General features: G+C 38.1%; 2 protein-coding genes across 2 annotated transcripts; both read left to right on the plus strand.

Moving 5' to 3' along the window:
* Window positions 1–1,659: 1,659 nt before the first annotated feature.
* LOC140226703 (uncharacterized) lies at window positions 1,660–36,741 on the plus strand. Its single transcript, XM_072307143.1, has 16 exons — window positions 1,660–1,690; window positions 10,357–10,578; window positions 11,136–11,450; window positions 11,784–11,831; window positions 12,630–12,725; window positions 13,454–13,775; window positions 14,362–14,561; window positions 15,326–15,391; window positions 17,139–17,511; window positions 22,167–22,227; window positions 22,742–22,859; window positions 23,638–23,748; window positions 25,003–25,130; window positions 25,896–25,973; window positions 27,453–27,609; window positions 36,554–36,741. The coding sequence occupies exons 1-16, from the start codon at window positions 1,660–1,662 to the stop codon at window positions 36,739–36,741; spliced, it is 2,514 nt and encodes an 837-aa protein (XP_072163244.1).
* Window positions 36,742–36,843: 102 nt separating this feature from the next.
* Window positions 36,844–46,653, plus strand: LOC140226704 (tRNA wybutosine-synthesizing protein 2 homolog). Its single transcript, XM_072307144.1, has 6 exons — window positions 36,844–36,932; window positions 39,540–40,316; window positions 41,198–41,347; window positions 43,099–43,208; window positions 45,185–45,342; window positions 46,120–46,653. The coding sequence occupies exons 1-6, from the start codon at window positions 36,844–36,846 to the stop codon at window positions 46,651–46,653; spliced, it is 1,818 nt and encodes a 605-aa protein (XP_072163245.1).
* Window positions 46,654–72,089: the final 25,436 nt, after the last annotated feature.

The following is a 72,089-nucleotide window of genomic DNA, read 5'->3' on the forward strand; positions in this document are numbered from 1 at the left end:
AATAAAATGTTCACGACACCATGTCCAATTCGTGGAACTTTTTTGCCTTGCATCTAACTCGTGGCTCTCTTTCACATAAAAAACAAACAAATAAATAAATAAATAAATAAATAAATAAAAGTGTCTGTTGTTCGCATTACGGTCCATAGCTCGTGGGTAGTGTGACTCGTGAGCTGTATATCTCATGGGCTGTACGACTTGTGGGTTTTTATCTTGTGACATGCACATAAAGTTCCTGATGGCGCAGAAGCTACCATGCGACCCAGGGTTTCAAACTTACAAAGGACCAGGCAGTGTAAAGGATATAAAATAATGCCTTACCTATGATCACACAATTTTGCTCTACTTGAAATTGGCCCAAGTAAACAGACCGCGTTAAGTATAGCAATCAAAACTTATCATTGTATTTTCATATCTTTGGAAGACGTTTTATATTCGCAGGGTGTGGTCAACTTGCTATCGGATCAGATCGGAGTCTTTAACCCTTAAGTTGAACATAACGACCTTGACAAAAGGACAAGGACTGCAGCTGCACAAGAGCTACAGTTCAAACAAAAAGGGGCATGATATGCTCGGTTGTGTGGGGGATCACATGAAGTGGGTGTTGCATTGCTTTGAGAAAGCCTAAATTAAGGGAATGGGAAACTGAGGTAAGATAGTGATCGAGCGAAAGCCGTCCGCAGCAATATTAAGTGACAGCAACGTTTTGGCGGAATAACGGCCTAAAACACCAACGAATCCATGACCACAATAATTTCATAATTCTATTGATAAGCTAAGGCTCACCATTATACCAAACAGACCCCATCAATCATAAAATTAAAGATCGGTTGTATTTTCACCAGATTTGCACATGGCTGCAGGTGCGGGAAAAACAAAAGAGAAAAAAAGAAATGAGGAAAGTTAACAGATGAAAAACGAAACACCACAGGCTATACACTCCGGCGTAATCCCTGCACTCCCTCGAACTATCCACAACAACGTGAACGTGTTTATTTTTTTTTCTTTGTTTGTTTTTCTTTCAATCTTTTCAATCAAACGAGATGCTTCATATAAAGCGTTTGTAGAGCAATTGGTTTCTCAGTGACTATTAACACCACCATCAGCTGAAGCACAACTATCGGTTTGATTCAGAAATTTGATGATGATGCGTCTTTCAACAGCCTTTTAGTTTGAATTTTCGTCATATTCTCATCACGCACGCTGGCGTTAGTTTTATCCAAAAATTTGTTTCGTTGATTTTTTACAATTTGAATTCTGAGAATAATTTAATTGAAGTTCAGCCTCTCATCTTGAATCAAGATTTGATCGATTGTTGAAAATTTTAAACTGTTCATTTTTAAACCTTTTTACGCCAACTGTATTACTCTCGAGCATTTTCTGTCGAAATACGTCGGACTATTTTAATTAGTGGTATAATTATGCCTTATGACGTTTGACTTTGTGAGAATTTTTAAAGCGAGGAAGGGATCGGCAAAGAAGCGACTGATATGTTGGAAATGATTGAGTGAGTTCCAATGCCCATTGTCGTAGCTCTAATCTTGTTTCTTGAATGTTTTTGAATTTGCAGAGCGATCAACAAGGAGCGGGGAGGGCCTCGGAGAAAACTCTGTTTGATTTGACTTGCACTTCATCGCATATTAAATCTGTCCAGTAATCATGTTCCATACTTCTGTACTAATCATCCTCGGTGAGTAGCATCATTTCCCATGTCTCTTTGTCATTCGTAAAATTCATTCTAAAGCTTGATTTTGATTGTATTTTGTCTCCTTTTTACTCTGATTTTTTTTTTTTTTTTTATTGAATTATCTAAATCTCTGGTCCCTTACATGCTTGAGTTCATCTTAACTTCAATGCCCTTGCAGCATTAAAAACAATGAACATGGTCTTCATCCCACTCTGGTATTTGTCACCATTTTGGTGGTGACTAAACGGTTACAGTTCGGTATTCCGAAGGTTCGTTATTCCGAAGGTTCATTAATCCGGAAATGTGATAAGCTTTGTTATTCCGAGGGTTCATCAATCCAAAATTAAATAAGGTCCGTTATTCCGAAGGTTCGTTAATCCGAAAATGAATCAAACTCGTTATTCCAAAGGAAGGTTCGTTACGGACCCTATTTCACCGTCGGATAAACGAGCCTTCGGAATAGCAAACCCTAATTCATTTTCGGATTAACGAACCTTCGGAATAACGAACCTTCGGAATAATGCCACAAATATTCGGATTAACAAAACCTTTTTCATTTTCGGATTAACGAACCTCTAGGTATAGGGAGTTTGTGTGTTTCAGATCAAAGAACCTTCGGAATAACAAACCTTCGGCATAATGAACCTTCGGAATAACGAACAGCACCCACTAATAACATATACGGATACAATAAAAAAAAAAAAATGTGTTTACATGACAAGTTAGACCTTCTTAGAATTTGGAAACGTCTAGGAGTATCAAATGGGGGACTCGATGTCGGTTGACTTCAGGATAAAGGCTTTCACAGTGCGAATCATATGTGACCGTGCACCTCAAAACGAACATAAAGTCGCACACACTGATTTTGCGTGAGGACTGAAAATAAGTGAAATGGGTCAACCTAGCCGAACTTGACTTTTTTATATTTTCTGAAAAAGCGGGTAGTCTTTTACATTATGCTAAAATTTGGTATCACAAAACGGGCAGGAAAGTGTGTTTTTTTAGCAGTTTATCTCGAACATTTTTGGTAGAATAGTGTGATTAGGTGTGTCTTTAGAATCCCTTTTTCATTTCTGAAAAACCCTGTCCACACTCTTTACTTTCAACTCTAATAACTTTTGAAAGGATAGTGCCACTGCTTTGAAAGTTGGCATTTGTTATGGACAGAATGTGTTCATGAGGCATGCTTAATTTCAATTTAATTTGCTAATCCCTTCATTGTTGTTACTCTGGTGGTTTACTTCCTGCTTTTTGTCCCTTTCATCGCACAGCCAGCACGGTTTGGCAGAGATGAAGCGCTTGAATAGACACTGTACTTCAGAGCCTCTTTTCTCAGTTCACACTTTTCCCGAGTTTGTGCTTTCTTTCCAATACATTGTATTTAGATAGGTTAGGAGAGTCCATTTGATTTGAGTTATACATAATTTTAAAGCTTAAAGTCTGCTCTTTCAGAATATGGTCTTAACAAAAATTCATGTCTGGCGACTTTTTGTGTGTTTTGAGGTGCAGGGTCACATATCATTTTGTCGTTACTTTTTTTTTCCATCGCAGTATCCTTTTCTGCGATATGTAAAGCTTCTTACCAGGACTGCTGTAATATAACGGTATAACAGTATCTTGAAGTATTGCTAAGAAGTGCTGGAATCGATAGTAACAGTTGGTTTGTGTGGTTTTTTTTTTAACAGATGAAATACGGAATCGATTTGTTGTAAGTGGATACGTAGGAAGAATTCATTGCTTTCTTTTATAAGAAATATACTTTATTCGCAAATAGATTATTGATATAATCGCAAAGCGAGACAAAGATGACATGTTGAATACACTGGACGCAATGAGTAATTTTCAACTTTTTCTTCTTGTTTCTTTTTACCTGCTAGTAATGAAAATCATTATACCGGAGGTAAACACAAGTTTTTACAATCCATTAACAGGTTAATCCACCATATATTTGTTAATATGCGAAAGTTTTCTATTTTAATCCTACTTTACACACTTTTGTGGCATAGCAAATATTTATTAGGATGATATCAGTTTATATTAAACTAGTTTATCTTCTTACTTCCAAAGTCTCGTTAAAGGTCCTGTTTACCTTTCGGAGCAGTGAGTTGAAAAAAAAAATGTTCGAGATATCTCATTTGATGCATATGTGTAGGTCAGCTGTATCACAAAACATCCTACTACATAAAATTTTTGCAATAAAGCCTAAAATATAAGAAGGTATCACTATTTTTCTCATTGAACCCTACTGTAAACGATTTAATCTGGAAACATTTCTATTATATCTATTGTTAATATTTTGTATATTTTACAACATTTAACATCGATTATACGGGTTCAAATTTTTGTCCCTAACTCATATTTTGAAACTATTATTGAAGCGCTAATGCTGGGTTTTCGTTTCATCTGCAAATGGTAGATTATGCCTTTAAACTTAGATAAACCTCACCTACTATACGTCAAATCTTATGTGCTTATCCATCTCCTCCTTTCTTGAAACACAATTATGAATTTCCAGGAGGTATTATGTAATGTAAATAAAAGGACGAAAAAACAAAACAATAAATGAATGTTAAAAGTGGGATACTTTGCCCAACCCGTATTTCACAAGTGGGCCAAGTGTGAAGAAGAGAAGGGTGACGCCATCAACCTACATTTCGAGTATTCCATCGAACACCATCCCCAGCAGAGATGAATGCAACGATTGTTCAAAGGAAATGTGCTGGGTTGGGCAATGGACCGTTTTATGCCCTCTTTGAACCAAATTCGTGTGTGCATTGATGTGTGTCAATACTCTCTTTAAAATCGTTTAATTGTATAATATCTTATGTTGTAGTAGTTGTTGTTGTTGCTGTTGTTGATTATGACGTAGTGGTTGTTGTTGCTGTTGCTGTTGAGCGTGAGGCTGCCATGTTATTATAGTTGTACTTAAGAATGTAACTCAATACTCAAATTGAGCAGAGTGTTGCCTATTAGTATCGTAGAAATTAAGTTGAAAACGAACTAAGAGCATGAATTAAGTGCAGCATGACTTTTTACTCTCATTTTGCTACAAGTACAGCAAACATAAAGCTGAATTTGTAGTTTGTTCTGTGTGCAGTGGTGGATCCAAAGGGGGCGCACCTGGCGCGCGCCCCCTCTTTATTTGTTGTTAAAACAAAAGAAATAAAAACCAAAAAATGGGGGGGGGGGCGGGGCACGAGCGCCACTTCAATTTTGTAAAGGCGCCTCCCCTATAACGGAGTTCCTGGATCCGCCACTATGTGTTTGTGTGTGTGTGTGTGCGTGTGTGTGTGTGTGTGTGTGTGTGTGGAGGGGGGGGGGGGGGAGGGGGGATCATGTCAAAAGCCGACCTACATGACCTGGTGATTGTACAACAGCTGATTTCTTCAACCATGATCATAGAAAATGCAAGTAAAAACCAAAAGAGTATAAAAGGGTCATCTGCTTTTCTATGACTTAATTGACTGCTGTGTGTGTATTTTGACACAACAAGCTTCCAAGAACCTCGAATTTGGAAGAAAGGGTACTGATGGTATTAATGAATTTCTTACTTATGTCATTTATTTGTTTCTCATTAAAATCTGTTGATGCAGACTGAACTGTTACCATCACCGTTGATGTTGCCATACTGAATACTATCATTGGAGATTCATATTATGATTTTTCGACGCCTAAGAAAGACGCCGGGGGAGGGGGGAGGGGGAGATGAGAATTGCTTTGCCTATATACACTGTAGATTTAACACCATGGGTGTTAAATCTAACACCGATCAAGTTTCAATAGAGGACCACACTCACAGGTGTAGAAAATGTATTGTGATGGTGTTAAAAAGTGTTCACCTGGCACTTCGTGGTGATAATTTGACACTGTGGCTGGTGATATTTTTGACACTGCGCTAGAGTTAATTCAATAATGACACCGCATGGTGTTGATTTGATATTGGCTGTGTTAATTTCCATGGTATAACACCCGTCCAGCTTCAATAGGAGACCACACAAAATGGTGTTACTGTGGTGTAAATGTGTTTACACATTTTTTTCAAAAATCAAGTACTTTATCGGTAAATTCTTTATCGTCTTGTTCAAATTCAAAATCAACAAGAAGTGCAGTAACTAAGAAACTATTCAAAAAACAATTTTATATTTTGAAATGATACCCGGAGGTGTTAATCTAACACCATGAATAAGCACCGGAAATTTAACACCAGCTCGGTGTTTCATATTTAACACCGGACTTTTTGCAGTGTAGGATTCGTAGTGTGTGAAACAGTATGTAGTTTGAGATCATACTTGAAATAGGGTCCTTTGACAGTGTGAAAACAGTCAGTAAAAAAAAAAAAAGGGGGGGGGGGATGAGAATATTGCGTCTTGCCGCACAAAGTGGGCACAAATCTTATATAGTTGTGACTCTGCTGCTATTTGCTCAACACTCGTCTTGTCGTTATGCTTATGATAAATAGATGCACGTAAATAATTCACGCATGCTGCGATATTGTTGCATCGCGGTGCTACCGGATCAGTGCCTCAACGAAACAGACATTATGAAGAGTGTGCATACAATGCGTGGTACGGGAGCCTTTCTAAAGAGCTATCATGATATGCATTTTTCTCACGTGCTAGCTATCCCAATCTTGATTGGTTGCCTTGAGGCTGCTGTCCTTGCGTGCAGGTCAGAAAGATAGTATTCATAGAACGTTACTATGTGAGGAGCAATGCTCTCGATATGCTGCGAGTTAATGCAGGGTTTTCATGGAAGCTGTAAAAGGGGGCCGGGTTGAAGAAACACTTCTAAGTCTGCTGTTTGTAACTGATTTGCTCGTGCTATCAGGCACAAGGACGTATATCTCTAGAGTTAAAAATATGCGTTGGATACTTTAAAAGCATATAGATTAGACAATTTTAATGGATAATGACTTCTTTTGTTGGAAATTGATAGAGATAACTATCCTCAGGTTTGGGAAAGGACACTTCAGACATATCTAAGTTATATATCGGCTTGAAAATTTTACTTATTTTGATTAAAAGAGTATTGCTATCCTTCATGTCTGCAATCATATTGACATGTTTAACATCTAATGGCATAAAGTTGAAATTTCGTCAGTTGTTACACGTATCATTTCATTTTTATTTCATTTCCGGCCAAAGCATGATTGCATAAAAACAAATTAAGTACAATGTAACTTTTGAATATCCAAATGAAATTTGAATAAACGTCATTTGTTTACATGAAACAATAAACATACTTTAGTTGAAGAAATACATGGACAAAATGTGACTGAATCATAACAAAGAAAAGGTCGGAAATGAAGGGGACTGCTAAAAAGCCAAGCTTGTAGAATGAAATCCCCTCGTGAGTAGTGAAAATTGTAGTAATAACGTACACGACTGATGAAAAATAGATTGAAAGTGGAAACACTATCAGTGCATTAATTTTCATAAATTATCACATGAACAGTTACTGTTCGATAATCGAATCCCGGAAATCAGCAAGAAACTTCAAAACGTTTTAACTTCACTCTTTGTTTTGTTTTGTTTTGTTTTTTTTTTTTTTTTTTACTAGATGTCAGCAATTCAATAGCTTGTGCTAATTTTACTGGTTTTTTTTTTTTTTTTTTCTGGTTATTTCTTAAATAACCCCAAAGTCATTTGTAAGACGCATCTATGCCTAAAATCAGCTCAATCTCAATCAGACGTCAGATAACATACACTCGTGTCAAGATTAGAGCTTGGCAAGTGCTATTATCAGTCTGTTTCCAGATTTCGATCTTCCAATTCTCTTCAAGGCCTCTTTCCCTTGCCTTCTCCCTGACCCCCCCCCCCCCCCGGCCTTTCTTTTCTTATTCATTTCTGTAAATACTAATTCCATCATAGGTGAGGCGGGTGAACGTTGGTGCCTCTTTTGGTGCCAGGGGATTTTTCATGTGATCTAGCCTCATTACTTTTACAAAAGACGCTTAAAGATAGGTCATCCCTATTGCATACATTTTTATTTTTTGAAAATTTGGTGAGAACACTTAGGTATTGAGGAAAACAGTATTTGGAAACCTCTTGTAAATTTTGAACTCAAGAGGATCTTTATTTGTGGAGTTAAATTTACCGTTAAGATTCGAATAATTATTTCGTACCAAGAAAACAATTACAAAAATAAACTACTAGTGTAGTTTTACAGACCTGTGTGATGCACTTATGTAGTTCATGTAAGTGGTGTGTTGTCATTTGACATAGGTAACAAAGTAAAAGAAGTTAGTGAATTCTTCCTTTCTGGCAGCTTTAATATGCATAGCTTCTAAATAAAGTATAAATATCAGAATTATTACAACCGCAGGAGGATTAATATACGCAGCTGTGCCTCGTAGACAGAATACGTTGCGGTGAGCATTTGGTGCATTATTTGAATTTTACCGGCTAACAACCTTCAAATATCACAAAAATATTATAGCTTTACAATAATCTTGTCATTCTGGTGGAATATATCATGTTCTGTGCTATTTGGGAAGGAATACAAGGGATGGCTCATCTTTACTCTCAAAGTGTGTGCTTGTGAAGTAATTGAAATCTCGAACCAACTAGGCAAACCCCGTGACAATTTGTGTCATAACTACATTTTGAAGACCTGAATATAAAAACGACCCAAGTCCAATTTTTGGCCAAATTCAGTTTGACATGGGAAATTGTAGCTTATGCATCGACTCATCTTCTGTATAAATGATAAATCCTAATTACCCCCGCAAGTGCCTGAAATGAATGAGTTAAATCTTATATGAATGTAAGAATGAAGGACTTGGGTCATTCTTACATTCATATTATAGCGCCCTCTCTCGTCCTCCTCTCATCTCTATAGCAGAATATCATATGAATCAAAGAACGACCCAAGTCCATCACACAAAATGGCCTCTCCACAATTACTGTAAATGTTAATTGTCATAGATATGTTCTAATTTGTATATACAATGTTGCCTTCCCATCACAGTTAAATAGAATATTATTGGACAAATAAAAAAGATATGAAGTTGTTGTTGTTGTTTTTTTTTTTTTCAAGTTTACTCGAAATGGTATTCCATGGACTTGGGTCGATCTTATATTCAGATACTCATATGTTTTGTGTGAGTGTGTGTGTGTGTTTTTTTTTTTTTTATCAGTCATCTCTTGGACATTGTTACACATTGGTGTTTTGAGAGTGTTTTGCGATAATTCTCGTCCCTATTCTATTTGACACAACAGTTTCAAATGAGAGCATACACGTTGGAATGCAGCAAAGCTCCTTTCTAGTTTACTCGAGATGGTCTTCCATGGACTTGGGTCGTTCTTATATTCAGATACTCTTTTGTGTGTGTGTGTGTGTGTGTGTGTGTGTGTGTGTGTACCTCACCGAATTTGCGATTAGGTAGGTGACGGTTACCCTGTTGTGGAATATTGAATAAGTGTACCTGAATATCAGAAAGGCCATATTCCAAATCTGGCTATCGCCTTTGGAGAACCTTTACGAAGCCATGCAATATTATCGATAATCAGTTTAGTGACTGTTTTAATTTTAAGTATGTATAAATAACACTCCAATAACTGAAAAATAAACACCCCCCCCCAAAAAAAAAAAAAAAAAAAAACATTACTAAGAAGTTATGTATTCATTCTACTTTTTCTAAATTTTCTCTGATAGACTAAGGTCGTTCTTGTACTCAAGTACTCAAATTGATATCATTTTTTTTTTTAAACCCTACACGCAAATCATGTAACTAGCATGTTTGGCGCTGACTGCAAGATGTGAAACAGCGCCCTCAGTGTCTTGCCTTGGAGCGCGAGATCTCTGCAACCAACAACCCAGCTGTCGCTTAGCACTTCCGGTCTTGACTCGGTCGTGCGGAAACGTTGGTAAGTTTCCAGGAGCACTGATAAAAAAAAAAAAAAAAATCAACAAAATTCTGAAAGTACGTCAATTAAGAACAATAAGTACGATAAATACCCCCCCCCCAAAAAAAAAAAAAAAAAAAAAATGGTTTTCCGTGGGGGAAAGGTCGTAACCAAAAATAAAAAAAAATAAATAAATAAATAAATAAACAAATAAGTAGATAAATGAATGAATAGATAAATAATACAGCGTCAATAAAGATTAAAAAAAATAATTATGAAAAATAATAACATAAATGGCAGCAATGTTTGTGGATGAGAAACATTCCTGCCACTTTTTTTTTTTCTACGTCGTTAAAAAAAAAAAAAAAAATTGCATAAAAAAAGGAAACTGACAATATCTTCTCCATACATGCCATAATGTGAGCCAACTTATTATGTTAATTATAATCTTCTGCACTCTACACCAGTTTGAAATGGGCAGAGTATAAACGTGCAGGGTTGAGCCTAGTTTCTGTAGAGTGTGTTTGGAAAACTGTTTTCATGATTCAAGAGTGTTTTAATGACGACAATAACATTTTTTATTACTTGCCCTTACTAATCAGTCTATCTGACTTCTGCACCATGTAATCTTCGAAATAACCTCGTCATCGCTATCAAAATGAAACATAGATGGTCACTCTTTTCACAACTCCATCTATTGTTATTATTACATTAGATATGTAAATCTGCTTAAGCAGCAGGTATCCGTAGCCCTGTCGTGAAACGATGACGAATTTATACGTCACAACAAATGTTTTGTTCCACGTCATCACCATCTCGCAGACGACTCCACCTGCCATGCCACGGGTAGCGATCTGAGTGATTGCGTGATCACCCTCCAGTACCTGAGCTGGAACATACCCGTCATGGACGCCTATCATAGCTGCACCTGTAACGAGACCAGCCCGGACTTCCAGCAATGTACCTACCAGAGGCGGCTGGTGGCCGACAACCCTTGCCGGGAGGAAACGGCAACGGTAGTCCTCCCGCCTTCGGGCAGCGTCCGTGAGTAGGGGCCGTATTCCATTTAACCCTTTCTGCGCCAAGGAGACAAATATTATCATCATTGTTTTTCAGTAGGCAATATTCAATTATGTACATTATTCGCGTATTAATATAATTACAATAATAGAATTTATGATAATTATCTGCACACTCAACAATGTGTATACTGTTTGTGAGCCTTTCAATAATCTTATAGTACCGTCATGCAGACTGGAATCGCACAAAAAAAAAAAAAAAAAAAAAAAAACACTTGGAGCAATATTGATTAGTATGTGATTTCTCATGTGAAGATTATTAACAATTATATCTTTAAAAAAAAAACAGGCACATAATTCCATATTCAATCATAATTATGCTCTTTTCGGTCCAAATTCTGTGGTATATTCACAAGACATTGGTTGTTTTATGAATTTTTTTTTTTTAAGTCGCAACTCAATTGTAGAGTCTACAGAGTACAACAAGCCGATTCTTTTCGTAGACGACTTTAAAGAAATTCTTTTATATCAGGTGTACATGACTTGTATAACACTTTATCTCCCACCAACACATGAAATTAGCCTCTTCACCAGGCATTATAACAGAGGAAACGTCCTTGAGCAGCTCTCTAGCCATGTCTACCGCGGCCCCGCTGGATTGCCTAGAGGCCATCGAAGAGTGTGAGCAGGACGGGACTTGCGCAAGGGCTCTAAACGCCTTCTACGAAGACTGCACGAGCCGGAAGGGGCGGTGCCGTCTCACTTCGGAGGAGGAGCTTGAGTCTTGTACGTCATCGTTGGGACAGCTGGATATTTCGCTGCTCCAGTGTACCTGCGATCGAAACCAAAGATTGTGCAAGCGGCGCAGGAAAAAGATTCAGCAAAACCCGTGTATTGGTAGGTGTGATTACGTGATCTTCTGAAATATGCACATTTTTGTCTTTATTTCCAAGTAGGCTGAACATTATGAATTGTGTTCGGTTTATCCCTCAAATAAAACAAGGACAGTACAACAATGAATAAATCTGTGTGCGACAGTGAATAAATTGATGATTATAATATTGTAAAATCATTGTTAATTAATTTTGTTTTCGTTTTGTTTTCTTTTTTGGGGGGGGGGGGTGGGGGGAGTATCATCCCAAACAAAGCAGGGAGTCGAGCGAACAATAATAAAACTATTCTTGCTATATTGTCCACTCTGTATCACTGTCTCAACTTTTGCTCATACAGTAGGGGGGACCGTCGAGCAAACGACGACATCTCTTGCCAAGACAGAAGGTAAGGATATATATATATATATATATATATATATATATATATATATATTTCTTTTTTTTTTACAGATACAACGCATGACAAATCTATACAAGTAAAAAAAGAAGCTAAACCAAAGCCAAAACAATTAAAGGTACAGTTTACCAATCGGAGCAGAGATTTTAACGTTATGTTCGAGTTATCATGTTGGATGCATATGTGTCGGTCAGTTGTATCACAAAACATCCTACTATAATAGATTATCCACATTTTGCAATAAACTCTAAAATATAGGGAGATACAACAGGGTTTTTTTTTTTCTAAATAAACCATAACTGTAGACGGTTTAGTCTAGAAACACTTTTATTGTAACTACTGTTCACATTTTGTATATTTAACAATAATCAACATTACCTTGATTGGGTGTTTTTGTTTTGTTTTGTTTTGTTTGCTGTTGTTGTTGTTGTTTTTTTCCTGGTCTCTATCCCTAACTCACATTCTAGAACTTAAGCTATTTAGAAGCAAAAGCTGGGTTTCTGTTTCATCTGCAAAACGAGATACTTTTTCTTTTTAAGTCGAGATATTTGGGATTGCCGACATCTGCTGAAAAAACAAAAACAAAGAAACTAAAAAGTGGCAAGGAATATTCTTTTAACCATAATCTCACACAATATCCTTTATTATAGTACAGATGAGTTACCATTCGGAAGGTTTTATTTTGCTTTGTGTGATGGTAGACTTACCTTAGAAATAATATGTTTAGAAATAGCGTTCAGCCCCTTTTGCGATAAAACTCTCTACTAACTTGTCAAATGCCGCCAGTGGACACACCACCATCGGAGATCGAAGAAGAAGACGACGGCGGGTTTGATGTCGGGGCGATTGTGATAGGACCAACAGGCGGATATAACAATGGAGGTAGGAAGTCACGAATCCTTTCTAAATATTTTTTTTTTTTTGTCGTTTATGTCGTTAGTGTTTATTTTTTGTTAATCGTTAGCTTTCTGGAACTGATGATGAAATGGCGTTTTCAAGCCAGATATATTGATAGATAAACTCTAACATAACCCCAACGGTCTGATAATGCACAGTTTCATGTGCAGTATGGTGAGAAAAGAGAATTCTCATTGATCATAAATTTTCATTATTTAACATAAAGACTATTTCTCGTTTCACTTGATGTGTTAATTAAACAACTGGAATTTCCTCAAGGGCTATACGTTTTTGTGGCAGCGTAGGCCTACACTGTTTTCATTCTTCGGCGGTTCCAAAGGACTCCTGGCAACGCTTCTTCACCACCAAGTTTGGACACCAACTGCTATTCTTAGTTCAAGACGTCGAAAGCTATGACGTATTGTTTTATGCCCAAGCTCTGGTATCGTTGAAACGCACTGACGTCATCTTTATTCTGTCCTAGAATCGAAGTGACGCGATCTGGATTTTTTTTTTTTTTTCACTGGACGCTCTAGCGAATAGTGAGATGACGTCATAATATATCAGTTCGTTCTGTATTGTTTGCTAATCTAAGCCTCGTAAATATTTTTTCTGTCTGTTGATGAGTTACAATGAATTTGTTTCTTTTTTTAAATTTAATGACACCTTCTTTTTTTTTTCCATTTTTTATCTATCGTGGTGTCTTCACGAAGAGAGCACTTGCGTGGGTGCCCTAACGCAGTGTACAGGAAACGACCGCTGTAGGGAGAGTTTGGGCGACTACCTCAAGCGCTGCCGACCGGATGACGTCACGGGTCACTGCAACCGCGAGTCGTGCCGACACGTTATCCGCCATTTCTTCAGCCAAGTCTCGCCACTCTACACGCACGCGCTGGTCTACTGCCGCTGCGAGAAAGACGATGTGAAGTGCGAGGCGGTCCAAGACGGGCTCAACCCGCCATGTGCAGTGTCGGAGACGCCAACACCAGACTGCCAAGATTTGGTAGAGAGATGCAACGCAGACGCGACTTGCAGGTGCATCTACACCGTGGGCGTGACCTATTGTGCCTATAGACGAATTTCCGTGACGTCAAAATGGCGCGTTGTCTGAAAGGAAAAAAACAAAACAAAAAAAAAACAAAAAAACAAACAAAACAAATTACGTGCGTAGCGTTTAATTCCTAGCGGTACACGTACTGCATACCAGTATGAGAACCCACAATCACAGTTTTTGCCCCTCAGCATGGCTTGCTGACGTCATTGGAACCTCGTCTATATAGTAATGTCTTTAAGTTTACAATGTAGAGTTGATGAAGTGATTCAACGTTTTCGTTAAGTGTAATGCATCGAAATTTCCTCGAAGTCGAGCAAATACGCTATGTAGAGATAATTTAATGATATCAAATGGGATAGAAATTTGGTACCTAAAATAGGCCTACTTCTTTGTAACTAAATTCGTTATGGCTGTGTTCGTTAACAGGAGCGCACTGTGCATACATCACACACATGTAACATAGAAACGTTTCATACAGTGTGCATTAATTTTGTGTCATTGAACTTGAACTTTAATAATAAATACCATTAAACTTGAAATTAAAATTGAACTTCAAAATTTCAACAGGTCCGCGTACGCCAACTACAAGGAGCTATGCCAGCCGAGTGCTGCCACGGAGACGGGGTGTAAATACCCTTACGGGGCCTGCCGCACCGCCCGGGTGGCCATCTTGGGAACAGTCATAGCATCGAGCTGCAAATGTGTCAGTAACAGCACAGATACCTGTCGACTACATCAGAACATCACTTTCGAGAACAGATGCTTCGGTAAAATAATAGTTACTTTTATTTATTATTATTATTATTATTATATTATATCATTATCACATAATTATTCTAAAGTATTTGAAATATGCCAGGTTGCTAGGTTGTGCTATTTTAGAATAGAAGTTGTTATAATTTTGTATGATTATTTCGATTACATTTTGATATGGTGTTACAATAGGCCTAAATATAATTTCTACAAGCGATAAAGACTGCCACGACTATGACTATGTTTACCTGGTAAGAGAGAAGTGCGTGGTTGAACCTTATTGTCACTTTTCTTCCCATTTTTGGGTATGTGCTTCACTGGCTGAAACACTGATTATGAAAAGAGACTATAATGGTGACCTCCGACCAGTTCGTCGACTTTCGCCATTCAGCAGTCAGGTGGACATCAGGTGGACTTTTTTTTATGATTTCATGAAATCAAATTGTACTTTGTCGTCTTTTTTTTTTTCGAAATCAAGCATTTATTTCCTCGCTGGAAGCAAAAGTCTTTGGGCAAATCAGGATGTACAAACTCTTGAGTGAGTTTCAATAAATATGTCTGCAAAGACTGCTTTTAAAGTGCAATTAGATATGAGCAATTAGCTATGAGATATGACTGTTTGGCTTAACGATATTTTCAGCGTTTCCTCACAAAAATGCCAAAAACCCTACTTTTCTATCAGAGAACTTTAATGCCGTCAAAACCCAAACATATAAACAAGTGAAAATTATACACTTCTAAAAGTAACCTAAGAACTTTGCATGCTCGTTATTTTTAGAAAGGGCCACCAAGGAGTACTTCTCCTCAGTCCCACCCACTGACATGGTGGAGGTAGCTCCAACAGGTAAGTTCATTTGTACTCTTTCACCACTTATATTCATCTCTGAATAGTTGGTTGACCTGTTGTGTCGCGTTACAATATCTCCACACTGTATCACATGACCGAATCCTCGGCTTGATCCCCTTCCTTCCAAAACCATGCACTCTTCATTTTCCAGAGCAGATTATTCATGATGATGTTGCTTCTTACTCTACGGCAATCAAAATCTGAGGTCTCAGAGTGTGCAGAAGCAACAAATGTGACCCTCTTAGAAAACAATTTTTGGTGTTGATGATTGTTTGTTTGCCTTTTGTTTGTTGTGCTCGTTTTGCTGATTGTCAATTGTTTTGCTTTTGTTTGTCTTACTTGTTTTGTTGTTTGTCCCCTGGAATATTGAATGTTCACGAGCTGTGAGCTAGGTAATAGATGAACCGGAGGACCCTCTTTGGAAATGTTCTGCTTCTTTAATATTCGCCGCCTTCCCAACAAAAACAAGGAACATTTTATTTACCATAATCCTTTTTTTTTTAATCAAATGCCTCGTTCATGTATTGTCTGGTGTGTTAATTCTTGGTAATTTTTTGTTATTGAGATCTTGTCCGATTCCTACAAGAAAAACATTTCCCAGACGTTACAAGATGCACCCTCAATAAGAGTAAAGTAAAAAAAAAAAAACTTTCACTATTAATCGACCTGTTGTTTAACACTCTCTGCCTATAATGCGTAACACAAGAATTGTTTTCCTTAATACCCTTGCTGGCGTTTTTTTTTTTGTTTTTTTTTTTACACTTTATAGAGTAAACTATATGCAAATGTGGTAAAAGCTACAACTACGTTTGACATCAACAAAACAGACGTTTGCTTGCTTCTCTCTTTTTTTTTTTTTTTTGCTATAAGCTATAAACGTCTTTCATGCACAACTGTTTTGCACTCATAAATGTATACTTAATGATGCTGAAATTCGCACGGACACACTCCCCCGTTGATCACTTCGGTGTTTTCCATTATGTCGAGTTCGCGTGTGCATCATCAGCCGTGGGTCAGATTCCTCTTACTCTACACCCTATAGGGATCTTGAGCACAGCATGTTGTGGACAACGTGTACAAGCAATTTGACACTGGTAAAAGCAGAATTGAAGGCAAATAATGCAAAAGCATGCGATGCGAAAGCGAGTCAGGGTACGCATGTATGCGCTGTGCTTTAAATCCTAATGCCACATTTCGTTCAAAAATTCCACAGCACAGGTTATGCTTAAAATCGTAATGCCACATTTCGTTCAAAAATTCCACAGCACGCATGCAGACATACGAATGAAATTAAAAAAAAAGTGAGAGGGTGATCACGTATTCCACCTTTAATCCAGTACATTAAAATGTTACCGGAAATAGCGTTACAAGGGTGTGAGTGATTGCGACACGTTGAATTATTAAGGTGCTGTCAAATCAACGGAATCGTCACAGTTTTACGTCACCGGCCATAAAGAACTCATATAGCATGCCACCTTTGTCTGTGTCACCAAGGAGCTTGAAGCTCCTAATTGTTTCCACTCAGTAATGATGTGCCACACGCAACTCACACTCATCGACGTTTTGATTCATTGAATAAAACAACAGCACTGAAATTGAGCACGTAATCTCCGTATGTAAGGCACTACGCACCATCTATGCACATGCACAGGAACTTTATGAACGTTTCCCGCGCTTAATTTCAAGGGCCCGCAGGGACATTCATGGAAAGTATAAACCAGGTGTGTTTTTCACCTGTTGTCAGAAAATGATGATAGCTCTCCTGACGCCGTTAACACAACAGCGATTTCGTTTGCCACAACCATTTGCACTACACCGCAACCCGAACCGGAACCACCAGTCGAAGAAGACGATGGCCCGCCTACCTACCACCGCACACCGCTCCCCCATCAGCACGTCGGCATCGACGTTGACGTGACTCGAGAAGAAAATGCCGATGTGGCGAGCAGTTCCACAGTTTCTACGACGCAGCACCCCTTGGAAGTCGACGACCCGTTACCTACACCGCCCGTCTCGCCGTGCCTTAGAGCACCATCGGACATTCGGCTGTCAAACCGACTCATTCTGAGGTGTATAATCCTGGGCTTCGAGAAGAATCGAAAACACCGCCACTTCTAGTGAGCCGACCAGTTACTACTGACGTCAACACAGTAGTTCGTGATCGTGTCTGACACCAGTTCAGCCCTGACAGCTCTTTGAATCTCCAGGAATCATCAATTGCCAGTCCAACGTTAGTCGAGACTTAATCTTCTTGTTTAATCACTGAAGGAAAATACTTCGAGAGCATCCACTGTGTTTAGACATTCATTGTATGATGGACGCGTCCAAACTAGAGCATATTTTTGAAGCTTCTATGACCAAAAAATTTAGCCTTGTCGCAACGACGACTTTATGCAGCGAAAACTTTTCCAAGTCGTCACTGCTTCTTCCTCTAAGAACGAACAAAGGAAACAAAAAAGAACAAACAAAACTGAACAAACATGTCCATGCCTCACCTAAATATGCGAAAATATCGTCTTCTGCAATCAGAACTGTGAAGGAACGAAAGAGAGACAAACCTACATCAGCCAAAATTGATCGATGAGCCGAGAAACTGCCCGGCGAGAAAATTGTAAATGAGCACGCACTTGATACTGTGGAGGGCAAGATGTTTTACCAATGAGATTTCACGATAAAATTGATTTGCAGGACACTCTGTCCGGACGTGCTTCGTACGATACAGAGTTTTCCTCGGTGTCACACTATACTCTCAACAAAATGATTACGTGATTACGGATGGCGAAATTTCTTAACCTCATAAACTCCCTGAATTCAATCAGACTCTGATACAATTTTATTTGTTTTTTTTTTTTCTGACATCTTTCAACCAGTCCGGAATTTCTCTTTGAGCAAATCCTTGTAGATATTTATGACTGATTCTTGATTAAATAATTTCAAATTTAGTAAATATACCTAGTCAAAACGAAAAAAAAAAAACGGTCATCTGTTTAACTTCAAAGTTGTGAATAAGGCAATGTCGAATTAACACGTTTACTTTTTTAAGGAAAAATGATCTATTAATTCATTACATTAATGTAGTTATGTATTTTAGGGTAATAATACTAATGATTTATGATATTAATACCAGTGATAATGATAATGATTATGATGGTTATACAAATCAATGATAATAATTGATTCGGGAGGATTTCATATTTTTACGGGCTGTGGGGTAGTATTCCGTATCAAAACGTATTATTGTTACATAATCTATCTGCGAAGAAGTGATACAAACGGTTGTGACGGCCACATAGTTTGAGTGAACATTACATAATGTGATGTTCGCATAATGATATGGGATACTATGACCTCTTTTAAAGTTTGCAACTTTGCAATTGATTCGACAATCTGTGGTTTCTGTATGAAGTCTGTGGGGGATGCCGTAGATTGGAGAGAAAGGGTATAGTAACTCATCGTGTGCTTTGAATCACCATAGCGTTTTATACATTAACTAAAATCCCTAAAAGAGAAATGAGTATCAAATTAGATAGAATTTAAACATATTCTGCTGGACTTATGATAAGGTAGACATGTAAAAGCAGCTTAAAATATTTTGGGAGGACCAAAATAACTTATGACGATCCATGTTTTAATAGATAAGAGAAATATGGATTGTGCGACCCGACAACAAAGAAAAAGAAAAGAAATACAAAATCATACAAAATGAGATCCAGTGTATCTGTCTTTTCCTTATATTCCATTTTTGTATGAGTGAACGTGAGTGTGCGTGTTACGTGCGAGTGTGAGTATTAAAGTGTACAATCTCTGCATGTGGTGTGTATGATTGTGTATTTTAAGATAAATTTATGTGCATGTAATATGCAATCAGTGAATCAATTTCCTTGAAATTTTGCTAAACATAGCTAAAGGTACTCAATGCGAAAAACTCTCAACAGGCAGGCTTGTCAATCTTTGATAGTATGCAAATTAATTGAAAAGACAATAAGATAATCAAGCATAGATATCAACTGCGGATTGACTGCAGTCAATATATTATGCAAATAGAATTGTTGACGAATGCTGCAGTGCGTGATGTACACAAACATACGCACACGTCACACAAGCACACACACACACACACACACACACGTATTATATTACATATGAATATATATATATATATATGAAAATATACATATTATATTTGTATATGTGTATATATAATTACACAAATCTACGCATATGCCAAAATCGATATATTCATTCTAATCAATTTGACATAAATTATTTGAGATTGGAGGTACTGAAAACAAAGAAAACAGATTAAATTGTGTGTGATATTTCATACATTCTTAAGAATATTCAATTCTTACAGTATTACTGGAAGAATTTACTTTTTATCGTACTTAATCATGACCTACCGTAAAAAGAAAAGAAAAAAACTTTGAAATTGCCTTTATCTGTTTTGCGTTCAAAATCCTCCATATAGCATATCAATATATTCATATAGATATATAAATAGTGTGTATATTATATATATAAACATACAGATACTGTATATCTGTAAATAGATACAGATAAAGATGAAGATATATTGACATATTTTACATAACCCTGTATATATATTAAAAAAAAAAAAAACGCCAAAAGAAAAGGTCTCACCAGTCACCTTGTCCGGTAAAGATGAAAATACACATACGCATGTGAGGTCGATTCGGCTAATCATTCATTTTTATAGTCTTTGGTGAAAATGTATCATTTCAAGGTATCAAAATTTGCAATTCTGAAATCAAATAGATGGATTGAATTCCATCATTTTTTTTTTTACGTTTGATCTGATTCTTTTTCAACGCCATCTGTTTTTCAAGCGTGTTTTCCCTATTTAACTTACTAGGTATGTCAAAAGTGCTTCCAAAAACTACAGAAAAAAAAAAACTGCAGAAAATCTAGAATCAGCAATTCTTTCGAAAATTTACATTAATAAGTGTAAAACGTTTCTGATAATGCTTGCAACAATCGATCGTTGTTTTGAGACATTTGAAAGACCCATAGCTTTAAAGCCCCCTTCTTCAAACCTTACTCTTGTACATATCAATATTATTATCAATTCTAGTTGAATAGGAATATCAGGTGTTGATAAATTATATTTCAGCTGGATTTAACCAGAAACTCACCTTAGGTAGAGATCTATCTTGTTTATTTTCTTTTCTTTGGTTTTGTATGTGATGCAAATCACATTATTAATTATTTATGTGCACAACAAGCATGTACAATAATATATTGATTATTTGATTACTTTATAGCCCACACTCGAAATTCTTTGTACAGTGGATATCACAAAAAATAAACATTAAATATATCACAGGTACACAATGGCCCAAATTCTCAAAGCTTGAATAACTATTCCGCGGAATAGTTATTCCGGGGAATAAGTTATATTACCTTTGACAATAGACTCCGGGGAAGAAATCGCGTCATTTTACGTCACGAGGGCCTAATTTGCATAAGAGGCGTAATAAATCGGCGGAATAAGCGTTGTTATAAAGTTATAAAAATATATAAGTTAAAAAAAAATATGAATATAATATGAATACGATATGAGTTATATTATTATAATATTCGTGGGTATTATGTATGAGAAGTTTGAACGCAAACCCAACCGGAAGAACGCATTTTTTTTTTTTCAGAGACACTGCATGCACTCGTTATATGACAAGGATCTTTCTTTGCAAATACATGAATTATCAAAAATAAAAAATCAATTGAATTTATTTTTGGCAGCTTCAATGTCAAATATCTCATGTTGAAAAAAAAAATACGGACGTAAGGTTTTTGTTTGTTTGTTGTTGTTTTTTTCTCTTTTGCATGTAAACACTTCATAGAAAATTCTATTTTCATACTAAACATTAAACCACAATGAATGTTTTTCCAAAGTATATCATAACGCTAAATAGATAAAATTGAGCACAATGATAAAAAACAACAACAACAAAAACACAAATAAACAAAAATCTGGCCCATTTCACCTATATACTTTGTGTCCTTACGTAGAATCGGGGTGAACAAATTTTTGTAGGTTTTGTGATGTACGGTCACATTTTATATATATATGATTTAATTTGATCTGATTTGATTTGATTTGATTTGATTTGATTTACTGGTTCCTGTATTGTCATTGTATACAAACGTTGTTGGTGCCATGCACATACATGTACATTAACATTAGTTAATAACAACATTTTTTTTTCTTCATTGCCTTTATACAATGTACAACAAAACGTGTCAGGAATAAAATGAATAATAAAGAAGGGCTACTGCTTAAAACGTCGCTTGATTTTAGTACCACCCTCGTACATGATTTATAACTGGAAAAAAAATAGGAGGGAGGGATGACTCATGTATAGAGAGTAGATAGTAAAAAGGAAAAGGGAAGGAAGGGTCTGTCTGCCTTAGCTAAAGGTTAACACAAATTTAGTTCACCAGGATCACAGATCAGCAAGGCTTGGCAAAGTAGGTAGGTGAACAGTCTATACAGGTCGTGGTCTGTTACATGATTACGTTAAATGAATGCTACGATATTTCTACGAAATAATTTCGATTATATAATACACTAACAATGACAGTGAAACTACTGATATACAAAGAGCAAGATTGTTTTTACAGCTTTCGTAAAAGGTGCATAAACTTTAAACTTCGAATTTCAGAAGGAATAAAATGACTGATTGTAGTCATATTCGTATTACTGTTGCTATCTTGAAATTTATTTCATTTCTCTTTGTTATACAGCGTGCAGTCTTAATGCGAATAAAACCAATGGACATCGATTTACTGTCCAGTCAGGGAGCCAGGTCTTGGTAAGTGATTATAAACACAACGTTATAGTTTTAATGTTTAGGCATCTTTTGATTGCTGATCTTAGTTCAATTTCTGCGTTACTCAATTCAATTCAACCCAATTGTGTTTCATTTCTATCCAACAAAATACAAAATGAAAACAAATCAAAATACAAATACAAAAAATACAAAATGGTACAAAATGATACAAAACTTACATTTCATAAATCATATTAATAAAACATGTGAGAAATGCAAATCAAAATAATAAATTAACAAAATATTTCATCGAATGAATATGTTTTATAGGATAGAAACAGTGCATTCTCTTAATTGTGACAGCACCGTTATAATTTTGACTTTATTAAGCGAAATTCAAATTAAAGGATGCATAATATTCTTCATTTATTTTCTTGTGGCCATTAAAAGTAAAAGAAAATTGCACAAAGAAAAAAAAAAACAGAAACATACCATAGATAATGAACTGCATGTGGAAGAAGAGTGATAATGACCATGTATTATTGCCTCTTTGTAGGAGCCGCTTAGTCCCACGTGTTTCTCTCTCTGTCGGTGCCTCAACGGGAACCTGGAGAACTGTGTCTCGCAGCCTTGTCAAGAGCCCGTGTCGTGCACGGTGAACCACATCGAATACAGTTAGTTTCGCATGCAATTTTAACAAGCAGTCGTCTTGCGCTGTACAAAACCAGAAATTTTGCAATAGATGACTACGAACTAAAAGGGGGAAAAAGTGATAATTCTTCTAACTGGACTGACTTACCCATCCCTTTGTAGGTGAACGAAGGAAAATGTCCATATCTTGGCAGCAGAAATGCATACAGTTGCACCACCTATCTCTGTAACATGTATCTGGATATCTCATGGGCCAATCACTTTGAAGACACCTTGCCACCATCTTACCACGTATATCGCCCATTTTTTTTTTTTTTTTTTTTTTTTTTTTTTTTTTTTTTTTTTTTACGGAGTTCACAACATCACGTGGTCTCGTGAAGTGGCGGCGAATGGGGCCAATGAGATATCTCTCCTGTATAGAGAGATCAGTGTTTTACCTTGACATCATTAAATTGGCAACTCTGAATATTACCCCGTATTATAAGATAAGATGGAATGGAACTCTTCAATGACACGTGTGTATCAAGTAATCTAACGGGGGGGGGGGGGGAGACTTACCTACAACAGTAGGCCTCTACATATCTGCCCCCCCCCCCCGCCATAGGCCTGATGTACTGCCAACTTAAGGATCATTGAATTTCCTAGAATTTTTAAAATACTTCAACCGGAAATTGAATGACATTTGGCATGATATCATTACCGCGTAATTTTGTCTTTGTTTTGTGTCGTTTTTTTGCACGTGTCTGTATGCATAATTATGTATGTCTCCATGAATATTTGTCAATTTCGTTTCTCGAATAGACCACGGCGACCTTTTCTCCCACCCGTCACGTGGTTATTGTGTCTGTGTGTCTGGAAACGTGCTCTGTACAGCCAGATATACTTCGGCCTCAAACACACAAAATCAGTTAGGTAAGACATCATATACATCTTTTCTTCTTTTCTTCTTTTCTACTTGGTTAGTGATGACTTATCTCCTTACTGTTAAGCTGCAATATTTCTGTATAATTATGTCTGTTATTTGAATGTTGTGTTTGGCTCTCTGGCTTGCGTCAAAATAGAATATTGTCCTTCTTTATGTGTTTTTGCAATGATTGTATGACGAGTTAATGCAAAGCTTTATATTTTGACATTATTTACACTAAGTAATTTGATTCATTTCATCCTTCATAACCAAATTTTTGTGATTTCTGTGGTGGGATTTTTATGTCAGGTCAGAGTTCAGTTCATTAACATTGATTATTCCCAGCAAGTATAAATACATTACTCAGTAGTACAGATAACATGTTACAATTTGGAGAAAAAAAATATATAAATGAGCATAAATTTAATGAATTTAAGATATTCCATAATACGCCATGACAATAATAAGTCATTACAATTACATAGGAGTTTGTATTGTGCATGTATGTTAATATGTATACATAATTATATATTATGTCCATTTATTTAGCAGTCCCATAGCCTCTTCAAAGTGTTGACATTTTTTTTTTAGAAGACAGAGAATTCAGATGACGAAAATTGAACAAAAGAAGCTTAATCCAGGAGTATGTAATCAGAAACGGGAGGTAGACAAAATATATTTTGAAAACTTTGAATGCAAAGGACAATTAATACACCGTGTACCATTGTCATTTTTTTTTTTTTTTTGGAGAAAGGTCATTATCATAAAGAAAAGATAAATTTAAATCTTTTCAAAGATATAGTCCTCGCTATATTACAACAAATACTTTTGAAGATATCGTGTAAATTACCACTTGAATCTTACTGTTGTTGGTTTTTTTTTTTTTGGTTTTTTTTTACCAGCTTCAGTCTCAAATATCTCAAGTTGAGAAAAAATGGTTCATCTATTTTTGCATTTAAACTTCGCATGTTATTTTTTCCTATTTCTGTTATGCAATTTACAATTGTGCGCGGAAAATCTATACAAGATAAAAACTTTTTATTTGTTTTCTCGTTAATCTTCCTACAGAATGAATAAAAACAAATGGATAAACCTTTTGTATTATGTATAATTAAATTATAATATGTATGTACAGGTATTAAGATTGAGATTGAGATCAAAAAGTAAATAAATATAGAAAGTGAGAGAGAGAGAGAGAGACTGAGATTAAGAGCTAATGCTGTACATTTTCAATATGTTACATTATTTTTTTTCTCTCCAAGTATTTCCTAGTATAAGTATTGCCGTTGACAGTCACATGAGATATCAGCTGAGCTCACAGCTGGACGAACCAACCACTGACGGCATTGTTATCGCTCGCCTGCAGATAATACTTGACCATCGTTTTCAGGTACTAGTATATGCGACACAGTGATATGTTACAGAAAAGATGACGCTTCCTTGTTATTTTCATATCACTAATCAAGACGAGTTTTTAAGATAACTCATGCCAATAATGATAAGACAGTACATTTTTTTTTTGCAACCCCCACGCCCCCCCCCCCAAAAAAAAAAAATGTTAAGTGAGAAAAGCGACTTTTTGATTTAAAATAGGGTTTATTCCTAGTGGTGCTGCTGCTTTGTGAATTATTTTATACACTATAAAGGGATAATCAAATCAAATTGAAATATTTCTCACATGTAGACACACTTCATTAATAGGACCAGAAAACTTTCAAAGCAAACGCTTCAGGGAAATTTTACTACAGGTGAAAGTTAAGAGTGTGTAAAGAGATTTGTTTTTGAAGAAGTTATCGAGACCTCATAAAAAAACCAAAAAAAAAAATCTGATAGTAGAAATGGAAAAGGGTTGCTCTAAAAAGAAGCTGAAAAAACTACATTTATTTTATGAAATCATGGTATGCATCTGATTGTTTTTGTATCTATACTTGTGTTTTACTTTACATTTATGTATGAAAATACTATATACTTTCGTTGAAAGAATTCCAGAGTCGTACATTTGTTTGTTTTGTTTAACATTTCATATAATGTGGTCTCTATATACCTCGCAAAACGTTATAAGCTGAATGCCCACCTTAACCAATGCTGCACAGTCCGTTTAAGACAGCAAAAATGAGAACAATTGACTTTAATCTCATTTTATATCTTATTTTAGAGTCCGTGTCAATTGCAGCTTTTGGAAAACACTGACAACACACTCCTGATATCGGTATACTATGTGGAAAGTCAAATGGTATGTTTAAATTTTATAACATTATGATAAGTTTTTATTATCATTGTTGCTACCAAATTCGTTAGAATCAGTATGGTGATATGGTTATAATTTTTGTGCATCAGTTACGTTGTCTTGGATAGCCCTTTTGATTTTACAGATTTGTTTGTCTGTGTGTGTGTGTGTGTGTGTGTGTGTGTATGAGTGTGTGTTTAATCTTATACCGAATTAAATTATTCTCTTCAACTAAAGTGTTTAATGTTTAGTTTAGTGCAAAGGAGAGCAAACACAATGACTTGTGCACGTATGAAAAATACAATAATGAAGTTTTTATTTCTATTTTTTCAGCAGCTCTGTACAGTGAAGACTTTGGTTTTTTAATTCATTGTTTGTTTGTTTGTTTGTTTGCTTTGATTTGTATTGTATCGTTGTTTAACCCGTCATCATGATCCTTGGAAAATCAAAACCAGGTTAAGCTGTATAAACGGGGGAGGGGGATAAAGGAAAGAAAAAAAATGGGGAAAACATACACCCATCCTGTTGGTTAAAATAACTATTGCATTTCTTAGTTACTCCAGAGGGATCTGTCCAGTTTGTAATTGCATGAATATTTCACATTTCGAAACGTGTAACATCTTTTGCCGAGCATAGATTTTACTTCTGTTCTCAATCGATGTGTCCTGTAAATGATGTTATATCAGATCGTCCACATACTTCACTAATTTGTACTTAACTTTAGAGTCAATTTTACCCTTTTTTAATGTGACATAAATTGTGGCCGTAAAAAGCTGTTCTTGAGATTCTAAGGGTCCTGAAATCATGAAATTGATGATTGTCAACACTGTCAAGCAATAATGACGAATACAACCTTTACTGTTCAATTGATATTCAAGAAAAAATAACATTGAATGATATAATGTTGGGGTATTATTAGTGGAAAAAAAAAGAAGATAATCATTATGTCTTTGTACTGCGTTGAGGAGATAACGATAAATCGAATACAATCCTGCTGTAAAATTACGCATGATTTGTATCATATTATGTATATACCATTAATATTGCATTTCTGTTTCATAAGCACATTTTACAAGATATGACTATCATACAAAGTTATTACGGGTTATAACAATTCATAATACTCTATCATTGTTTAAAACCCCCAGTTTCAGGCTGCTTGATCTTAATAGCCGATCTGCAGGTTGGTCTAATAATAATGTATTGTTATAATATAACATATGAAAAGCAGAAAGGTGGGACTTTTTTTTTTTTCTTAATTTGATACGTTTACTTGCAATTTGCTCTGCAGAAAGGGGAAAAGTAGCGAGATATTTTAAAGTGTAATCTCAACAAAATGTTTCTTGTAATGTGCCAAGGTAGGCATCCTTAAAACGGGTTTATTTTGCTTTATCTGACCTCATACTTACTTTGAAATGTATAAAATGGTATTTAATCACTCTTGGGATCAGGGTCTTCATGTTCAGTCATTCTTCCCTGGTCCAGGACTCTTGTTACAGCCAGCTCTACACTTTGTCAAACATGATCAACACCAAACATCCAGCCATCGCCTACAATCCCGTCCTGACCACCCTGAAAATAGCCACCGTTGAACGTGGAGTGCGCCACCTTGAGATCAGCATCGGAGAGGTGGGAAAGGGAAGTGCAGACAGCTGCATAAAACAGAGTCTGATTTCGTCATGCGCGCCTGCAGTTTTGCTCATCATTCTAGAAACCCTGGTCGTTTCCATGGTGACGTGATTTGACAGTGACACTCAGTGACACCTAATGGAAAAAGGGGGAATAGATAATTTAACCACTTGTGCCGTGAAGTGAAGACATGTCGCTGCGAAGAATATTACTGCCGGTGTTTATTGGGTGATGCCAGGGTCACCAAGCTTAATTGACGAAGGCACTATCCGATGTGATAGGCCCAACGCATCATCCATTCTTCAAATTACAAAGTGCAACTTCAGCGTCTTAGCCAAAGATTCAGAGGCACTATCATCAATGCCTGTAACCAAACAGTGAAATACATGTGCAATGCTTTACTTCAACGTCTTGTAATGTGCAATCAGCTTTAATTAAGCCTGTTCACAGTGAGTTGCAATCTGATCATGTGCAATGGATGAAGGACATGGCTGACTTTCTTTTGAAATTCATCGTTTTGTATTTGAGGTATATTATATGCTTATTTTCCACTCAAAGTCACTATGAAAACAGTTGAAATAACGTATCAATGTATGGACTATATTATTTGTATTGACATGTGGAGGAGAATATACATATATCCCCCCCCCCCCTTTAGCCAATTTATCGAAGTATACTGATAATATACATAATTATGTACCTACATAATGATGTTATTACATTTTGCCTGGCTATTTTTCAAGTGCTCTTCAGTCCATGTTTTGACGGAGGTGCAGTAATCGCAAGCAAGAGTTATTTGCTGTCATTCCTGGCTGATTGTAAGAAGTCCTAGAAAAAAAAAAATGAAGCGCTCTCTGTTGTCTCTACAATAATTACAGCTGCATGTGTACCCATGCAGTTCACACCCCCTTCATTTCATGTATTTTATTCCCAGCAAAGCATTAATATAACATAATAATCATTTGCTAGTGCATAGTTATAATAAATAAAAGAAACTTGTATTTCACGTTATAAGTTGAAATAATACGCAATGAAATAGTGCAGTCATGCACTGTAGAATTTATGTTATGAAAGAAAATTTGCAGCCTAAAATGGAGGTGACTGCTAGCACTGAGAAGCTGTATTATGCAGCTCCCACTTGAACAATATCTAATCACAATATTGTACTGAACTAATGGAACTAACGAGGTAAATTGGCTGAAGAAAGAAAAACAAGAAAGGACAAGGCAAAACAACAACAACAACAACAACAACACACCCACACACAAACATGCGCACAACCGCATACACAAAATAATATAATAATAATAATAATAATAATAATAATAATAATGATAATAATAATAACAATAATAATAATAATAATATAATTTGCTGACAAAGTAGTATCCACTTTGGGGTTTCTTTTTTTCTCCAAAATATTTGATGGCGATTGCTCATGATTGTCACTTCTGTAATATTTAATAACATGTTCATCATTGCTCTACTGTTAGTATCGCTGCATCATCATCGGTATTAATTATCGTTTATCATTATCAGCATTATTATAAACAAAAACAACATTATTACCGTCATTACAACATTACATCTATAAGTTCACCACAATTATTATTACATGCATGGTTTTCTGTTACTTTTTTGACACCCTATGCTTCAGAATAATCACAAAAATGATTTTGTTCCAAACGTATAATCTACGTATCCTTTTTTTTTCTGTTTTTGTCTTTTGTGCTCTCATATTTACTATTTTGTAATTTTATAATCCATCTGAATATTTGTATTTGATAAGAGTTGTGAAATTGGAAGTAACGTTCGAATCGAATTGAAAATTTAAAAGAAGGAATAAAATGTTTGCTTCTGCGGTTTTATGGTTTGTATTCTTTAAAACGACGCTTAAATGTATTGCTTCAGAAGACTGTACAGTTAAAGGGAACATAATTATTTACGTTTTCCGCCGTATTCTGTTTCTTTTTTTTTAAAGTATCAATAGTTTAAAAAAATTATTTTCGACATATTATTTATACGATGAACTGCAGCTATCAAAATCATTAAAGTCTACATTTACATCGACGTGTACAGAGAATAATTATTGTAAATTGTATATTGTGTGCTTAATTGCATTGAACATGCCATGTGTGATGGGGGGGGGGATCGGAATATGAATTTGCATAAAACTGACAAATCAATCTAATATGAAATTATAGAAATAACATTTACATTTAGAATTAGCGTCCTAATCTGAAAGTTTATTTACAGAAATCATGTTCTCATTGTTTTATTTCATAATATGAAACACTAGTATTATTGTAATTCTGAAGTTGTGTGCTAATTTTGTCCATGCCCGAAAGAAGTCTCATACTTTAGACCATAAAAATGATAATTGTCTTCGTGTGAAGATTGTTGTGGGAGTACTGGTAGTGGTAATGATAATGGTAATGGTAATGGTGATGGTGTGTGTGTGTGTGTGTGTGTGTGTGTGAACATTACCAGTGTTCTGGCAGTTTTCCCACATGGAGGTTTTAAATTCAGAACTCGAAATAGGCTGTGGCACAGTAGAACAAACACCCCCTCAAAAAAAAAAGAAAAAAAAAAAGAAATAAAATAGAGAAAACAATTCATTTCTACAGGGCAATGTCCACCTGCAGTAGGTGCTGCCGATCGAGCGGCCATATTAGGGCCTATATCCTTGCCGCCTCTCGACTGCCCGGGCCTCATGAGAATAGGCCCTGCCATCTGGCGACCCAGATCCTTGCTCTTGGCGGAAATTGAATGAGCAGGTGAAGAATAGAGTGGAAAATAGAAAGTAAGTTGGTGATTATAGGCCTAAAACTGATAGAGAAGCAATAATAATGAATAGTGTAGCCTTTAAGAAGACTTTTCATTGTCGGAGTGATTATTCATAATATACAAGTAATTATGTCCGAGTTGTGAGCCACTAATAATCTGGGATTCCCAAGATGCAAATGTCCACAAATGCGAGAGTGAACAGAATTGTTAAACCTAAAAAAAAAAAAAAAAAAAAAAAGTTTTCAATATGTTTTTAGGTTTTGCCGTGACGTTCTAGCAAAGTTTCTACTCTTAAAAAAAAAAAAAAAAAAAAAAAAATATCGGGTGAAAATATTAACACTTGAAGGAGCGAATACAAAAAGAGAGTGTATTTAAGAGTGCAGATGGCATTAATTTTGAATTAATATTGTTCATTTTCACTCATTTTGGAGTGACCTCAAGGATCACTCCACATTCTATAAGTGATTCTTGAGATCACTCCAAAATGAGTGAAAATAAATGTACGGGTGCTGCCTATTCCGAAGATTCGTTATTCCGAAGGTTCGTTAATCCGAAGCACACAAATTTCCTACACCTAGAGGTTCGTTTATCCAAAAATGAAAAAGGGTTCGTTATTCCGAACATTTGTGGCGTTATTCCGAAGGTTCGTTATTCCGAAGATTCGTTAATCCGAAAATGAAACAGGGTTCGCTACTCCGAAGGCTCGTTTATCCGAAAATGAATTAAATAGGGTTCGTTATTCCGAAGGTTCATTAATCCGAAAATGAAATAGGGTTCGTTATTCCGAAGGTTCGTTGATCAGAAGAGGCATAGGGTCCGTAACGAACCTTCGGAACAACGAGCTTTGTTTCATTTTCGGATTAACGAACCTTCGGAATAACGAACCTCATTTCATTTTCGGATTAATGAATCTTCGGAATAACAAACTCTATTTCATTTTCGGATTAACGAACCTTCGGAATAACGTACGAACCTTCGGAATAACGAACCTCCGGAATAACGAGTTGTAACCAGAGGAACATTTTCTCCAAAAATTTACTCCAATATCACTTTAAATTCACTCTCTTTTGTATTCACTCCTTCAAGAATGATCATTTTTTTTTTTTTTTTTTTTGTTGATACATAATGACAATGCTGATGAGAATTTGCCTGCAGGTCAGCCGCTCGCATCAGCACAGTGCACATTGCACATTTGGGTTCCCATATGACGTTCGCTCAGAGACTGCGACAAGCTCCCACGAAATTATCTACACGCCAAGCCAAATTCTAGCCACAAACATATTACCCTTTGCCCTAACCCTATGACCCTTTTCACTTAACCCTGACCCTATAAGGCCCTTAGTCCCTGGAGAAAAACCCGGAGTTTTGTCGCGGAGGAAGAAAAAAAAATCGCTCTGAAGAGACGGTAATGAATAGGTCCACTGTTATTGGTTTAGAGATGAGGATGCAGGGCTTTGTGAGATAACAAGAAACCAAAATAGAACAGAGTATAAGGGGAAATAAAGGTTTATTTGATGAAAATCGGTTTTGGAATTGCTGAGACACACAGCATAGAAAAAAGCGATTGTGGTAAATAACAAGATGGGTCCCACCTTTTATTGTAATCGCTCTGTTGTGGATACCACAGCCATTTCAAAGCCGATTTTCATAAATTGAAACATTTTAATGATTCCTCTTGGATTTGGGCCTTTAATGCTCGTCATATTAATAGGCTTTTCATTACTTCACCTGATATGTTAGAAAAGAGAAGTAACTTAGTAAGGTCTCAACCAAAACTATACGTACGATCCCTTTAAAGGGTGTGTACAGTAAACTGGTCGAGGTGTAGATTGAGTTTTTAACGTTTTGCGAGATATTCAGAAACCACTCTATGAGATGTAAAGGAGCATGCAGTTCTAAGGGGTATCAAAAGTTTATTCGATGAAATTCGGTTTTGAAATGGCTGAGATATCCCAAAACAAGGTGAAACAAAGAGATCCTAATAAAGTTGTGTCATGTCGCCTTTTATTATTAGCACTTTTTAGGATATCTCAGCCATTTGAAAACCAATTTTCATCAAATAAACATTGAATCCTTCTTAAAATTACATGCTCTTTCATATTTCATAAGAGGCTTTTCATTATCTCACTTGGGAATGTTCAAAACATGAATCCCTACCTCAACCAGTACTGTACAGTCCCTTTAACCGTACGTTTTTGTTGTGTTTTGTTTTGCTTTTAGCTTCCCTTTCATAGGGCTTACGTTTATTCGAGAAACTCGTATGTATTGACGAGACTAGTCATAACCGTTGGAATGATGATCTCGGTGATCATTCAAATTCACTCGAACTTGAATGATCGCATCGGTATAAATCGAATGCAAGCTTGCAGACATTTTGGCGGGAAAATAATATTACGCTTTGTCTGCTGTTTGGAGGCGACTGGATGTGTTTGAGCGGATCGAAGCAGTCATTTCACCATACCTATATGCCACTTCAGAGGTGGATCCAGGAATTCCGTACGAGGGGGGGGGGGGGCTTCATACACAACCATTGTCTTGCTATAGCTGGCATCTAGATCACCATGCGCCAGCTTACTTGCCCAACGCTTGGCGGCGCCTTTCTCCTTCAGGTAATTCAGCATGTATTTTGTTTGAACATGATATCACAGTTTGTGTCCTGTAGGGTGACGCCTTTTTTTTTCACATAAAATTGCAATAATTGGCTCAGCTCAACCCAATGCTTCATCCAAGAGTATCGCCAATTTTATGTTGTGAGTTTTGCTGATTGTAAAATATTGTGCTCTATTCACTTACACTCCACTCTATTACGCCGTTGTATTTAAAGTGATGGTACAGTATTGGTGGAGATAAGAATTGAGCTTTGAACTTTTTGCCATATACCAAGAAAACAATTTTGATATAGTACAGAACATACCATTTTAAGAGGAATTCAAAGCTAATTTGATGAAAATCGGATTTGGAATGACTAAATAATCCAAAAACAAAGTAAAACAAAACGATATCGTTGTAATAAAGTGTGGGTCCCACACTTTATTAGAATTACTCTTTTTGGGATATCTCAGCCATTTCAAAATCAATTTTCATCAAATAAATGTTGGAATTCCTCATAGAATTACATCATACGGCTCTTTCATATGATGTTTCTCATTATCTCACCAAAAAATGTTATGGAGAAACATGAAATTAGGTCTCAACCGAAACTGTAGGCCTACACACTGTGGCCCCTACCATATTTTCGTTTGCCACTCCCACACCCTTTACTCGATTTCAACCAAATTTGGTGACTTTCCCTAGAATCGTATTGTAAACATTTTGATATATAATTTAGCTTTGTCCGATATTGCTGGTTGCCATGGCAACCGTAAACTGACAACCATGTTCGTCAGATTTTGCGTGATTTTCTGTTCCAATTTCTGATAACAGTATAATAATGGATGAAATGGGGGTTTCCTTGGCTGTAATTTGCTGAAGGACCAAAATGTGAAGTAAAAATGGTTGTGAATTACCCTGAAATGCTCTTCCTATTATTTCCTTTATTTTTATACGACATAGGCATCAAACAATAGATATAATAGAAATAATTGAAAATACAGCATTTTTCAAAGACTACCCTTTTATTTTATGTTATTTTCTTACAAGCTATGCCTGTAATATCATTTGTTTATCATATTATCAATCTACAAACTCAAAATTTCAATATATGAAATGTGATACCAATATAATGTACTCATTCCAAGCAACACATCAAATAGGTTTCATATATTTCTTTATTTTGTAATGAATAGCGCCCCCACATGTTGACCTTAAGAAATTTCAACCATTACAAATAGTGAAGGCTGACTTGCTTTTCCTTTATGGTAAATATGAAAATGATTGATATATAATAGAAATATCTATACTGGGGATAAAGAAATATAAAGAAAAAATATGATTTGATCATATTTCCTATGTATTTCTTTATATTTTGTTAAATAGCGCCCTCAGTGGATAACATTGAGAAATTTTAAATGTCGGGTCATGTAGAATATGAGTTGCTCTAACCATGTGCCAAATATGACGGTCATACATCAAGATAATAAAGAAGTTATATAAGGGGCACAATGTGCCCCCCCTCCCCCCCCCCCCCCCCTTGGGCCTGGAAGGGGGTCAAAATAGCTTGGGCTTAAAAGGGCTAATTACGTGTCTAGAATTTGCCTGGCACGGTCAAATTCGTATCAGCACATAGTAGATGCACATAATTATTGCACGTAATTGAGTATCTGAATATAAGAACAACCCAAGTCCATGGAAGACCATTTCGAGTAAACTTAAAAAAACTTCATAGTTATTATCTTTTTTACTTGTCCAATAATATTCTATTTAACTGTGATGAGAAGGCAACATTGTATATACAAATTAGAACATATTATGACAATGATCATTTACATTAATTGTGGAGAGGCCATTTTGTGTGATGGACTTGGGTCGTTCTTTGAATCATGACTTGTGATAATGGGTCGTTCTTTGAATCATAATTATACATGATATTCTGCTATAGAGCTGAGAGAAGGACGAGAGAGGGCGCTATAATATGAATGTAAGAATGACCCAAGTCCTTCATTCTTACCTCATTCATTTCAGGCACTTCCGGGGGTAATTAGGATTTATCATTTATACATAAGATGAGTCCATGCATAAGCTACAATTTCCCACGTCAAACTGAATTTGGCCAAACTTTGGACTTGGGTCGTTCTTATATTCAGATCTTCAATATTGGTATCCCTGGTTTTGTTCCTGCGACATATTGCTCGAATGAGATGTCTGCACGTTAAATCAAATTTCTACCACGTACACAAACTATAGAACCTTAATCCTCATCCTAGTCCTCGCATCAAGCTAAACCTATCTATCACAACCTCTTTTTAACCCTATAGTCCCGGGATGGTATTCTGAGACGGTTGGTATAGGCGAAAGCTGTATTCAGTCTGCTGTAGCAATTCGGTGTTCGAACTGAACGTAGGCTGTTATATCTCTGTTAGGTCCTGAGGTGCCAAGCATTAACCATTTGTAGTCCTTGAAGAAAATTAAGACCAATTTATAGGGTTAAATGCCCAATTTTAGCCATAACCGCAACCCTGAGTCCTTGGAGAAAATAAGACCGGATCAGATATCGTCCCGGGAAAAAAAAATGGATCAATTCAATAATATTTAAAGATTTCTAATTTATATAGGCCCATAGGCACAATATCTTTTGTATGTTTACAAATTGGAGACACTCAAGAATCGCATGGTGATGAAATTAAACCGAAAAGACTCTAGAGCTTTGTTGAATCCTTATCTCGGTGATCATTCAAATTTGAACTGCACGAATCATCGCATTGTTAACAATAACAGGCACGTAAATAGGACATTATCATTTCATGGGGGTGAAAGAATAGTGTATTGGAGCTTCTTAAGGGACGGTAGGCTATAACCATTTTGGTTTGGATTTAACTTCATAATTATTTCTAACATTTTGAGTCGATAAATGAGAAAGCTCTCATGATGTACGGAAGAGGGTGTAATTCCAAGAGGAATTCAATGTTTATTGATGAAGATTGGTTTTGAAATGGCTGAGGTAACCAATAACAGAGCAATAATATAGAAGGTGGGACCCACTTTTACTTAAGATCGCTTTGTTTTACTTTGTTGTGCATGCTGGATGTCTCGGCCATTCCAAAACCGGCTTTCCTCAAATACGGTCCTAAACTTTGAATTCTTTTCAGAATGGTAGCTGTGGTTCATAATCATCGCAAACATTGAAAAGCCCAATCCTCATCTCCACCACTACCATTGATATCCCTGCAGTTCAAGTTTATGTACAGTTTCGTTATTTTACACATAGTAGGCCCTGTATTGTACCGATCCGTACCAAGGGCAGGGCCAGGGGCAAACGGGGGAGGGGGGTCCGCAGAATCTGCAAAATAATGCATTTTCAGCAAATATTTTGGCGGGGAAAATAATAACAGTATACTGTGATACAGCTGCTATCAGTGGCGTTGTTTGTCAGACAAATCCGGAAGTACTGAGTAGCCAATTTGTTGTGTCACGTGACTGTGAGAGCCACGTGGGTTTGCCGCGGCCGACTGTGAGAGTACGAGTACAAAATGTACTCATATGTCTATGTGGCTGTACTCTACTTGTATCCACAGTCCTTCTTGCAGCAGTATCGTCGCACGCACGTCCCTATTTTGGCTGGGCGTGTACGGTGGAGGAGGACCCTGCTAGTGAGCTGAGGTCACGGCCTGGAGTTGGCGCTGGCGGGGCTCGCTCGTTCGCGCCGGTGGCTCTCCTCGCTAGCATCCGTTCACGGGTAATGTACGGGTGGGGTGGACGGTAAAGGTACGACCCGCTGGAGGTGCTGAGTAGTAGGCGCCATTCAGTGTTCGGGTTTGCATCTGCAAGGGGAGGACGCCCGTATTGTATGTTAGATTTCGAAAAGATGGCTTCACCACCGACTACCAACACAGACGACAACACAACCGAGATGCTAGCTCTTGTTGTCGATGTAAAGCAAGCTCAGAAAATTAGGTAAGGTTGAGCTCCATGGCATGTTTTGTTGAATGAATGTTTTTTTTTTTTTTTTCTCAGCAGCCGACTTTGTTGTCCAATGCCTGGTTAGTTTAGGGGCCTGCGCCTGCGAGGCACTGGTGCGTGTGCTGTAAATATATGGTGTAAATGTCATGCCAGTGTAGTGATCCAGGTATACTGTAGTAGTTCATTATTATGTCTTTGTGTGACAACTTTGTTTTCCATCCCAACACATGGCATGAAAAGCAGAGTAGCACACCTGGGGCCCGTTTCATAAAACTTGTCATCAGTGACAAGTTGTCAGAGACTTGAATTGATCATGTTGATAATTATGACCTGATGACAAGCTACTGAAATCCTTGCATCTGATTGGCTGAGAATAAATTTGTCATAGAAATGTGGCAGTTGTCACTGATGACAATCAAGTTTTATGAAAGGCAACGGGCCCCAGGACCACGTACGCGTAGCTAGGAGAGTCTACAGTGCATTTTGTTGCTGGACACTTTAATTTTATTTCAGTTTTTCTTTCGGCTGCGTCAGTATGCATGGTATTGTTGGTATGCACAGAAATTAAATTGTTTAGCAAACACAGAATCTACAGTTCTCTATGGCACCACCAACATTGACAAGTTGTGATATAATCGTATAAAAATAAGTTTACATTAGAACCAGTTTATTTTTTGTTGTTGTTTTTCATTGCTTGTCGTGTGGAAGATGGATTATTTTAGTTGTGTCTAAGACCACTCTACATCTTTCGTAGTGTCCAAGTTCAAACATGATTGTCGCAGTCAATGTGGTCCTTACTCTTTCACGTCATATTCATGCACCAGAATAAGAATCGGTGTTCATCATACCCGCAAATTCTTACCCATACTTGATACTTGATACTGTAGTGTAGTGTAATTCCTCTCGCAGCTCCAAGAAGCTATAGTAGGGCCCACTGGGATGAACTACAGTACCGGTACACAGTTGTACAGATGTTGTCTATGTGTGCCATTGGTTAACATGCTTTTTGTTTGAAATAGTAATAAAAGTGATGTTAGCGTTTTGGACATAGAGAGAGCTGTTGGTGCTTTGCCTTTGGCATTTGCAGTGGTGGCATAGTGACAAACTTTAATACAACAAGGCCCAAAAGGCAAAACAAGGTCAGTGCCAAGGGTAAGGCAGCTGCAGACCAAAGATAGTAGATAACAAGATATGAAGGCGCGCGATAAAAATGGACACAAAATGGCTACCCTACATGACGATACAAAAGAGAGCTAAGTACAAACTCAGTACACCTAGGAACATCACTCATTTCAAAAGGTAGTGGTATTTTTATTATCTTAAAAAGATTTAAAAATTATAGTCGTAGCTTTTTTTCGATTAAGGGGATTATTTTGAAGAACGAGATTTTAAATTAATAAGGATTATTTCGTGGAGGTAAAGATTTGGCAACAACATGATCTCACAATCAAAGACGCTTGATAAACAACAACAACATCTTCAAAGACAGCGCGTCTCAGGCAAAGACACACATCACCTGAGACGCGCTGTTCCTGAAGTCGCTGCTGCTGTTTATCAAGCGTCAAGGCAGCGCGTCTCAGTTGATGTGCGTATACGCTTGAGGACCGCGCGCTGTCCATTTGTTTTGTACAGGATTAGCGCGCACTTTCGTGTCTTATTAGTTAAGCGTCTTTGCTGCAGACTCACAGTGAACTGTGGGAGCTTGTACAGAGTTATACTCCTTGCTTGTACATGATAATGACAATGATGTAGCGTAGGCTGAACATTACACTGTTATATACCGGTACCGGGTACTGTGGGAACGCTTTGCGTTTGGCATTCGGGCTGTGTTTCGCGGTTTAATACTTTAGTAGGTACCTACCATTGGGAGATGCCATGGTGATGATCTCTATTTTACAATAATATAAATTCAATCCGGTAAATACCATTCGTACCGAGAGGAAACGAAAAATAGAAAAAGAGGAAATGAGGCTCAAATTGTCGCATTGTGCGGTATAAAAGGTGTAACATAAACAATCTACGTGGTAAAATATCGTAATAAATCAACATTTTCTTCTAAATATGAGGTGAAATGTTAATTCTTTAGGATGAATTGTTTTTCATTTTAACGATTTCTGGCCCATACAGTGCTTAGTGAATAAAGACAAGTCTGGGAAGTCCCATAATTAGAATGTCAACGCAGAGATTTACGTGTCCAGAATTACATTGTAGTCCTACATGCCAGCAAATGTGTCTGGTAAATAGAGAAATCTAGAAATTATGTCTACACTACATAATTTGTATTCCGAACAACTGACAATGTCCATTGAAATGCTGGACTGCATAGTACATGTATCTGCATAAAACTTCTCTCTGGCAGGCGGGACGGGGTGTTGGCCAAAAATTAATGAAAATAAATGAGAGAATTTTCATATTTGATGAAACTGGGCCGTAGAACCAAAGTGGACCCTCGGGGGCTGATATTAAGTAATGGTTGAGAAGTGAGGCTGTAAAATATTATAATGTGTTTAAGGTGCGAGATACTGTCCAAATTGGAACATGTTGCTTTTTCAAAAAATGTAAAATTCCATGAGATATTTTGTGTTGCTTCATTCATTGCAGGATGCTGTTGGAGAAAGCGGCTCTCTGGGATGACGGCAGGAGGTTGGTGAAGCTGAAGAATTTGGAAGTGGCCATCCCTGTGAGGCCGACTTTGACTCAATTCTTGTGGAATGAATTCAGACAAGAGGACATTCAAGATGCTCCAGAAATAGATAGTCCTTCTTTCCAATCGAGAAAAGCAGATAGTGAAAAGGATCACATGGATAGGAAGGGTGTAGACAGAGGTAGCAAGTGTTTGAAACAGGAAAGTGATGTCTTACTTAAACAATCGTTTCATTACTCACTGACTGGTGCACATCCATTATCATCTGAAAATACTGGTAAAGATCCCGTAGGGGCAGACCCGAAGAATGGTTCACTCACCATTCGGACAGGTCAAGCAGTGAGTGGTTATAATCATGATTCAGAAAGCTCTGGCCAAAGCGAGAGTGGCAGCCAATCCATTTGCAGCAAATCGTCACAAACAGGCACATGTAGCAGTAGTGCAAGAAAGGAGTATCCCCACTCTGGATCGAAGAGAGACTACAAGGAACTATGGAGAGGAGAGTTATTTGAGTGTGAGTGCAAACTGGTGAGCATCTGTCTGCCCCCGTCAAAGAAGACACGGATACGAACGCCATTCTCTAAGCTGAGGGAGGAGATGGAGAAATCGCTGAAGGAAGCGGGAATCGAGTGGAGCGATTCTCTAGACAGGGATCTGCCTCGTAGCTGGGAGAGGCACGGTGATCTAGTGCTATTACCACAAGCATGCTTTCAGGACATCATCTGGAATTCCGTGTGAGTATTGCACAATGTTAAGAAGGTGAACTGTTGAATGAAACATTGTATAACCCATCTCCAGGATAGCTTGGAAACATCAAACATCAATATGTTCATGAATTCTCAAGATTCTAATTATTCCAGTAGCTCATGATTTGTCATGTCCAAAGACCTACCATAAAATCTTTTGGATTCAACTACCACCCAAAGGTGCAGCAGGCATTAACCCATCGGAAACGAGTCCTGAGAATACTTTGGCAGGTGTCTATGGAAAATGTGTGTTGTAGGAAAAATCAGTCCATCCTCAGTGGGTTAACTAGTTGAGGACAGTTTGATTTCGCTACAACACGCATTTCCCAAATACACTCAGGACTCATCCTCAACGGGTTAATACAAAAACACCCCCCCCCCCCAAAAAAAAGAAGATAAATAAACAAATAAAAGGAAATGAGAGTTATTGGACTTCAAAGCATTCTTTGACTTTGAATTGTTTAAACAAATACAGTGTAGAGGTACTGTAGTCAGCATGGTAACTTTATTTTTTCCATAGCAGTCTCATTTATAAAGAACATTAACCCGTTGAGGACGGTTTGATTTTACTACAACACGCATTTCCCATAGACACCTGCCCGAGTATACTCGGGACTCGCCCTTAAAGGGTTAATTTCAGTCAAATCAAAATTAGAAACCTACACAAAAAAAGTAGGCCTACATTCTCTCTTTTAATCTTCCCTCCCATACCATACCAAAAAGTAAGAAAGAAAACAAAACAAAAAGTGAAGAACAACAAATTAATCAAGTTACCAAACAAAGTCCAATATCCAATATAACAATGCAAAGGAATCAGACATACATGTGTAGTACTTTAAGGCAACTTTATTTTCTGTTATTTTTTATAGTCAAGGAATATGGTTTCACGTTGCCAAGGCTTTGGACTGTCAGAGGTTGGCCAAGAGAGGGCGCATTAGACCGGATGACTTCAGATCTCCAAGGACGGATTTGCTGCTTGGTTCTGATCCTTATGTGGAGCACAGGGACAATGACATCGTGTGAGTATGTGTTTAATCTAGTAATGCTGGAAAGAGGCATTATAAAGTTATTCACTAATATTGTTTAATGTACAGTTTAAATAAAAGAATAGGGATGTAGTTGGTTGACATCGGCAAAGACAAAGGCACAGTGCAGATTTACATATATTATAGGGTGAATTGTATAAGACTTTGTGTAGTAAAATATGTAATACTCAAGTACCACATTGAGTAGAATTTGATGGGTTCTGGTATTAAATTGCTGAAAACTTAAGTTTTTATTTATCCTTTAGAGACTATTTTTACACTGGGGCAGGTACATGTGTCTATGGAAACCTGAACAAAAATCAGCTGATTAACAAGCTTCATTGTAACTTGTCACAGATGAGCAGAATTTGCTATGCCACAAAGGTCTTATTGCCACTTGGTCTATATCAGATGGTCGAATTCCAACTCAATTTAACACCACTACGGCTAAACTAATATGATCTATAAATTTTGTCTAATGCCCTAGTTTGGCGAACTATTGTTACATCTGATTACCAGATGGTCTAATTGTATGTTTTTTGTTTTTTGTTTTTTTTTTGCCTTGGATCTTTTCCTGTTTTGCCTTTTTAAACTTTGGGTATCAGACGAAATGGGCATAGCCCCTGTGGAAGTAGACCAATTTGTAATGAGGTTAGGTGGCAATTTGACTAAATATTCAATATATAGATACAAACTGGGCCTAGTGCCTACGTACTAATACTTGGAAGAAGTTGCTTCGGAGACAGGATCTCACAAGTTCGAGATCACGGTTCGTTCCCGATTGTGTTTGCGACATTTCGATAGAGAACAAATAAAAAAAAGATGGGCATTCCATGACAATATCCAGGTGGGTGAATATTTTCCAGCATATTTTCAGCGTATGCAGAGATGACTGATCTGTGATGTGCACATCAATCTCATGATCAAACAGTACGCTGTACCATTATGCGTGCAGTGGTGTATGGTGCATGCTAATGCAAGGCTGGCCGCCGGCCTAGGGCAATGTATGCGGGGACTACAGTGTACGAGTATGACAGGCCTGGCCACTCGCTGGCTCGGGCGGTACAGCCGCCTATATACTGTAGTAGTATCCGTGGTCGGCGCGGTGCTATAGGTACAAATGTAAGGTACACGTACGCGTGCGCTAGCGCTGTGCAAATTATGCCCCACGCCGGAAGTGCCCTTGCTACGAAGTGCACTAAATCTTGACGAAAAAGCCACATCCGGGTACTTTATACGTCATTGGTGATAGCGAGAATTGAAAGCTTGTCTTCCAGGGAGTTCACACCCTCCTCTAGAGATAAAGGATGGGAACGACGTCATGCCAATAGCCAATAGCCTTGGCATGCCGATAGCCAGCCTGCATAATGGGATGGGCCATGACATCATGTCAGTACATTATGAACGGCTTGCACTGAAAATCAAAATTGATGATTACACCGTGTATGTAACAAGTGGACTACAGTCATTTGGAACTGCAGTAGTACAGAAATGGTGTTCTTGTTCACATACTAGGAAAGTCCCTACTGTCGCATTTTTCTCTTGGAAGATTAAGATGAGATATTAAACAGGGTCATTCTCTGTGATAATATCCACAGTGTAATGGGCAGACTGTAGAGATTTGACATGTGTACTCTGGTTACCATTATTTCACTGCCTTGTAATGCAGTGAGGTGAGGTTTACCATTGGAGAAAAAAAATCTCCAGATGTTTAAGGTAATAAAATATTGAACTTACCATTACAGGTACACTTTTGACATCAGGTACAGCATGTTCTCCGCTGGAAACATCACAGAGAAACTACGGGTTGCCAGCTTGGATTGTGCCGGAGAAACTGTTGTTGATCTCTACGCAGGTAAAATGGCAAACACTTTTTAAGGAAAACCTTGTTTTGTATTTCTTGAAGGTTGGCATGGTGAAGTGAAGCTCCATACTCCTTGTAGGGATCATGGCTTGACAAAATAAGAGCTTAAAAAGAGGAGAGTTGAGGAGGGAAGCGATGTAGTAGGAAGAAAGGAAGGCAAATACTGTAGTGATAGGTGAATGGCAGCAAATAGCTGGAAGTTGAAGTTACTCTAATTAGTGGAGATGGGAGGAAAGGGGACAGAGAGAGTCATAAGTGAGAATATAGTGAAAATCAAGTAAAATGTTGGGACATTGCAGGGAGGAGAAAGATGTCTAGAAGGAAGGGGGAGAGGAAGAAGTGGAAATTTGGAAAATCATGGAGGTACATATGTAGGAGAGAGAAGTGAAGATTCATGAAACCAATTCTCCATATCGCATGAAGCTGATATCCAGCGATATCAGCTATCGATAGCAAAAATTCCCTTCAAAGTACCCGGATGTGCTGGGAAGGGTACTTCCGGTGCTGGCGTGCTAGTTGGCGATCGATGCTTTCTTACTTTTATACGACGGCTTCGTTGGCTTTCCTGGTGAGTGTCTCGACTTCTTGGCGTCGTTTCACAGCATTTGGAACACAGCGACTGTTCAAAAATTCTCTCAGTTGTGGCACTGTCATTCCCAGAAATTCATCCATGATGAATGTGTGAACAGTTCAGAAAAAGAATGATGAAACTTCGCGCTTTCATTGAGGGTATAACGTTTCAAAGCTGTGACCGGAAGTGAGCTTCCCAGCAAAAATACCCGGATGTTGATATCGATAGCTGATATCGCTGTATATCGGCTATATGTGATGTGGAGAATTGGGGGAAAAAAAGTATGTGAACGATATGGACTATGGAACATGAAATCAAAACAATGAATGGAGAAAGCTAATTATTACAGTATATTTCCATCAGTTTCTTAGAGAGGTCATGATTTAGCAAGATTTCCTTGAAACCTCAACAATATTTTTTTTGGCAATTTGTTGAACCAGTGTACTAAGGAGTATTTGCCGCTCTGACGTTCTTGACCAATTCACTGTACAACCAGAAATGTTTGCGTGCATTGTAATTTTGCAAATTTTGCGAGAGCTGAGATTAAAGAAATTGAAAATGCATACAAAAGTTCTAGTCTACACTCCAGTTTATGTATGGAATGCCAGTGGCAATTTGTGAAAATCTTATGCTGCGTAAAAGGTAGTCACTCCAATTAACAAAAATTTCATGCTGCAAAAATATCTTGCCTTCAGCTTAAGTGTTTCTATGAGAAGGCACTTGCAAGTGTACATTCTTTTTCTTCAGGATTTGGTTTGGTTTCTTCTGAAATTAAACCTAAATGAATTAATCAAGCTCGCTCATCTATCATGTGTAACAGTATGCCAGAGAAGATTTAGGAGTGGATCATTTAATACATGTTTAAATGATAGCTACTTCTGTGACTTAGACCCCGTTTACAGTCAGTGCAGGCTGGGGTCCAGACCTGAGCCCAGGCCATACATAGCCTCAATTGTGGTACTTGGCTAGCTGCAATTTTGTGCATTTACAATAGAGGGCTTGACCCCGACTTGTAATTCAAACCGTTCAATATTTTGCCGTCGTGGCACTCTGCTTGTAAACAAACGACTATTATTGGTAGCGGGCTGGTCACAGTTTGGTACCGCATTTGGTCCAGTTTGGACCAGTGAAAAAAGGTCAGGCCAGGCCAATCCCAGGTTGAGCCCTGGCCGAGAATAAAAGTGAACGGCCGTTTTTGGTACTGCATTTTAATGCCTTTTGAGCGTTTACAGTGAAAGGAAGGCCGGGCTGAGCCCGGCTTTTTCACCCACTGGGGTCTAAGTGTGTCACATTTTATCCCAAGTAAGTGTATTAAAGGGCAAGATAAAAGGTATGCTGCTCTTGTTTGATTTTGTCATATTTTCCTGATCCTTCCAAAATCTTCCTCCACTTTCAGGCATAGGTTACTTCACACTGCCGTACCTGGTCCATGCCAAGGCAGACTTTGTCTATGCGTGTGAATGGAACCCCCATGCAGTGACGGCCCTGTCAAGAAACCTGGAGCTAAACAGGGTTGCTGCAAGGTGTCAACTTCTGGAGGGTGACAATAGAAAGGTAATACAAGCATCTTGTGCTACACAAAGTCTGCAGGACTTCTATCTAGTTTTTGTTACCTCCTATTGGAAATTTTGTTAAACATGTACAGAAATGAAGTGTTAAAGGTATTATTTTAGATCATAATCGTGTGACCAAAGTATCTTTATCAACAGTGTTTGTGTGGGTCATCTTATGTGACATTCTTGAGCTTAAATCAAAGTCTCAGTATATCCAAGCCAATGTCTGCTAGTATTGCCTTCAGAAAGAAAATGTTACCACACCAAGCATCATGGATTCTGCGATATGAGACGAGAGAATTTATTCACAATTGCCAATGTTCTGTAAATGTGAAGTCCATGTAACAGAGGTAAGAATTTAATTTATTTGTAGTACAGCAAATCCATGAAAGTTTTGTCATAGTTTTACGTAATATGCAACGCTAGAGCAGGTAGCTTACAATGTAGTTCATGTTGACACTTGATAACTTAACCAGATTTGAAATGATCTTCATTATGAAATAAAAAAGTTGATACCTTTGTTACTATACATGCACATCATGTAATATGTTGTCCCAACCCCATGGACTAATTACCCTCACTATAATGGCAGCACAGAGCACTAGTAGTGGTAGAGCCACTATTGCACCTGTTGTGGATGGACTGATTTTGCTACAACACACATTTCCCATGGACACTCGCCCGAGTATAATCGGGACTCGTCCTCAATGGATTAAAGATTACTAAGAATTCATTGCAAACATTACATCCAAATCTTGAAATCTTTTATATTCTGCAGGTCTGTCCAAGAGGTGTTGCAGACCGTGTTAACCTTGGGTTGATTCCATCTTCGGAGGAGGGTTGGCCAGTGGCGTGTGCTGCGCTGAAGCCCACATCAGGAGGCGTGCTGCACATCCATGGAAATGTCACCTCCCACCCCCAGAACAAATGGTCCAATCCACGTGGGATTATGGAGCCAGACAGTAAGTATAGACTTCAGTCCAGTGTGGCTGGTGCGTGCACAGGCAAGGATCCCACAGACATTGATTGTGATGCGGAGGAAAAGCCTGGTGAGAGAGACTATGCATCAGATTCTGTGACATCACACGATGAACACAGAGGAGAGAAGGATTGTTCTCCCACACACACAACACCCAAGGAGGAACAGTGGCTGAAATGGGCGGAGGACACGGCAGCCAAGATCAAGCTCCACCTCCAGGATGCCCACCAAGGGGTGTGGTGCGTGGAGAAGGTGCACATTGAAAACGTCAAGTCCTACGCACCCCACGTTCATCACCTCGTGTTAGATTTGCATTGCTATCCAGAGAGGTGACCCAACTTTTACAATTTGTTCTCTGTCGTAGTTATGTCATTCCATGATAAAGGGCTCTGTTCAGTGTAGCTCTCTTTAGTTATACAGGTACTGTATGAAGCTGTTTCGCGAGGGTTTAATTTTCGCGAATTTCCTGAATCTAACAAGATGTGAAAATGTCCCCATGCGCTGTGGTAATGGCGCATTTCCAATAACGTCTGTGTCAAGTCGTGAAAACAACATCTCACGTAAATGTCTATGATCTCATTCTCGAAAATATCTGCACATGCGAAAATAATAGCTTGTACAGTATACTATGTGGGACGTGTGTAACTGCTAGAGAGTGAAGTCCCTGTACAGAGTTGTGGCCTTTCAAACATAACTTGTTGCAATGATTTGCAGGCATGTTTACAAGCAAGACACTCTCAGGTACCATGGTGTAAACCCACTGTGTGCCAAATTATTCTGAGACAGCAACACATGAGCCCATTTGAAAAACACTCTCTTTTTCAAAGCCATAAAAACATTTTGCAAAAGCTCGTATACCTAACCGTCAATGAGCAAATTACCAAAATTGGAGAGAAAATTCCAAGCTTTGTTGTGGTATAAATTTTATGACAAAGCTATGATCATTTCATTTCTCTTGAAAATGTATAGTAGCGAAGTAATTGTCCACGTCTGGGAGGCATGCCTTTTATGGACACAACCACGATAGAAAAAAAAAACAAAAAACAAAAACAACAACAACAACAACAAACTTATAGAACACAGACTACACCCATGAAGAAAGGATTCGAAAGTAAGACTGTCACTGTACCCTGCCATTGTTCGATTAGGGCAGGTTTGTGCATATGAGCAAAATATTTGAACATTGCATGCTGTCAACTGTGTTGGTTGTGCTACAGTGTCATTCAAAAAAAAAGTTTAGTACTCATAGTGATATACATTGTACCATGGGCACCTTTCAACTGCTGTAAAAGTCCTTTAGTGGAGCTGTAGCCTTTCTATCATACATCCAGTGTAACTGTTGCGATGAGTTGGAAACATAAATTCGAAATAGGTGAAAAGGGTCAATTTGGTAAATCTTGACTTTTTTATAATTTATGAAAGAGCAACTCTTCTTCTACATTATGTAAAAATTTGGTATCATAAAACGAAAAGGAAAGCATGTTTTTAGCAGTTTATCTTGAACACTTATATTTTTAGAATAGTGTGATTAGGTGTGTCTTTAGAGTCCCCCTTTCATTGCTTACAAAAACCCTGTACACACTCTTCACTTTCAACTCTAATAACTGTAGAAAGGATAGGGCTACTGCTATGGAAGTTGGCATTTATCATGGACAGAATCTGTTAATAGAACATGCTCAATTTCAGCTTAATCCGATAATCCCTTCATTGTGGTTAAACCGATTGTTTTCATCCTGTTTTTTGTCCCAATCATCGCACAGCTAGCACGGTTTGGTAAAGATTAAACGCTTGAATAGACAGATAGACCCTGTGCTTCAGAGCCTCTTTTCTCGGTTCGCACTTTTCCAGAGTGAGCGCTTCTTTCCAATATTTAGGTAGGTTAGGAGTGTCCATTTGAATTGAGTTATACATCATTTTAAAGCTTAGAGTCTGCCCTTCTAGAATCTGCCCTGAACTGAAAATCCACGACTGGTGACTTTTTGTTTGTTTTGTGGTGCAGGGTCACATATTGTTCATTCATTGGCAGGACCCGAAGGCCCTGCGGTATTTGTTTTGTCTTTCATAGATGGGACTTTCTCCTTGAAGAAAACAAAAATTGCTGTGTAAAATCTTTGAATATACCAGTGGAAGAAAATAGCGTCTGAGGCTGGCTGCCAGCGATCACGAATGAACTGACATGTGCGAACTGAACGTGTTTCTTGCTTTGTTTCGTAAGGACACGCAGTGAAATCAAATATACACTTTACATTGTGGATGTGATCGTAGGTGATGAGGCATAGACATTACAGTGTGTACCTGATCCATTGAGGGAGGCTATTCCAAAGCATGGGTCCAGAGATGTAGAAAGCTGTAATTCCCCAATCTGTGTGGCCGAGAAATATCCACAATTGAACTTTTTTTTTCTTTTTTTTTTCTTTTACAAATTTATTTATTTCCTCTTCATTATACAACGTAACATACAAAATCATATTACAAATCATGTTTTGTTTAACAAATTAACAACAACAACAACAACAACAATAACAGATGGGTATCAAACTCTTCAACAATTGAACAATATCGTAAAGATACAGTCAGCTTTCGTTACAATAAACTCCTTGGGCCCAGCGAAATCACCGTGATCTTGTCACTTTTGAAATCTTGCCATATCCAGGGCGCAAATACCTCTGAATAGGAAAATTTTCAAACCCTGGGACCCCCCAAAAAACTGCCCCATCACGTCGGGGTTCTGCCATATGGATATTCTTTATAGCGAGAGTCGACTGTATGTTCTTCTACAATGACCTAAAAAATATGTTCTACAGGGGACCATTTCTTATAATGAAAATTTAATTTGTTTGTTCGTTTTGCAATGTTGGATTCTATATATCGGATATTAACAATAAATGCTGTCAATCCATGAAATTTCACACCTGTGTCTTTGCATCTCTGAATATATATGTACCTTTTGTATAACAATATTAAATGATTCAATAAATTCCTGTGGGGCCCTTTCCAGTCTTTGATGAATCCAAACATTACTCTAATTCTTGTACAATCCTCTAATTTGACATGAAAGATCGTACCAATTTCATCCATGAATTTTTGAAGTAATTCTTTGGCAGCTTTACAATCAAAAAACAAATGTATAGGGGTCTCAGCACATGACTTACAAAACGTACACAACTCTGATTCTGATATTTTCATCTTAAACAATCTTTCATTTGTGTAAAGTATATTATGCGACAACTTGAACTGAAATTCTCTCAATTTTACTTCAATTGTACATGTAAATGGCAACATATATATTTGTGTCCAATCTTCTGGTTGAATTCCATACTTGCCAGCGAAAACTGTTTCGCAAACAGGTCTTGATTTAATCTCTTTTAAAAATTCCTCATATATTGGTTTTGATTTCACATCTTGTAACTGTGAGATAATAAGATCCTTTTGTTTTTGAGCCACTTCTTCTTTCCAAAACATCTCCAATAGGAGTGTATTGAAGGAACATTTCGAGTATTTTTGAACAGAGTATACAATTGCCATATACATCATATTATATTTGCTTGGCACTCCTTTCCTTATTCAAAATCAATGAGCCGTCCATCAATACTAAATATTTGATATATATAATATAAACCTGCTTCAAAAAACGGCCTGCAGAATATTGAGTGCTTATCAATCAAAATATTCTGGTTATTCCATACTGGTTGTAGGATGCCTGCTTGGCTATTTTCATCACCAATAAAATCCTCATGTATGTTTGTCTTTAACCATATTCATAGAATATTCTCATAGAATGGAGGGATACCCCTCTTATCAATAGTTTCAAGGGAATAATTACTTTGGAACACTAGAATTCCGCCAATCCTTCCAATAACACCCATTGATGGTTACGATTTCCATAATATCGTTTAACCCACTTAATTAACTGCGTATCAATCATACATTGTAAATTGGGGAATTTGAGACCACCCTCAGCATATTGTGCATACATAGTTGACCTTGAAATCTTATCTGGGCCATTCCATAGAAGGAAAACATTAACTTCTCTACTTCTTTCACAAAATCTTGAGGAATTTCAATGTTTGACATCAAATAAATTATCTTAGACATAATAAATGTTTTCAAAATTTGAATTTTACCAATTAACGTTAAATTACGATTTTTCCAAATAGAAAATGTTCTCTTAATCTCATCCAATCGATCTTCAAAGTTTCTTCGGATTGCTTCTTTTTTGTCATATGAAAACCAGATTCCAAGAATTCTAAGACCATTGTCTGACCACTTTATCATCTGTGGCCTTTCTTTCGATAGTCTATCATTTCCTATCCACATTCCTTCTGATTTGCTTCGGTTGAGGCAAAGGCCTGATATATCAGAAAATTCTTGAAAGCTTTCTAATATTTAAATGAAAACATTAAAGAAACTATCAGCGACCCTTACACGTAATAGTCTGCTAAAGAGAGCACTGTATATCTTTGTCGATTCTTTCTTGATAGTGTGGTGGCTCTTAAAAGAGCTTTTATTTTGGCACGTTCAACTCTACGAATTGAACGTGATTGACACGGGGGTGCTCATGGTGAGCGTCACCCCTCCAGATATGGTTACTTCAGCCACCCCCCAGTGGACCGTCACGAAGAATGACCGCCGTTCTTCCTCAGGTGGCAGTGGCGGTGGCGGTGGTGGTGTCGGCATCTCCCGAGCCGGCGGAGGCGGCGATCCTCGTTTGGGGTGTTCCTCCTTTATGGCCACGTTCATTTTGTAGGGAAAGGAATGATGTTTAAACCTGCCAGTGCCGCCTCTATTTATAGCCCTCTTGAAATAACTGGAAATAAGTCTCGACGAGAGGATCACGGTAAAGGCAGGAAAGGAAAAGGCGCCAAACAAAAAAAAACCTTCCCCTCCTTCATCCTGTAGGGGCTGACGTCAACTAGAGCGCATAATGAAAACATTGAAGAAACTACCATCGACCCTTACACGTAATAGTCTGCTAAAGAGAGTACTGTATATCTTTGTCGATTCTTACTTGAAAGTGTGGTGGCTCTTAAAAGAGCTTTTTGTTGGCACGTTCAACTCTGCGAATTGAACGTGATTGACACGGGGGTGCTCATGGTGAGCGTCACCCCTCCAGATATGGTTACTTCAGCCACCCTCCGGTGGACCGTCACGAAGAATGACCGCCGTTCTTCCTCGGGTGGCAGTGGCGGTGGTGGTGTCGGCATCTCCCGAGCCGGCGGAGGCGGCGATCCTCGTTTGGGGTGTTCCTCCTTTATGGCCACGTTCATTTTGTAGGGAAAGGAATGATGTTTAAACCTGCCAGTGCCGCCTCTATTTATAGCCCTCTTGAAATAACTGGAAATAAGTCTCGACGAGAGGATCGCGATAAAGGCAGGAAACGAAAAGGCGCCAAACAAAAAAATCTTCCCCTCCTTCATCCTGTAGGGGCTGACGTCCACTAGAGTGCATAATGAAAACATTAAAGAAACTACCATCGACCCTTACACGTAATAGTCTGCTAAGAGATTATATCTTTGTCGATTCTTTCTTGAAAGTGTGGTAGCTCTTAAAAGAGCCTTTTTTGGGCACGTTCAACTCTACGAATTGAACGTAATTGACACGGGGGTGCTCATGGTGAGCGTCACCCCTCCAGATATGGTTACTTCAGCCACCCCCTGGTGGACCGTCACGAAGAATGACCGCTGTTCTTCCTCGGGTGGCGGTGGCGGTGGCGATGGTGGTGTCGGCATCTCCCGCGCCGGTGGAGGCGGCGATCCTCGTTTTAGGGTGTTCCTCCTTTATGGCCATGTTCATTTTGTAGGGAAAGGAATGATGTTTAAACCTGCCAGTGCCGCCTCTATTTATAGCCCTCTTGAAATAACTGGAAATAAGTCTCGACGAGAGGATCGCGATAAAGGCAGGAAACGAAAAGGCGCCAAACAAAAAAATCTTCCCCTCCTTCATCCTGTAGGGGCTGACGTCCACTAGAGTGCATAATGAAAACATTAAAGAAACTACCATCGACCCTTACACGTAATAGTCTGCTAAGAGATTATATCTTTTTCGATTCTTTCTTGAAAGTGTGGTAGCTCTTAAAAGAGCCTTTTTTGGGCACGTTCAACTCTACGAATTGAACGTGATTGAGATGGGGGTGCTCATGGTGAGCATCACCCCTCCAGCCATCGTTAATTTCGCCACGCCACGGTGGACCGTGACGATGTCCATCTTTCTTCCTCTGATGGCGGTGGCGGTGTTGGTGTCGGCATCTCCCGCGCCGGTGGAGGCGGCGATCCTCGTTTAGGGTGTTCCTCCTTTGTGGCCACATTCATTTTGTAGGGAAAGGAATGATGTTTAAACCTGCCAGTGCCGCCTCTATTTATAGCCCTCTTGAAATAACTGGAAATAAGTGTCGACGAGAGGATCGCGGTAGAGGCAGGAAACGAAAAGGCGCCAAACAAAAAAAAAAAAAAAAAAAAAACCTTCCCCTCCCTCATCCTGTAGGGGCTGACTTCCACTAGAGCGCATAATGAAAACATTAAAGAAACTACCATCGACCCTTACACGTAATAGTCTGCTAAGAGATTATATCTTTGTCGATTCTTTCTTGAAAGTGTGGTAGCTCTTAAAAGAGCCTTTTTTTGGGCACGTTCAACTCTATGAATTGAACGTGATTGACACGGCGGTGCTCATGGTGAGCGTCACCCCTCCAGATATGGTTACTTCAGCCACCCCCCGGTGGACCGTCACGAAGAATGACCGCCGTTCTTCCTCGGGTGGCGCTGGCGATGGCGGTGTTGGTGTCGGCATCTCCCACGCCGGCGGAGGCGGCGATCCTCGTTTAGGGTGTTCCTCCTTTATGGCCACGTTCATTTTTTAGGGAACGGGAATGATGTTTAAACCTGCCAGTGCCGCCTCTATTTATAGCCCTCTTGAAATAACTGGAAATAAGTCTCGACGAGAGGATCGCGGTAAAGGCAGGAAAGGAAAAGGCGCCAAACAAAAAAAAAAAACCTTCCCCTCCTTCATCCTGTAGGGGCTGACGTCCACTATAGCGCATAATGAAAACATTAAAGAAACTACCTTCGACCCTTACACGTAATAGTCTGCCAAGAAATAGAGCGCATAATGAAAACATTAAAGAAACTACCATCGACCCTTACACGTAATAGTCTGCTAAGAGATTATATCTTTGTCGATTCTTTCTTGAATGTGTGGTGACTCTTAATAAAAGAGCCTTTTTTTTTGCGATTGAGACGGGGATGCTCATGGTGAGCGTCACCCCTGTATTGCGTAATGGTTAGGTCCGCCAATCCAGGGCGGACCCTGATGAGAAACGTCCGTTCCTCCTGCGGTGGTGGTGGCGGTGGTGGTGATGGCATATCCTCCCTCGGCGGCGGCGGGGGCGGCGATCCTCGTGTATACTGTTCTTCTTTTACAGCGACGTTCATTTTCGTAGGGAAAGGACTGATGTTTAAACCTGCCACTGGCGCCTCTATTTATAACCCTTCTCGAACATGGAAATAAGTCTGGACGTGAGGAACGCGGTAAAGGCAGTCAACGAAAAGACGCAACTAAAAAAAAAAAAAAAAAAAAAAAAAAAAAAAAAAAAAACGTCCCCTCCTACATCGTGTAAGGGCTGACGTCCACTAGGGCTCAGACAAGCTTCGGAATGTGTAGGAAACTCAGCGTGTCGATCAATATCAAATTGTTGCATTCCAGTTTCAGAGTTTCTGCCCAATTTTCTGTTGCGTTCGGCGCTATGCCGTATTCCAGCAGATACTCTTCAATCAACAGTCCATCGTATCCTTGTGGATTTTAGGAAATTTGGCCAGTGACAAGGCTAGAAAACTGAGGGAATCGATCAGTGTTACGTTTTTGTATTCGAGCTTTAAAATTTTTACTCAGATTTTCATCACGTTAGGCACTATACCCTGTTCTAGTAGATGTTCTTTGATGAACAGCGCATCGTAGCCTCGGGCATTATGCGCAATTTCCCATCTTTCCGTGGGGATTGTGTTGGAAAAAAGCCACTGGCCAAATTCATTTCTACAAGTGTCACCTTTAAAGATTCAATCTTCTTCCCTCGCAGATGTTACACAACTTGTTTTCGGCTTCCCAACACAGAGCACAAACCCGGTATGCAATAAACAAATTTGGCACGTGCTTGTATATGACGCCTAGTTTGTTTTCAGCAATGGCCTCATCTTGCCGACATTCATAGTCGTAGAATATGTATGACGGGATGGATTCCCGGCACTTTTCATCCACGATTTACAACTTTTAGTCCGAGTTACTATGGCGGTTGACGGATTGGATACTGACTCTAACTTAACCAACAGCTCTTGGAGCATTTCATGTCTTTTTTTCCAGATAAGCATTGTTTTGGGAGCTCCTCATATGGCGTATCTTCCCTGGGCGTCTGACAATCTCCGTCATTCTTCAAGCATCCGACAAATTTGTCAACCGCGTTTATCAGACTTTAAAGATCTTGTTGGACAAGTGGAAGCATGTAGCACAAGTGCTGTTCGTTTCTATGTACTTTAGCCCGACATTGGCGGCAGTATCGCATACTGCAGACATGTTTTTTCTTCTTGCCATCCCTGGTGCGATCAATTGTGACGTCACAATCCTTGCACCTGTATACTCTGGCGCAAACACTCACGCCCTCTTGGAGGCATTGTTTCCTTTCCCCACGCGTTTATGGTTCTCGAAACAAGTTGGATTCTTAAAGTATCTGCGACAGTCGGGACAATGCACCCATTCGGTTATTTCGCAAGGTCCAATGCGACAACAGGCACAACCCGATCCAGAGCACGCATGACGCTTTTTGACGGAATATCCCTTCAGGCAGTTACCGCAAAACTCGTTCTGCTCTAAGAAGGCTGGCATTGAAGTGATCATCATGTAGTGTTCGTTGTAATGATACAGAAACAAATGTCGAGTTTTATGCGGACAGGCATAGAGTATTTCGTTGAATGTGTCCCTGAAGTATACGACTATTTGATAGTCGGGCAAGACAGCCTGAAATAATTTCAACTCATCGATGCCGCAAGCCTTCTCCATGGAAACCCCGGAAATATCGTGGAGACGGGTGGCCGCTTCTTTCTGAGTCTTCTCTACGTTAATCATGCTTTTGTAATACTGCGCTGCCTCTGTGTCATTCGACTTCTTGGCGTGGGCCATGGCCACGGCTAAAGCGAGGGCACAGCACATACTGTCTCGGTTTTTGATACGTACAAAGCAATTTTGAAAGTCAGTTCTTGGAACGTTCCGATTCCCCTTTCCAGCAGGCATGGATATGTGGAGAAACGATAACTCAAATCCATTTTCTTTGGTGAGAAATCCGGCGTTGGATAGAAGTATGCCCTCTCCGGCTAGCATGACTTGTTCAGTTGAAAACTAATCATTTCTCATGACTGGTATCCAAATCGGGGCTCTCAACCCATCGCCACCTATGGTCATACCAATTCTGTCGTGCGGTTGAACTCCATTGCTCATCAGTGTAAAAATGCTGTCAAACAAGGCATGAACCACTTCGTAGGCATCGTGATCACGTAATAGGCTACAATATAAGGGGTACACGAGTATCTGATAAGTCTATAGGGCCAAAACCATTAAAAATGTACAATTCAGGTTTTGAAATTTTGAAAAAATAAAGTTTTCTCAAAAACATTCCAACAACGAAAAATTGCAAGAGGATACATTGAATTTCAACTCAAACAAAAATGAGCAACAAATGTTGCAAACTTTTTATGTTCTGATATTTGAAGCTGAACATGAAAATTTCACCACTGTAACTTACGTTACTGTGCTTATTTTTCTTTGACCACATTCATTCTGTTTAGGGATGGACAATGCAACTATCCTTCTATTGGTGGATAGTTTCGAAGATATGACCATTCTTATTTCAATGTGCTTTTATATTTTTTCATTCATTTGATAAGTCACTGTAACAGTGAATTAAGATGTTGATAGATATGATGGAGGTTGTTAACCATGTGAAGTTAGATTGTTTCCTATATTTTCTTCTATTCGGACACATAGAACTTGCAGATAACTGCCAAATTATTTTAGATGGGTTTGTCCTACACATAGTCTCAAACAATCTCAGTCACCATATGACAAATGAAAATGTGACGGTTTAAACCTTGGTAACGTTTGTTACGCATATGAGTCACGTATGTTACATAAATATACTAAACACTAAAAAAACAAGATAAATATCAAGAGTTCTAATAAATATCAAGAGCACCAGCGTTGCAAGACCTTTAGTACTTCTGGAAGCAGATTTATTTAATTGTCGTCTGATGTTATCGTCCGTATAGTATATACATTTGGCCTTACCTGAAAAATTGAAATAAAATATCTAAATTTCAAGAGTTTATTTTGTCTGAATATTATGAGTGTCACTGCAAAATTACCTGTTGAAGTGCCGTGTTCAAAACCCAAGGAATACATTTATATAAGAGTCACAAAAGACATTGTCAAGAAGCCCTAAAATGTATCAGTGCGTACTATAAACAATTGTAACGTATGTTTCAAATGTTTCAAGATTGAAATATTAATCACTCGAAAGTGGAGATGCATTGGAAAGTGCATTAAAAAGGAATGATACATCGCTAAACAACATTGCACAGTGTAAGTGCACAAACTGGTCAGCACTTAACTGTTTAGCATATCAAAATTTACATCAATAAGGTACATCAGGCATAAGAGTGAAAATGTGAAATAAATCACAGCGAGCCTATGAAGTTTAAAATGCAAACACCACCACTGCTGTATGATTAATAATGCATGATTATCACGAGTTTCATTAATGAACAAACCATGCATTATTGTTGCTTAAAACGTACAGATTTCTTGGCACATTATGGAATAATGTGCCAAGAAATCTGTACGTTTTAAGGAACAATAATGCATGGTTTGGGTAATAGTCACAAAAAATACAGAATTAAGAACAATTCAAGAGTGGTCACGTAAATAGACAGCTTTCTCTCGGTTTTAGATTGAGAGTATATGACACAATAGTCTATAAACACAATGATAAACACAAAAAGGCGCACCTTTCATAATTTGGATGCCCCCTCTTTTCTTTTCTTTTTTTTGGAAAAAGGCAATGGAAAAGGCATGGAAATGTTAGAAGAACAAATTGCAATTCTTCTATTTCCATTACATAAAAAAGTTCGGTGACATATAAAATGTCTTTAATGTATAATACATCATTGTTAAAGACAACTGTAGACTCACGATCTGGTATTTTTCTGCAAAAGGCAACTTTTAAGAAAAGGTACCGGGTAAGAGCCAATGTAGGAGAGAAGAATGCAAAAGTGGCGAGTTGTATTAAAGTGAAATGATATAAAAGTTGGTATAAGAGCGTTAGTATAACGCTTTCTTCTATTTTCTTGGCTAAACTTCTTATTTTCATTAATATCTCGGAAGAGTTAGATTGGGTAGAAATTCTTATGGATGATTTTCGGTGCATAAACAAGGAAATTTACATACATTTCATCCTTTCAATTTGATATCTACAAGCCAACACTTTTATCCAGTACCTTTCATTGTAAAGCATACATAAGTATACATCATTAGCAAATTTTTAAATTTGTGAATCAATTTCCATGTCAATCCTTGTCAATCAAGTCGACATTATCACCTTCATTCACCCTTTGCTGAGATCGGTTTAAGCCTTCTTTTATTTTCTTGCCGAAGGCTCTGTGCTTTTTGACTCTTTCATTTTTTTCTGCGCTCTTGTTTTTCCCAACTCTTAAGATTTTCCACAGGAACGTAATACTTTTTTACACGTTGTTTCTCGGATTTACTCTCTAAAAAAAAATCGAGTGAAAATATTCACTCTTGATGGGATGAATACAAAAAAAGAGTGAATTTAGAGTGAAAATGTTCATTTTCACTCTTTACCTCAGGGACCACTCCTAACTCTTCGAGTGATCCCTGAGCTCACCCCAAAATGAGTGAAAATGAATTTTTTTCACTCAAAATTCATTCCAATTTTGCTCTAAATTCCTTTTTTTTGGAATCACTCAATTATTAAAGAGTGAATATTTTCACTCATTTTTTTTTTTTTTTTTTTTTTTTTTTTTTTTTTTTTTTTTAAGAGAGTGAGGAAGGCTTCTTCTCCAATCTCTTCCTATTTCCTTCTTCAGTAATCGGCCTGAATCTTGGCTCTTGATTTTCCCATTTTGACCTCTTGGAACCTAAGGAGTAATGATAAAATTCCCTTAACAGAGAAATAAGAACATCCATACTGCAAATCCGTAATAAGATATTCTTACATAATTACGTAACCTACGTTACCTCTAATTACTAGGAATGAAGTGTCACATAATGAATTTGGTACACTACAATAACTATAACTTTGAAGTAAATGATATGATCATTAAAATGAAAACCATTGTTTTCATAATTTATGTAATCATTAACATACATATTGGTTTGATTTAGAGTGATTGAAACCTACGTTACCAGGGTATTCAGGGCCTCATTGACAATGCAATGATTATCGCCAAAAAGAATGGTTAGTGCAAGCCTAAAATTGAAATATGTTTTTCATCTGTTTATTTATGGATATTAGTCTTTATTAGGATAAAGCTTTGGTGAAAAGTACGACAGTGAACATGCAGATGTAAAATTGAAACTTACGTTGCCTTAGGTGAAACCTACGTTACAATATTGACCCTATGTTCAGGTACCCTAATGTGGTATAAATATCTGAGTGAGATGTAAACTTGTTATTCTCCTCGACAAAACAAACACCAAAGTACTTGCTTATAGTAAAAAAGTACCATATTTGAATGTAATTACGCTAAACATGACTTTGAAAATATATATACCGTTCGCTCAGATACTGAGAAAGATCTCGTGCAGTCCATTCCCTGTGAGTCGTCAACGTGATGCGCCATTTTGTCGCAATGACTGTTTCTAAGCAACTATGGAGTATAGATGGCTCTAGATAACACTTGTTATCGATGAATGGTTGCAATGTTAGTGAATCTAATTAAGATTATTTTTTCGGGGGTAACGTATGTTTCGGTAACGTAAGTTACATCTGACCTTCGATGTGACTTTTTCAAGCGATTAGTAATGGCTCATAATTGAAAACTCAGTGGAGAGATTGGGGTACCGTATGCCTATGTTTGGTAACTTCCTTGTAACATTTTCATTTGTAATTTTCCATAGCGGTGGTAACGTATGTTTCATTTCTTAACCATACGGTCTGAAACGTGTTAGTCCGTGAAGCTTTTTCTCTGCAGCAGATAACCAGGTGGCACAAGTATTGTTTACAGCATTGGACGAGACATTTTCTAAGTTTATAGGACGGATAATTCACAATTTCAACCCCAGGGAATGTTTTAAAGGAAAACTTGAAATCATGGTAACGTATGTTTCACAGGCCTTTGCGACAAATTTGATTTGTAAAATAATTCAATTGAATAGTTTTGTTCAATCATATTTCTTTTTATTCTAACGTGTAGGCAAATGGCTTAATTTGCTTTAGAACAAGTTTTAATGAAAAAAGATCATGCTTTCATTTGCATAATAGTAACACATCGGCAAAATTATTACTATGCGATATGCTGTTTTTGGCGGGTTTACCATCTTTATGAATGCATAACTTCCGAAAGAATCATAACTGGATGTTCAAATTCTCGGCAGTTCTAGTTAACAATGTACTAACGATAACTATTACCCGAAACTTATGACAATCGGTCGTTGCTTTATTTTTTCTTTTATAAAACTATTGCGACAAGTATTTCACTAAATTGTACATATTTAGTGGTTTTGAACCTATAGCTTCGGATCTAAACCGTTCAACTTTGCGTGGCTTGTGAGCAGCGACACGATAAAATGTATGCACGTTTTCTTCGTCCAATGGGATACTCTCATGACGATTAGCCTCATCCAAAGCCGCTAAATTCAGATCAAACATGTGTCCATCAATGTCATTATCTCGCTGGTCAAAGGTGCCATCGAGAGCGTCTAGATTACTATCAAACATGTCTTCGCGTACCTCCTCATTTGAAGACTCCTCTTCTCGCCGGTTGCTATCGAGTTCTTTCCTGTTGGTGTCAAACACTCTCTCTGCTATGCAGTCTTCCTCCACCTCTTCTGTTCTGGCTTGCCGCTGTCTCTCCCTCGCTCTTCGCCTTCTTTCCCGAAGGAGACAAAATAAAGACTCCTCCTCTTTACTCCACTGATTCATCTCTGAGCTTTTGCTGGCAACTATTGGGTCTCTTTTCTTCCCACGTCTCCCACACTCTTTCCCAGTGTCTCCAAAATTCCGAACCTCCGTAAGGTTCTCTCCACAGAGCAAATAATATCACTGTGATGTCCTCCACTCCACGGCGGACCCTGATGAGAAACGTGCGCTCCTCTGGCGGCGGTGGTGGCGGTGGCGATGGCATCGATGCAGTCCTTGGAGGCGGCGACGGGGACGGTGATCCTTTTTCTTGCTTCACGTTCACGTTCCTTTTTGAAAATTCGTAGGGAAAGGAATGATGTTCAAGTCTGCCAGTGCCGCCTCTATTTATAGCCCTTTTCGAACGTGGAAATAAGTCTGGACGAGAGGAACGTGGTAAAGGCGGTAAACGAAAAAGCGCCAAAAAAAAAAAAATACTTCCCCTCCTTCATCCTGTAGGGGCTGACATCCACTAGGGCTCAGACACGCTTCGGAAGGGTTACGGATGCGAAGTCTGTCATGTAGGAAAGTCAGCGTGTCGATTAATATCACGTTGTTGTATTCCAGTTTGAGAGTTTTTGCCCCATTTTCTGTTGCTTCGGCGCTATGCAGTATTCCAGCAGATACCCTGCGATCAACAGTCCATCGTATCCTTGTGAATTTTGAGCGATTGCACGCCTTCCGATGTGGATTTCCTTGGAAAATAGCCACTGGCAAAATTTGTTTCGACAAAAGTCCCCTCTGAAGACCCATCGTCTCTTCTTGCAGATTATACACTTCCTGCTTTCATCTTCCTAAGACAGTTTGTAAACTCGGTACGCAGTGTGCAATTTTGACACATGCATTCATACGACATACCTTTGTTTAATCTTTCTCGTATGTTTGGTGGTTCATAAAAGAGCCTTTTTGCACGTTCAACCCTACGAGTTGAACGTGATGGAGACGGGGGTGCTCAGGGTGAGCGTGATCCCCGACTCGTACATTGTTGTGTCCGCCACGCCACGTCGGATCCTGGTGAGGAACGAGCGCCCCTCCGGCGGCGGTGGTGGCGATGGTGGTGGCGGCGGTGCAGTCATTGGAGGCGGCGGCGGGTGCGGCGATCCTCCCATAAATTGCTCTTCCTTGATAGGGATGTTCATCTTCTTCATATTTCATTTCATTTCATTTCATTTATTTATTTTCACGTCCTGATAAAAAGCATTTACAAAAAATACAGGAACGATACATACGCAGTAGGACATTGCAACAATACAAGAACTACACGAGCCACTCAGTGGCCCACAGGCGAACTGTTGGCCAATTTTCAAAACTTTGAGAGCTGTCACGCAATTATGATGTTCTCCCTTGCAGTACATGTCAACAACATCCTTACTCCCATTTGCAAGACACTACCCCTGAAAAACGAACTGCCATCCCTCTTCGTTGTCTCTTCCAAGTTGCGTTTGGCGCTATGCCGTACTCCAGCAGATACTCTTCGATCAACAGTCCATCGTATCCTTGTGGATTTTGAGCGATTGCACGCCTTCCGGTGTGGATTTCATTGGAAAAGAGCCACTGGCAAAATGTGTTTCGTCAAAAGTCACCTTTGAAGACCCATTATCTCTTCTGCTTTCATCTTCCTAACACAGTGTGTAAACTCGGTACGCAGTGTGCCTATTTGGCACATACTTGTATATTATGCCTAATTTGTTTTCGACGATAGTTTCGTTTTGCCAATGTTGAAATTCGTAAAGCACGTACGTGGGGATGGATTCTCTGCACTTTTTCATGAATGATTTACAAGTTTTAGCTCGTGATACTATGGAGTTTGTAGGATTTGAGATTGACTCCAAGCGCGTCAACATTTCTCTGTGCATTTCATGTCTTTTTTTCCAGGAAAGTATGTTCTTTTGTAGCTCCTCCTATTGCATGCATCTTCGCTGTTCCGTTCGGATACTCTCTTTCATACACTTACCCTCTCTGAGGAATTGGTTCGTTTCATCGGACGTTTATGATTCTCGAAACAGGTTTTATTCTTAAAATATCTGCAGTAGGGAGACGATTATGGTCCTGTTCTGAAGGACAATCTTCAAGTTGCGATATGAAGTGGCCGCATGTGTTTGCCAGCGGGGCATTTGTGGTGGCGGTGGTGGCAGCAGCGTTGCTGTGGCTAGGAAGACATTTTCCTGGTTATGCGTGGTAGTAAAACAAATTCACCTATCACCGCCCCTCACACGTCATGGGCTGCAAACAGAGTATACACTGTACCTTTGTTCTTTCTTTCTTGTATGTTTGGTGGTTCTTAAAAGAGCCTTTGCCTGACCGAGGAGCGTGAAGTGCCTCGATTAACAGTCAACCTTAAGGATTGATCGTGATACAAAGGGGACCCTGACGGGTGAGAACCACCCAGAATCTGGTAGGGAGACGATTGTCATCCTGTTCCCAAGTGTGATCTTCAAGTTGCGACTTGGAGCGACTGCAGGTGTTGGCCGGGATAGTGGTGGTTGCGGTCTGGCTCCCATCTGCAGGAACTGTACTCTTCTTATGCTGTTCTAAACGGCGAACCATACATTGTATCCTGGGATGTTCTTTTTGTACATTTTTGATCGATAGATAGGAATAATGCTTTTATCTCGTTGAAGGGGCAAAACCTTAATGCCGCGTGTTCAAACTGATACAAGACCGTCAATACGCAAACTTCACATTTGACCTGGCTAACCCGTTTTACCCACCTGGAGTTCTCACACAAAGTTATTACATGTACGTGCAAATTCTTGCTTTAAGTACATTCATAAATGTATGACGCCATTTTATACATGTATGTCATATATAATATGTATATATATATATATATATATATATATATATATATATATATATATCATATGACCTAGTCTTCTCCTCCACGCCCCACCCCCGATTTAATCTTAAAATTCCCAAGGTTTGGGGTTCATTTCAAGAAGTTTTTGTTTTTATTTTTTACATTTTTTAAAGTTGATTATTTTGCTCACATTTTCCATGATGTACAAGACTGCTACAATAATATAATGCTAAGTATACTTTTATAGGAGGGTACCTGCCTGTAAAAATAACATCTGTAAAATAAAACGTGATGAAATTGTGTGAGAACTTGAAACAAAGTGTACCGCAGATCCTTAGGTATTTTCAATTCCATGCAACACTTAAAACAGTGAAAAATATTATAACACAATGAGAATGAAATCAAATATTTCAATTTCGGTTCACTAAAGTAACCATCAATTTATAGTTCACTTTCCGAAGAGTAATGACCTACATGCAATGTGACTGGTAGTTAAGATCTAGCACAAAGTTCAACTTGAAGACAAGATCAGCTGCAGCTAAAATGCTTGGACAAAACGATGCCTTCTAAATCCTGATTATGTATTGCATGTATTTCTGAACAGGGCCTCATTCGAGTCCTTGATTAAATGGGATAACGGCTGTGACTGGATTTTTTTTTTTTTTTTTTGGGGGGGGGGGGTTAGAAAGCTGTAGCGACATTACGACTTATTCATATTTGTGAATTTGATGTGATCATAGAATTATCTCAATAACTCTATGGTGTTGAGAGAGGATGTAACGATGAAGGTCAAAGTTTAAAGATGATGACCTCTTCTTGAACAGAATGTCATAGTGGTAATAGAGACAAGTTGTGAAGGGCATGGGGAAAGAAACAATCACATTACAACCACCACTGTACTAAAATATCTCAGACATTTATGAAGATGAAGGAATCTTTATGAAGATAAGGAATTGTGCACCATAAGTGACGTCAAATTATGTTAATTTACTTGAGTTATTAATGGAGACAAACACCAATACATGTACTACATATATACCATCATCTCTTCAGCTGTAACTGACTTGCAATGCAACACACGGGGCAGTGTCAATGAGGTGCTGTTTATGAAAGGGCGAATCATGCTCAACTTGCTTTGATGTTGAGTTCGATTTCTATCGTGAAACAATGAGATGGCCCTCAAATGTAAAGTCTTTGATTCAGAACATATTTTTTGAAACGTCATTATTTATTGTGAAGTGTCAAATGTTTCACATTGGTGATGACATTGTAAGATCAAACGTACGTAATAAATCCTGGATTTTGCTCTAAGACTCTGTTCTTGTGCGTTATTGTTTTGTATATTCGTGTTTTTTGTTCATGTGCTATATGTGTACACATCAGCGTTCAACGCTATATACATGTAGCAAACTCGCGCACACACAGACACTCACGCCCACGTACATTGTGTATACAATCACATGCAAGCTTACTTGCATTGTACAGGCAGACAAACAGACATTAATTATTGAGTGTAATCGCACAGATAATGTGTTCATGATGTACGACAGTGTACATGATTGCAAGTGCAGTGGACTCCAGATATAATGAAGTCCTCGGAACAGGCAGTTTTCTTTCGTTATATGGAAATTTTGAAGGCTCACATTCAGGAAAAGTGTGAGCTGAGAAAAGAGGCTCTGTAGTACAGTGTCTATCCAAGAGCTTAATCTTTACCAAGCCGTGCTGGCTGTCCAATGGATGTGACAAAACACAGGATATTATACCACCGGAATAACAACAATGAAAGGATTATCAGCTTAAGTTAAAATCGATCACACCTTATTAACACATTCTGTCCCTAATTAATGCCAACTTTCTAAGCAGTAGCGTTATCTCTTCAAAAGTTATAGGACTTGAAAGAGAACAGTGTGTACAAGGTTTTTAAGAAATAAAATCGGAACTTTAAAGACACACTTAATCACACTATATATTCTGCCAAACAATTTTCCTGAAAAACGGCCAAAAAGCACACATTCTTGCCCGTTTCATGATCCCAAATTTTAGCATAATGTAGAATAAGACTTGATCTTTCAGAAAATACGAAAAAGTCAACATCAGCTCGGTTGACCCTTTTCACCTATATTCAGTCCTCACACAAAATGTTAGTTTTGTGGTGCACGGTCACATATATAATTGCAATGTATTATGTCGCTGGGGTGACAAGACCTTATATCTGATATTGTTGTGAAAATGACTTTTTTGGATTAATGGTCAAATCCATTCCTGTTCAAATCCTAACTATCTTATCCCCAAAATGAAGCAACCACGGCATGTCCTAGGGAAAGGCTATCTGATTCGCTACAGTGCTTTGGCCGCCATGTTTTTTGGCTCTTGTGATCATTTGACATTTTTTTTTTTAGATACGAGGTCTTGTCGGCCCAGTGACGATATATATGAAGAGTTTATTTGCAAAAGGGGCTATATCAACCTTTAGTACTTTGGAGAAAAATTGGTTTGTTTGTGAGAATTTGCACACAAATGTATGGAAAATGTAAATCTAACATTGCAATAATTATTTTCTATTCAAGAGGTTGTCTGGACTTGAAAATGTCACTGTATACAACTCAAAAGGAATTCTGTGCAGTGATGCTAATTACTAAATTTTCATCAAAAATAGATCTAACCCCTTTTGCAAACAAGCTCTTCATATGTATGTATATATATATATATATATATATATCATATAAAAATGTATGTATTAGGTGGCAATACTACGTTAGTTTGAAAGCAATATACAACTGTACTAGTTTATTGCACGAAAAAAAGGAAGAATTAAATCTCAAGACGAATGAAGCGCCAAATTCTAAATATTTGTCCACCATACGACAGAAGATGATACCTAACTTGTCACAAAAAAGGGGAAATATTCTTGAAGTTTACATTCAAAATAACCTGAGATTTCTTGTCATTTTCTGTGCTATTTAGCAGCTAAGGAACGCAATTAAATCGTTTTGCGCTCAAAGTCTTCATATGCATAATCAGTCCTAGTGAAGTTGCATTCCACCGAGGCTGAAGGCCGAGGTGAAATAGACATGCTCGAACGCTTATTATGGTTTTGGATTATTGGCTATAATGGCGCATAACAGAGCAGTTCCACTTTATTATACGTGTAGTGTATTCATAACATTAGTTAATAATTTACTACATTTTGTGTATATGACACAGGATCCCCTGTCCAAGAACCAAGAATTAAAAGTACGGTTGGTAATTAAAGCTCATGACAGTGAACTATAAGAATTCAAAGAATGTCGTATTTGACCAAACACAAATAATGTTATAAATACACTACCTACTGTGTTTACGTGTAGTAAAGAAGAATATGTTTAGGTTCTAGATAAGTATACTAATGCATTTTTACAGATATGCGACATGTGTGTGATGGTTTATATGCGTGCGCGTCATGTGTATTAGCTTTGAATGCCATGTAGACAGAGCACTCAGCACATACGAGCACGGACATAAACACACACACACACACACACACAAACACACAAGCAGAATAAAGGTGCATTCACATTGCATTCGACACGACAGCACGACACGACACAACGACACGACACTTCGACACGACATTCGATTTTCCGTTCACACTATGCACGACACGCCCATAAATGTCGTGTTGGACAGTGGCGTACCGTTGGTCACGACATTAGGGGGGGGGGGGGGTGGGGGGCACCTCGTTGAATTTTCATTTACATGGATTATGGAATGTCGGTGTGAAACGACAAATTACTGGTAGCAACATCAGGACAATTACATAACAATTAAATGCGAGCGAGCTTGAAAATTTTGACATTTTACAGTCCCAAAACTGCCGTTTGTAGCTGTATTTTTTCGCTTTGGAAATTAAGGGGCGCTCACGGGGGCGCAACTGCTGGCAATTACAGGCAGCAACATCAGGAGAATGGCATACCGATTAAATGCGAGATGCGAAGGGGCGAAGCGAGCGAGCTTGAAAATTTTGACATTTTACATTCCCCAAACTGCCGTTGTACTTATATTTTTCGCTTTGGAAATTAAGAGGGAGGTGGGGGCGCACCAGGCGCAACTGCTGGCAATTACTGGCAACAACATCATGAGAATGGCATAACGATTAAATGCGAGCGAGCGAAGCGAGCGAGCTTGAAAATTGTGACATTTTACAGTTCAAAAACTGCCGTTTCTACCTATATTTTTTCACTTTGGAAATTAAGGGGGGCGCATCGGGGCAAAGCTGCTGGCAATTACTGGCAGTAACATCAGGAGAATGGCGTAACGATTAATGCGAGCGAGCGGAGCGAGCGAGCTTGAAAATTTTTGATATTTTACAGTCCCAAACTGCCGTTTCCAGCTATCATGTTTCGCTTTGGAAATTAAGAGGGGGGGGGGGGGGGGGGGACGCCCGGTGCGCCCCTCCCCCTGGATCCGCCACTGGTATTCAAGGGTGTCGGTTTATGTTCATGCCTGGGGGAGGTATGACCAGCGAGGGGGCGTCGAAGTGACCAAGCGGGGGAAGGATGTCCAAAATCTGCACTTTAGAGCATCCCCCAATTGTTTGTGTTTATGTGTGCGTGTTTTATATACATGGAAAAGTAAGGAAATAGCCCAGGTCAAGTCTTATTATGGGCAATGCAAGACATTTTAATATAGACTAGTATGTAAAGCATCACTGTAAAATCAATGATCTATCTTTGATATAACGAAGGTGTACATTCTGCATCACATTGCGCAACATTGCAGCGACTCTTTTTGCCTTTCGGATGTTCGGAGCACACTGCGCACATCCTGCTTATATTCAGAATGCCAACCAGGAATCACGCTGAATCACAATCTTCTGGCGGCTCCGGGCTTTTTGAACAATGTTTCACACTATATACCTCTTAAATTATGGTTAAAAGAAATCTTAGAAAAATATCTTATTTCTTGATCACCCTTTCATGTCGATTTCAAAAGCAGTTTGCTAACCCTTGAATTACCATTTTGGTATTTTTTTTTTTTTTTTTTTTTTTTTACCAGCGGATTGGGGGGCACGTGCCCCCCCCCCCCCCCGTAGTTACGCCACTGGTTGGATGTCATTCGATTTTTAGCCCAATACCATTACCATGGCAACAATGGAAATGGCGGCCCCCGTATTTGATGATGAGGAAGCTGCGATTATCGCCTGCTCGTATTTGTTTGTAGTAGAAAGAAGAGAATGGGTGCATGACATAAACCAAAAAAGGTCGTCGCTGGGGGAATATTCCCACTTGGTGAGAGAATTACTGGGTCATGAAGACAGGTTTTATGGTTACTTCAGAATGGGTGTGGACGAGTTCACGCAACTCCATCACCTCATCAGTGACGACATAGAGAAGCAATCCACCACTTTCCGAGCGGCAATATCTTCCCTCGAGAGAATGGCAATTTGCCTCAGGTGAGACTGAATGAATTACAAATGTATTATTAAAAGATGTTCCATCCATCTTCGTAGATGATTAATGAATGTTACACTTTTTGAATAACAAGATTAAAATATATATTTACTGACACTGTAGTATTTTGTGTTCTATGTTTCATACACGTGCAGGCACACACACACACACACACACACACACTCACACACACACACACACACACACATATGCACATATACACACACATACACACGAACACACGCTCATACACATACACGCACATTCGTTTCATCGCTGGATATGGGCACAGTTGCTAACAGATCATGATGAACACCAACATTCTATATAAGTCACGGGATTGCAATCATTGGAAACCTGTGACGCACAAGTCAAATCGTTCTGTGCGAGCTTGAAACATCATTGGAGATGAGAAATTAATACGACTGACTTTATCAATTCATCACATTTTCGGTTTCTACGTTATTTTAATCTCCCTAAAACATACAAACGAACAAACAAACAAACAAACAAGCAAACACTGATCGTTATGAGATCAACTCAGATCACATTACACTTCAGAGTAAAATTCATAAACAAAACGAAAGAAATGCAATTTTAAATTTTCACAGAATAGGCCTATATCTTAATGTTAATTGAAACGGTATAAAATCACCAAATAAATTTACAGGTTAGATTCAACAGTGGCACTGAGTCTGATTCTAGTGGGACATTGAATTTTAATAGTCCTATATAAAAGTACATGTATTTTCTTTTCCTATATATACAATCGTCATTAGCTATAAAACCGGTTCTCCAATGCCAACTCACAAGCATGCGTGTACAATTAGACATTGCTTTGTCAGGAATGAGTCTGATTCTAGTGGGACATTGAATTTTGGTAGTCCTATAATATACAAGTACATGTATTTTCTTTTCCTATATATACAATCGTCATTAGCTATAAAACCGGTTCTCCAACAATGTCAACTCACAAACATGCGTGTACAATTAGACATTGCTTTGTCAGGAATCCCATGAAAATATACAATGCTACTATAATCAAGTAACCAGTTATCAGGCAAGCACATATCAATGCTTTTGTTCGAAGTAAGCTGAGTTAGAGATGATGTCATCTGAAGAATCTTACTTTGGATGTTTTTAAGGGTGGAGCTTAGCAGATTAGACGAAATGATTGAAAAATAGTATAAAAAATATGACACAAATTTATACCCCAAAGTAATAATTTATGTGAAGTAATGTTAATACCGATCAATAGAAATCAACATGCATTTGGATTTCAGGGAACCTTTAAGCCACTCTGGACTGGAAAGATTGATTTTAATAGAGCAAAATACTCCAATAACACCGCCTTTTGTTACACACACCTCATTGACCTGTGTTAAAATAATTATCACTTGTAAACAGCCAAGAAAAAGCACCAATATTTGATACCTAATTTCAAATTCAACTATAAATTATGACTGAATATAAACGTTAGTTTTGCAACAAAACAACATCCAAGAAAATTATGCACTCGTCAGGTTTCCGCTGTGCGAATTTGAGCAACATTTGTTAAGGATTTTTTTTTTTTTTTTAGTAATTAACGATCAAAAGAGGGAAATGTTTTTTGTAACACGTAGTATAATGATTTAAATTTCAAAAATACAAAATACAAATGAGCAAATCTGAAAGTTTTGACACACTATTGTCTGAAGTGGACAATTTAGTGCCCACAAATGTAGTAACGTTCACAAATGTAGAAAAAAAAAACAAACATAATTGAGGTAAAACTTTGTTCACCAATTTGGTAACGTCAGCGTTCACAAATGAAGTAAACATTTGTTCACAAATATAGTTATACAATAGGTAATACATTTGTGAAAAAAGTTTCACAACATTTTTAAACTTTCCTTTTTGGTCAATTACTTTATTTGTGAGCAAAGTTTTACTACATTGTGGGTTTTTACTACATTTGTGAACTTTTGACAAATAGTAATATTATTGTTATGTTATGAATCTCATTTCATGGCATTTTATTTTGGTTACGTGTTGAATCACATCTTTGATAGTTAAAATATTTTCTACCCTCTACAAATATTTCTGGCTTTTTGTAGGCTTCCCCACTGTTCAGCTTTTCTTTGACAATTCTGTTTCTAGATTCCATGAATTTTTTTCATGACAACTGGAGATCTATCAGGAAGAGAACTGATATCAGTACCTACAGATTCTTCCACATGAAAATCTTCTGGCTTTGCAGTGACATCTATCTTCCACTCCTTCAACAGCCTCCATGGGCAGTAGTTTCCAAATTTGCAATGAAAAGACAATAAATGGAATACACACTGGAACATTAGAGTATATTTCTATTGTTTCTTTTATATTTGAATAAGGTCCTCCCGAGGTGATCAAAATTAGTGACTGGTAGTGAATACCTGATAGTCAATTTATGTGAACATGTGTTGAAATTATTGAAAGCATGCAGAAAATATGTAACACTGAAGATGAAACAATAACCAAAAAATATTACAAACTTGATCACGCATCAAGTCTATATTTGTACAATGTATTATGAGCAAGAAATTCATCAATGATTCCTTTTCTTTACAAGAAACATGTAGTTTGCCTAAATTCTTTTGATTTTATTAAAGTTGGTCAACAGTTAGTGTACTAGATATGATAATGTAAATACAACCAGATGTATACCCACAAGACTAGAAAAGACTAGAAGGCAGTATAGAATATATACCGCATATGAATATGCTGTACTTCCATTACACTTCACAAACTTTTTCTATTGCTCTCCTGTGTCTGATTACCATCAAAATCGGTTCTTCAATGTCTGACAGGGACAGTGCTTTCTCGAGATTTAACAGTTCTCCATCATCCAGCGAGGTTCAGTATTCTTTGTAATCTCAAATAAGAAAAATAAAGGAGTGGAGGACTTAGTCTGCTTTCAAATTGAAATCGGGTACACATAATGCAAGGACAACAAATACATAATCTAATGAAACTGCTAAGTCTGGTTGAATAATTGTTACTTCGCTTGCTGGATTTTTTTAAACTATTGTTTGCAGAAGAAAAACTATTTTCTTTGAATTTTACAGATTGCCTGCCACAAACTTTTTGTACAAGAGTGAAGGATAAAAGAAATAGAAAAAAAAAATTAGAATCAAAGTATTTATCACATGTTTAAATTATTTTACATTTGTCATTGGAAAATTAAGTTTCGGCTCATAATTGCTTTCTTAGGAATTCACATTAACATACACACAGAAAATGCACAAACAGCACTTGTACAAAGCCCTGAACATCATAACGCCAGTTGAATTACCTTCAGTTTCAAAGGTAACATTGCTACAATGTAACAATGCGGACACTGCAGTTG

Source organism: Diadema setosum, chromosome 3, assembly GCF_964275005.1.
Source record: "Diadema setosum chromosome 3, eeDiaSeto1, whole genome shotgun sequence".
Lineage (NCBI taxonomy): Eukaryota > Metazoa > Echinodermata > Echinoidea > Diadematoida > Diadematidae > Diadema > Diadema setosum.

Coding starts and splice junctions, on each gene's coding strand:
- LOC140226703 (XM_072307143.1), top strand. CDS start 1,660: ATGTTCCATACTTCTGTACTAATCATCCTCG. Junction 12,726..13,453: donor AGGCGGATATAACAATGGAG/GTAGGAAGTCAC, acceptor GTCTTCACGAAG/AGAGCACTTGCGTGGGTGCC. Junction 22,860..23,637: donor GGTGAACCACATCGAATACA/GTTAGTTTCGCA, acceptor TTTCTCGAATAG/ACCACGGCGACCTTTTCTCC.
- LOC140226704 (XM_072307144.1), top strand. CDS start 36,844: ATGGCTTCACCACCGACTACCAACACAGACGACAACACAACCGAGATG. Junction 36,933..39,539: donor AAGCAAGCTCAGAAAATTAG/GTAAGGTTGAGC, acceptor CATTCATTGCAG/GATGCTGTTGGAGAAAGCGG. Junction 43,209..45,184: donor TGTTGTTGATCTCTACGCAG/GTAAAATGGCAA, acceptor CTCCACTTTCAG/GCATAGGTTACTTCACACTG.